This window comes from Rattus norvegicus, chromosome 1, assembly GCF_021556685.1.
Source record: "Rattus norvegicus strain SHRSP/BbbUtx chromosome 1, alternate assembly SHRSP_T2T, whole genome shotgun sequence".
In the NCBI taxonomy this organism is placed as follows: domain Eukaryota; kingdom Metazoa; phylum Chordata; class Mammalia; order Rodentia; family Muridae; genus Rattus; species Rattus norvegicus.
In genome coordinates, this window is record NC_141534.1 from 98,254,065 (window position 1) to 98,326,153 (window position 72,089).

The window sequence follows — 72,089 nt, forward strand, 5'->3', positions numbered from 1 at the left end:
CCAGAGAGTAGCTGGCAGCAGCGTGGGATGGAGATTGGCAGCTTGGCTAGTTGGGTTCAGACGCTTTTTGATGACGATGAAAGTATCCCGCAGATGCCATGTGGCCCGCGGGTGCCGGCCACAGGGTGGGATGGTGGATTTTTTTAAATATTTACGGCTACAATGTTCTCTCTGGATTCGTGGGCACTTGTATACACGAGTGTGCACACACATAAAGAAATAATAAAATAAATCTTTTATAAAGGAAACAAGAATGAATAGAAATTAAAAAAAAGTCGAATCTACAGTGGCAGGACTGTCTGGGAAGAGCGGTGGCCCCTGGATAGGTAGGTGTGGATGAGGCAAACGATGGGGCAGGGTGTAGGGATTTGAACTCAGGGACTTTGGGCTATGTGTGAGACATTACGAACACTGCTGGAAGTCTTGTGTTGTCTTCCTCTATTCAGAGCAGGGGAAATATCACTCTACTTAAAAAAAAAAGTGTTTTCTCATTTTCTTTCTTTCTTGAGTCCACCCCAGTCTTCCTCCTCTCTTTGGGGATTTCTTCTGTACCATTAACCCCTCGTGTCTGCAATCTTTGTTTCTCTCCCTACTAACCTCTGACATAAAGTATTAATTTTTGGGATTTTTTCCCCCTTCCTTTGAAGTGCTCCTTCTGGCTACAAAAACTTCCAATTAAGTTTTTTAAATAAAAGATAGAAGTTAAAAGCAACTGCTGCCTCGGGTTAGAGGGATGAAAACTTGTAGTCGCTTGGAGCTGTACTTCAAAAAGAGAAAACTCAATTTTAAATGTGTGGAGGTTTAGTTGAGAAATACATTGTGTTTCAGAAAATGAATCTGTGGATACTGCTGGCCAAGGAAGACTAAAACTGTGAGCCATTTGTGCTGCTGTATTTACCTATAGCAAAGCCTTTCCCATCTACTTTCCTTTAAAGGTGGTTTTTTTCTTTATTACATTATGTGAATGATGTTTTGCCTGCTTGTATGACCGTGTACCACATGACTGCAGTGGCCCCCCTGGGACAGGTGTTACAGACAGGTACTGGGAATTGAACCTGGGTCCTCTGGAATAGCCAAGTTATCTCTCTAATCTGTCTCGTGTATTTTTTAAAGTATTTATTATTTATGTGTGTGTGAGAGGCTGTATGGGTTTATGTGGTCCATAAATGTATAGGTCCTCTTGGGGGCAAGAGGACACTGGCTTCCCTAGGAGTGGAAGTTACAGCTACGTGGGAACCATCTGCTGTGAGTGCCAGGAGCCAAACCCAGTTCCTCGGCAAGAGCAGTGAATGCTCTTAACTGCCGACCCGTCTTCTCTCCAGCATCAAGAGTCTCCTATTTTTTGAGGGGTATTGGAGATCAAACTAGGGTCTTGTATATCCTGGGAAATGGCTCTACTCTTGAGCTGTATCCCCACCTCTGCGCCTATCATCTTCGCTGTGTCAGGAATGGTGCTGACAGGCCGGTGAGACGGGCCCTGAGTGGATTCGCCGAAGATGGAAGCCAGAAGCGGAGTTGATTAGACACACTGCAATATGTAGTGGGCAAATGGTGGTGAGAAAACTTGCTCTAGTATAATTTTAAATTACATTTCTTTGTGTGCACGTGCGCACACTCGCGCGCACATACACACACACACACACACACACGCACGCACACGTGTCAAGACACCTGTGTAGAGGTCAAAGGACAGTTTCTGGGAGTTCATTCTCTCTCAACATATAGATTTTGGGGGATTAAACTCAGGGCACCAAGTTTTTCAGCAAACACCTAAACACCTATACACCCACTGAGCTACCTTGCTGGCCCTAAGGGCTGCCTTTTTTTGTTTGTTTCTACTAGCAAAGTCAGGCACTGTTTCAATGTCATAGTGTCCTTGAATGGCTGCAGTTGGGGCTTATCGTGCCTAACAACAGCCTACCCTTGTGGCAGTGACGGTCTTGACTTGAGTCAGACCTGGCTCAGCAGGACCACCTGTCCTAAACAGGTGTTTGCATTTTGGGGCTGTTACATTCAACTCTTCCTGAGGAGATAAGGGCCCCACTTGGAGACAGCAGAGGCTTTCACTTGGAGACAGCAGAGGCTTTGCTCTGAGCTCAGCCTGCTGTGAAGCAAAAGCCACCTTGTCCTGAGGCGCGGACAGCTGGCACAGCCCTCCCAGCACCCCACAATCTCTTTTCACTAAAGCCCTTCCATGAAGCTATTATTTATATTCCTCTGATGTACTATTTCATACATGCAAAAGAATGTATAAGTGCATGTCAAATACCTTTTATTTTTTCAAATTTACTTCTTCCCGAACCCCGCTTACAATAGATGCTCTAGACAGAGAGCATATATTCTCTTAAAAAAGATTTTATAATATAATAAGGTATAGTGTAATAAAAATTCATGTACAGTGTGTATACATGTGCACATTTGTGAGATGCTCATAGTCCAGAAGAGGTTGGCTTTGAACTCATGCAGCTGAGAATGACCCTGAACTCCAGTTCACTTGCTGGGATTCTAGGCATGAACCACTATGCATGGTTTATGGGATGCTGGGGATCAAACCCAGGGTTTTCAACATGCTAGATGTTGGGGTTTGAATGTGGGGGTTTGACTCACAGTGAGTGGCACTTCTGGAGGTGTGGCCTTGTTGGTGTGGGTGTGGCCTTGTTGGAGGAAGTGTGTCACAGGGGGGTGGGCTTTGAGGTTTCAGAAGCTCAAGCCAGGCCTAGTATCACTCTCCCTTTCTGCATGTAGCTATCCTGATGTTGAACTCTCAGCTACCTCTCCAGTTCTATGTCTGCCTTCATGCCGCCATGCTTCCCGCCATGATGACAATGGAGTAAACCTTTGACTTGTAAGCCAGTCTCAATTAAATGTGTTCCTGTATAACAGTCGCCATGGTCATGGTGTCTGTTCACAGCATTAGAGACCCTAACTAAGACATAATAAGGCAAGCACTGTACCAACTTGAGCTATGTCCTTCCCTACCTATTTCTTACATTTTCTTTGTTCTTATATTTTCTAAACTTTTTTAGGAAGATGGATTTGTTTTTTGTAGTGACGTTTTTGAGAAATCTTGGTTTCTTAAAAAAAAAAAAAACAAACAAACCCAGAAATATTAAAAGAATAAGTTTTTGTTTTAATCCCAAGTGTGGAGAGATGGGGACCTTGACCCTGATTTACCTCGTGCTCTAGCAGAGGCATGGTTTTGTCAGCTGCAGATAGTTTTTGTGATTGTGTGATGTTTGGAGTTCCAGGAACTTTTAGGAGGGTATTTAAGTGAGAGAGCCCAGAGAGGTGTGGGTGGTTGTTGGTCATTTAGGGAGATTGGTTGCAGTTTGCTGGTAGCTATGGTTAAAGAAACAAAAGGAAGGAAATTAGATTCAGATTTCGCTCCCTCCTCCTCCCCTTCCCCCCTCTCTCCCTCTCCTTACCTCTATCCTTCTGTCTCTCCTATCTAGTTTTAGGGGTGAAGGGGGATGGCCAAGAGTGGGAAAAAGAAGAACCCAAAGACCAGCAAAGACCAGCTACATTTTTTGGTTAGCTAATTAAGTAATTAGAAATGTTAACATTTGTACGCGTTTGTGTAGATGTGCACTTGCCATTGGACTTGTGTGGCGGTCAAAGGACAATTTTCAGGCACTGGTTCTCGACTTCCACCCTGTTGTTTTCTACCTCTGAATCTTCCAGGTTCTGGCCCCAGGAGCTTCTGGTAAGTCTCCTGCCTGTGCTGCTCTCTCTCTGCAAGGAATGCTGGGGTTACAGATAGGAGGTAGTGTATGGCTTTTTATTTGCATTCTGGGGATTGAATTCAGGTAACTAGGCTTGAGCCACCACAAGTGCTTTTATCCAGTGAGCCATTTCCTAGATCTAAAACAGTTGGTTGGTTTTTTTGTTTGTTTTGTTTCAGTTTTTTTTTTTTACATAATTAGTTTTGTGTTTAAGCTTTTTGAAAAGCATGATTAAGATACAGTTTCTGGGGCTGAAAAGTTAGTTGGCTCAATGGTTAAGTGTACTGGCTGCTCTTCAGAGGACCTAGGTTCGGCTCCCAGCACCCATGTACTGACTCACAGCCATCCATAACTCTAGTTTCAGGGAATCTGATGGTTCCTGATCTCCATGAATACCAGGCATGCCTACGGAGAACAGAAACACATGTAGGCAAAACACTCACATGCATGTAATATATAAATAAGTAAACCTTTAAGAAAGATCATTGTTTTCTTATTTAACCTATTGCGTTGTTAACATACATGGGTGTTTTGCCTGCATGCATGCTTGTATGCCACATGCATGTCTGGTGACCTCAGAAGTCAGAAGAGGGTGTCCTATTTCTTGGAACTGTAGCTCAACATGGTAGTTAACCATCATGTGGGGGCTGGGAATGAAATCTAGGTCCTTTGGAAGAGCAGCCTGTGCTCTTAACTGGTGAGCCATCTCTTCAGCCCCTTATTTAAACGTTTAGTATTATTTCCTTTATTCTTTGGAAATGGGTCTCATGTGGCTCTAGCTGGCCTTGAGTTTATGTGGCTAAAGACGATTTAGGACTTTTGATCCTCTTGACTTCCCTGACCAGCACTTGGGATACAGAGGCAGGAGCTTGGAAAGTTCCAGGTCAACTTGGGCTACAAAACAAGACTCTGTCTTAAAAGAGAAAAAAAAGTTTTATTGAGATGTAGTTCATATAACTTAGGATCTGGCCACTTAGCGTGTAGCATTCAGTGACTTTTTTAGTGTGTTTATGAATGTGTGCAGCCACGACGATAGACAATTGAGGAACATTTTTATCGCCTCAGAATGAAACCGTTTGCCCTTTGGCTATCACTATCTACTTTATGACTCTGTGGATTTCCTGCTCCGAGAGTTTTATATGAACGGAACCACAGAATGTGACTCATTGTGACCGACATTTTTTGTTTAGCTTGCAGCTTTTAAGGTTCATCTGCGCTGCGGTTTGTATGCATACCACTTTCATTTTGCGTCCAAATGATATACCCATGTACAGATTTTACCTAGCGGCCATGTTTGCTTTTCTGCTGCTCTGACAAATAACCACAGTGGAGGAAAGCAACTTGGGGAGGAAACGGTTTATTTGGTTCACGCTCCATCACAGACCATCTTTGAGGAAACTCAGGCAGGAATGCAAGGCAGGCACCTGAAGGTAGAACCATGAAGAAATGATGCTCACTGGCTTGCTTTCTCCTTAGCTCATGCTCAGCTACCATTCTCAGAAAACCCAGGCGCACCCGCCCAAGGCTGGCACGGCCCACAGTGGGCTGCAGAGTCCCACATCATTCAACAATCAAGACAGTTCCCCACAGATCTGGTCACAGGCCAGTCTGATCTGGGTGATACCCTAATTGAGGTTCCCTCAGATGACTCTGGCTGTGCCTTGTTGACCCCTGACACTAAACTAGTGCATTTAGTTTATCCTGTGGTCCTGTTGGTGGGCGGTCCTGTTGGTGGGCGGTCCTGTCGGTGGGCGGTCCTGTCGGTGGGCGGTCCTGTCGGTGGGCGGTCCTGTCGGTGGGCGGTCCTGTCGGTGGGCGGTCCTGTCGGTGGGCGGTCCTGTCGGTGGGCGGTCCTGTCGGTGGGCGGTCCTGTTGGTGGGTATTTAGTTTGTTTTCAATCCTTTGGCTCCATATTAGTCACTTGTCTATTCCGATGATAAAACATTGAGACCAAGGCAACACATAGAAGGAAGAGTTTATTTGGGAAAACATAACATCAAGCAGACACGATTGGTTAAGAGAGAAAAACTATTAAAAGAGAAGGACAATAGAAACTTTGGAGTTGAAAACGACATCGATGAATTTCAGCCCAGCATCTCTGTGGTAGCACTGAGCTGGAGAAGGGAGGATCAGCCAACTCGAAGGTATATTGAGGAAGAAGGTGTCACACGAACAACAGGGAGGAAAAGAGGGAGAAAATGAATAGGGCCTCCCGGAAGTGTGGTACATCCTCAAAGGCACCCAATGGGCAAACCAGAGACTAGAGAGCAGATTCTTTCCCTTGCTATTTTGCTTGGAGACAGTATCTCATGTAGCCCAGGCTGGTCCAAAATGAATTACATAGTTAAGGCTGGCCTTGAACTCCTGACTCCATGGCAAGTACTGGTGTTACAAATCTATGCCACAAGGATCTATCTGTGTTGGCAGCCCTGACAGTTTCCACTAATAGAGGAGATTGCTCTGTTGTTTGTGATAGTCCCGGGGATATAAATTGCTACACGTTCTGTTCTAATTAAAATCAATAGTCTTTAAAGAGTAGTCTCAGAGGCCAGTCTTGGAGGTTTGGTCAGGCCTCGGTAGGATTCTCAGCTGCCTTTCCCCTGGTTCTTCTCTTTACTAAAATTCTACTGGTTTATAATTTGTCTGCTGTACTCATGGCTGTCAGCCCCCTCCTGATTGTGTAACATCAAAACGTCCATTGCTTCAACAACACACTTGGGTTTGAACAGCCCTACGTGCTTATTTCAGTTTGGATGTGGTTACTTCGGTTTGAATTGAGCAGTTCTCGGGGAGAAGATTGAAGGCCTCTGTTTCTGCCCTGCTCTCTGCAAGGCATAATCTCTTATTGTTCTGAGGTGGATTTTGAGATGGGGGTCTTGCTGTGTAGACCAGGCTAATGACAAATTCACTTGGTAGACCTGACTGGCCTCAAAGTCATCTTCCTACCTATGTTTCCCAAGTGCTGGGATTACAGGCAGGTGCACAGCACTGGTGACCCACTACCTATCAGTAACATCACTGTTCTTGGAGCAGGGCACTGATAGCTTACCTCACCTCTTCTGTCACGGAGTTCCCTGTGAGCACACTGGGTCCAGGGGTTTTGTGCTTAATATTCTCATTCATATTCATATATTCTCTCTCTCTCTCTCCCCCTTTCTCCCCCTCCCTCCCTCCCTCCCTCCCTCCCTCCCTCCCCCCTCCCTCCCTCCCTCCCTCCCTCCCTTTCTTGCCCCTCTCTTTCTCTCTGTCTGTTGTGTATATACGTGTGTGTGCATGTGTGTGTGTGTGTTTGAACCTAAAGCTCATAGATTCAGCTGAGCTAAATGGTCAATGAGATTTAGGGATGTGCCCATCTCTGCTTAGTAGTGCTGGAATTCCAGGCAGTATATATGCCTCCATTCTAGGCTTTCCTCCTATGCTCTGGGGATCCCAACTCAGGTTTTCATGACACTGTCTAGATGAACCTAGAGAGGTATGTGAAGGCTGTGTGGGAGGGAAGCTTGGTATGCCAAGATGGTGGCAGGGGCATATAGGTCTGGCCTTGCCACTGGTGCATAGAAGGCCACCCACTGTATTTCACTAATTGGTTACCCCTTAGAGAAGTTCCTTTGTTTCTTTTTTTAAAAATTTAAAACTTTAAATTTATTTCCATCATTGTGGTGGTTTGAATAAAAGTGGCCTCCATAGGCCCATAGGGAGTGACACTATGAGGAGGTGTGGCCTTGGAGTAGGTGTGGCCTGGTCAGAGTAGGTGTGGCCTGGTTGGACTAGGTGTGGCCTGGTGAGAGTAGGTGTGGCCTGGTGAGAGTAGGTGTGGCCTTGTTGGAGGAAGTGTGTCACTGAGGGTGGGCTTTGAGATCTCAGATGCTCAAGCTAGGCCTACTGTCTTCCTCTCTGCCTGCTGATCCAGCACCATGCCTGTCTGTGTACCACCATGCTTCCCACCATGAAGACAGTGGACTAGACCTCTGTAATATAAGCCAGCCCCAATGAAATGTTTTCTTTTGTAAGAGTTGCTGTGGTCGTGGAGTGTCCTCACAGCACTAGAAATCATAACTAAGATACGTTCTGTGTGCCTGACCTCACCACCCCACCACATACACACACATGAAGAAATGCACGCCACATGTGGAAGTCAGAAAACAACTTTCAGGAGTTGATTCTCTCCCTCCTATTTGGTTCCAGGGATTAAACTCAGGCTATCATGCTTACATGACAAGTGCCTTTACCTGTTTTACTGGTTGAGCCAGTACTCACTGGTGTGTGTGTGTGTGTGTGTGTGTGTGTGTGTGTGTGTGTGTCTGTCTGTCTGTCTCTCTCTCTCTCTTTCTCTCTTAGATAGTGTGATGGTTTGTGTATGCTTGGCCCAGAGAGTGGCACAATTAGAAGGTGTGTCCTTGTTGGAGTAGGTGTGTCACTGAGGGCATGGGCTTTAAGCCCCTCCTTCTAGCTGCCTGGAAGCCAGTCTTCTCCTAGCTGCCTTTGGAATAAGAGGTGGAACTCTCAGATGCTCCAGATCCACATCTGCCTGGACGCTGCCATGCTCCTGCCTCGATGATAATGGACTCAACCTCAGAATCTGTAAGCCAGCGCCAATTAGATGTTATCCTTTATAAGAGTTACCGTGGTCATGGTGTCTGTTCACAGCAGTAAAACCCTAACTAAGACAGAGAGGGTACATAGCTCAGGCTGGCCTTCCCCCGGTTTGGTGCACGCACCACTGGGTAAATCCCTCCTTTTCACTGAATTGTAACTGTGACCCTGATGCTGAGTGGAGAGGCGACGGGAGAGAAAGCAAGCCTACTGCGGACGCCTGAAGCTCACATGGTTTCAAGATGTATTCAGTTCACCGTCAGCCCTGAGAATCCATGCTCAGTCACTGTAGTTTGTGCTTCAAACTCTATCGTGTGAAGGCTGGGGAGATGGCTCCCTGGGGAAAGTGCTTGCCGTGGAGGCACAAGGACCTGAATTTGGATCCCTGCCATCTATACTGAGAGCTGAGCATCGCCACACACTTTTATAATCTCAGTGCTGGACAGGCAAAGGCTGGTGGATCCCCAGGAATCCATGGCTAACCAGCTGAGCCAAACTGGTGAGCTCCAGTTCTATGCAAGACCTTCTCCCTATATATAAAGTGGGTGGTGACTGAGGATGTCAGGCTCTGGTCTCTGTACGGAAGCTCGCACCCACCAGCATAAGCTTGCTCTGTATTTGTAAAAGACTGCTCCATTCATGTTGACTGAGACAGTGTGAAATAGCATGACTTTCTTTTTTTGGGCTTCTCAGGGAAGGAGCCCCCCCTATGCAGGCTACTAAAATCTGGTGGGGTTTTGTGCTCCTAATTTTTTTCAAGTCAGAATCAGATGTCCCTGACGGTAAGGGTTTCTGTACCACAAAAAGAGTCTCTTCTCTTTCCTTTCTGCTTTGTTAAAAGGATGGGACAACTTTAACACCAGAGGGCAGTGTTTTACAGTACGTGCCAAAATGTCCTTAGACCTTGACATCTGGTGGATTAATATGTATGTGGCTTTTGCGTGTTTGCAGTTTCCTCTTGCGCTGTTAAATAGTACACCTGACCTGGCACTTGGTGAACCTAGAATTTCATAAGTGGCAGGCAAAACAAAACCAGGCCCCACAAAACAACAACGAAACACCCGCCCCTCTCCCACGCCTCCTGGGCCAACTGTTTTATGAAGCTAAACCTCTCTGAACTAATTTTCACAGTCAGTTGAGCTGTTTGGGTGTTGGCTGGTTGTTAGTGATGGGGGGGATTTCATAACATATAATTTCCCCTAGCCCAAGGAAATCCTGTCCAGCCAGATATTTTAAAATCAAGATTTGTTTACTTATTTTTATGTGCATAAGTGTATGTCTGTGCATCTTGTGTGTGCAATGCCCATGGAGGCCAGAGGAGGGCATCAGATGCCCTGGAACTGGAGTTACAGATGGTTTATGTGTAGCCAGCCCACTTGGTTTAGCTTTAAGATTGGTCGGAAATGCTGCGTTTTGTTTCAGAAAAGTACCCTGGTCTTAAGAAGAGGATATGCTGTTGCTGCTGCTGCTGCGAGCGTGGTGGTTTGCATACTTGGCCCAGGGAGTGGCACTATTAGGAGGAGTGGCCTTGTTGGAGGAAGGCCAACACTGTGGGGGTCCCTGTGAGGGTGGCTTGGAGACACTCCTCCCAGTCAAGTGGGAATCAGTCTTCTTCTGTTTGCCTTTGGAACAAGATATAGAACTCTCAGCTCCTCCTGCACCATGCCTGCCTGGATGTTGCCATGCTCCCACCTTGCTGATAATGGACTGAACCTCTGAACCTGTAAGCCAGCCCCAAATAAATGCTGTCCTTATAAGAGTTGCCTTCATCATGGTGTCTCTTCACAGCAGTGGAAACCCTAAGACATCGAGACCTATGCTTCCTACAGCTCATTACCATTCTGTAAATGGTGGCTCCATCCTTTAAGCTGCTTGGATCAAAAATGTCAGAGCTGTTGATGACTCTTCTCTTCCCGTCACGTAAAACCAATGGCAAACTTCGATTTTTCCATCCAAATCCAGGATCTGAGCAGGTAACTCCACCTTTGTGTTTCCATCCACTGTGTAGCTATTTGCTCCACAATGGGACAGGAAGGAAGGGGAGGAAGGGGACTCATAAGACTGCAGAAATAGGGCTGGTGAGATGGCTTGGGAGTGGGGGAGAGCACCTCAAGGCTGACCTGAGTTGGATCCCAATATCATGGTGAGAATAATTTCTTTAGAATGTAAACCATATTAGATCACGTTATGCCCCTAACCTGAGTCCTGTGGGAAGCCAGCTGCCATGCTATAAAGATACTTACATAGCCAGGGGTGAGAGACGGAGCAGTCTTGGTTCATGCAGTTTGTACAGCAGCGTGTCACTGGTCCACATAGCTTGTCCAAGGTTGACTGGAAAATGTAAACTTGAGTTTGTCAGACTTCAAAGTCTAAGTTCTTGACCATTGAACCTCACTGCCTCAGAGTCAGCCCCACCATCTGTCCCGATCATCCTGAGCCCATTGAGAAGTGCGCCTGAGTCCTGGAGTTTACTTTGGTCTGTGAGAGTAGAGCTAAGAAATTACCCCACAACTTCTACACACATTTAGAGTTTTTTCTTGCATTATACCATTATACTAAAACAAGTCCAGTTTTTTAAAGTTTATTTATTTCATGTATATGAGTACACTGTAGCTGTCTTCAGACACTAGGAGAGGGCATCAGATCCCATTATAGATGGTTGTGAGCCACCATGTGGTTGCTGGGAATTGAACCCAGGACCTCTGGAAGAGCAGTCAGGGCTCTTAACCACTGAGCCGTCTCTCCAGCCCCAACAAGTCCAGTTATATCTCCCATTTGTTGTATTGATTGACTGATAAATACTTGTAAAGTTTATTTATATTTTTATTTTATTTGTGTGTTTTGCCTGCATGTATGTAAAATTTCCGTGTGTGTGTGTGTGTGTGTGTGTGTGTGTGTGTGTGTGTGTGTGTGTGTGTTTCCTGCAGAGGCCACATGAGGGCTTCACATCTCATAGAATTTAAGTTACAGATGGTTGTGAGCTGTCCAACCAGCATTTGTGAAATGCACATTTAAGAAGCTTTCAAGACTTCCTTCAAGATTTAGAGAGCTTTACTGAAAGGGCCAGGAAGGGTTTAGGCTATGTTGGTATACTTTTGTGTTTGTGTTCAGTGTGTGTGTGTGTGTGTGTGTGTGTGTGTGTGTGTGGACACACTGTGCAAGTGTGGATGTAAGTTGATGTGTGCTGTGGCATGTGTGTGGAGGTAAGATGAAAGCCTTACCTCCTTGGTCCTTATCTTCCACCTTGTTTGAGACAAAGACCCCTGCTGTACCCCACCATATACACCCGGCTCAGTGGCCGGCCAGCTCCTGAGAACCCACTTCTCTAAGCCTCCCATCTCCCTGGGAGTGCTAGATTACAGATGTGCACACCATGCAAACAGCTTTTGGATTACAGATGTACACACTACACTTTAACCCTAGCACTCTGTAAACTCCCCCTAACACTTAGTACTGTGTCTAGTTAGTAAAAAGAGACTTATTTAGCTATTAAATGCCTATGAGTGTTTTATCTGCACACCAGAAAAGGATACAGGATTCCATAGAACTACTAACCGTTACAACCAGTTGTGGATGCTGGGAATTGAACAGAGCACCTCTGGAAGAGGTGCCAATGTTGTAAATGCTGAGCCACCTCTCTAGCCTGTGTCCAGCTCTTTATGTGGGCTGTGGGGATTTGAACTCAGGCCCTTCACATGTGCATCAAATGCTATTTTACATTGAGCCATCTCCTTAGCGATTCTCCCCAACCTTGAGACAAAGTCTCACTATGTAGCCCTGGCTGTCCGGTCATTCACTATGTAGACCAGGCTAGGATTGAACTCAAAGGCTAAAACTTCCATCTGCCTTTGCCTTCTGAGTGCTGGGTTAAAGGTGTGTACCACCATGCCTGGTCCCTATTTCTTTAAAACTAGGCAGCCTAGACTGTCATCAAGAAGTTCAGGCTGGTCTTGAACTTATGATCTTCCTGCTTTATCTTTTTATTTTATTGATGGTGGGCCAACTTTGATCCCCATCCCTTTTGGAAGTGCTAGGGACTTAATAAGGGGCCTTTTATTTCCTATAAAGCTTGTTAACTTGATCTTTTAAAAATGCTGAGTGTAGGGCTGGAGAGATGGCTCAGCAGTTAAGAGCACTGACTGCTCTCCCAGAGGTCCTGAGTTCAATTCCCAGCAACCACATGGTGGCTCACAACCATCTGTAATGGGATCTGATATCCTCTGGTGTGTCTGAAGACAGCTACAGTGTACTTATAGATAGCAAATAAATAAATCTTTTAAAAAATACATTTAAAAATGCTGTGTGTAGCCAGGTATGGTGGCACCAGACTTTAATCCGAGCACTAGGGAGGGAGAGGCAGGTGGATCTCCCTGAGTTCAAGACCAACTTGGGTCTACATAGTGAATTACACAGCAGCCACAGCTATATATAGAGACGTCTTCAACAGGAAAAAAAAAAAAGCCAAGTGTGTAAGTTTCTTTCTCATTGCTATAATAAAATATCTTAACAAAGGTAATTTAAAGGAGGACGGTATAGAACACTACAACTAAACTCCTCCCCACTAGTTTCAAATCAGTGAGACCCAAGCTATATGATATTTATTAGCCTCTGTGAAATTACTGGGGGTTATCTCTAACCTAAATCTCTAACACTAGTCTGGCTACTGCCCCAACTTTGCTTCCCAAATACTTGCTGTTTGAATTTCTCTGAATTATTTCTGCTCCAGCAGTCTGGCAGCCCGGGGAGGCATTTCACTCTGGTATGGTCTGGCTGGTCCATCGAGTCTAATGGAGACTCCCTTCTCTCCACCTTCTCTCCTCCTCTGCTTTCCTTCTCCCTTGTAGCCCTACTTGCGACCCCCAGCCCGGTCGGTCTACCTAGTAACTGGCTGTCACCAGTTTGATTTAGCCAATAGTTTTAAATTGGGGATCAAGGCTTACACGTCAAAGCTTGTCTTGGAGCATCCAGATCTTGGGGTACAGCATTTGGCATTTGAGGGTAAGCAGCACCGGCCCAACCCCCTACAGGATGGAGGCAGGAACACAGCTCTGGTCAGTCACACAGCAGCAGCAGTCATGAAACAGAACAGGAAGTGGTGCCAGGCCATGACACCTTAAGGCTTGCCCTACTGACAAACTTCCTACAGCCAGTCTCCATCATGTAAAGATTTTGTAGTCTCGTGGCTAGGGCCACCAGCGTGCGTCTAATGTTCAACAGACCGTGAGACTTTAGGGGGCGTTCCCTGTTTAAACCAATACCAGGTGCCACTGGAATCACAAGTTTAAGGCTAGGCCGCATGAGAGCCTATCTCAAAAATATCTCTGTTGGAAACATAGCCTTGGTGCACACCTGCAACGTCCACTCCCAGGCAGCTGAGGCAGGAGACTGTTAGGTTCAAGGCTAGTCTGGGCTACGTCCAAGATGCCGGTTTAGAAATTAAAGTCTGTTGGCTTCCACTTTGTGTGTTTAATATACTATTTTGTTGTTGTTGTTGTTAAATAACTTTTTAATTCCAGGTATTCCCTCAAAGGACAGACATACTTCCCCACACCCCCATAATTGGCTGTCATGCCCTGTGACAGGATTGACTTTTGCATTCGTTGGTTTAGTTCAATAGCAGAATATGTTAGTTTAGTTGGGATTGTTAATTTCCCCTTGGGGAGAATCAAGTGCCCAGGGCACTGATTGAGAAATCAATAACTCCTTAGTGAGTCTGGTGAATTAACGGTCACACACACGTCAACCTTTTCTCCAAAGAGTATCGATTTTCCCCAGGACCAGTGTGTCCATTCCCGTCCATCATTTTCTTCCTCCAAATCGAAATATACTGAGATATTTAAACAAATCTCTAAGATTGCCCACTACCCTGCCCTTCCCCCTCCTTCAAAGAAAATAGCAGTAGGAATCACAGGCAAACTCTCTCGTTTGCATATTTGTATCGCAACCCCTAACCTCTCCCGAGGCCACGCGGCTGTCTGCCTGCGCAGCCACGGCCCGAGGGCCCAGTGCACGGGGCTTCGGATTAAACCCTGAATACTGACTAGTTTTTCCGAGCCTTCCCAGTGTGTGAAGACAGTGCTCATAGCTCCCAGGCAAACGGGAGCGTCCAAAGCCGCGCGAGAATTTTGAGCAGTAGCTGTCTGATGTATAAATTTATTTCGCTCTCAGTGTTTTATCCTCGCTGGCTGCATTATTGTTTATTTCGACTTTCTTTGAAAACAGCTTCGTTTTTTGTTTGATGTTCTTGCCACTGCGAGTAGAGTTTTGGTCAGCTCCTGTTGAATGAGGCAGTCGTGATTTTCTTTTCCTTCTTTCTTTGTTTTTAAATTCGTTGTTTCTTTATCATCTGTCGTGGATGAGAAAGTACACCAGACATACTTCCTCACGCGTGACGTCCACATGGATCTGTGTGGTCTTTCACTGAGCATATTATGGCTGTTAGCCCTACCAGATGAGGCCTCAGTTTCCTCCCTCGTAGGATGAGGAACAAGGCTTTGGGCTGTGGATTTCATTTTCTAACAGGTTTAAGCTATATGTCTATTTTCAGGGTAAAACAAATATATTCTCTACAATAGTTTATTCTTGTTTTATACCCCCCATATATTATAGACAGGTGTAACATGTAAACATATACTCTAGACATTTTTATTTACTTTTCTGTTTTCTTTCTTGGTTTTTTGAGACAAGGGCTTGTTCTGTAGCCCTGGTTGACCTTGAATGTATTACATAACCTGTATGGACTTGAGAGAGGGAAGGGATGGGAGAGGTCATCTAAAAATAATTTCAACTGGAAGGTTAAGAACTCTTATGTCTTTAAGAGCACATCAACTGTATTTCCCTTTCCTACACAATAAAACAAGTTGTCTTCAGAAACGATGATTGTTTTCACACTCCCACACCCACTCTATTGTCGGCTGTTTTGAGAGCTTGTCTGCGAGTTTTAGTGGAGTGCTGGAAAGTTCTTCTCGATGAAGGAGGTTGTTCTCTTTGACCCAGTACATAGCTTCCAAAGGGACACACATGAAGTGGTGAGGGAGGAAGGGGATACCTGCCCAGCCAGCCAGAACAGTCAAATCTATGCCGGTGATCAATAGGCAATAGAGAGGTAGCTCAGTTCATTCTCGTGCATGCTGTAGCTGTTTGCACCTTGAAAAGTGACCAGCACATAGTTCGTTTCATGCTGTAATCCTAAACATCCCTAAGTTATACAAGGGGATGCAGAGATGGCTCATTAGTTAACAGGCACTTGTTTCCAGAAGACCAGGGTTAGAGTCCCAGGATCCACATTGGGTGGCTAACAGCCCCCTGAGAGTTCAGCTCCCGGGAAATCCAGTGCCTCTGATTGCACAGGGCACCTGCACTCATGAGCATGAGTGTACACACACGCAATGCACATGCATCCATGCACACACTCATGACCATGTGTGCACAAGTATGCATAATTTAAAAATGTAAAATAATTATTTAATATTATTATTGTGTGTGTGATGTTCGTGCGTATGTGTGTGTGCATGTGTGTGTGTGTGTGTGCGCGCATGTGTGTGAACATGTGTGGAGGCCATTCTCTACCTTCCTCACTGAGGTAGGTTCTTGTTCCTTGAATCTAGAGTTTGCCTGGTTAGATTGTTTTGAGGGTTCCTAGTCTCTGCTTTCTTGTGCTGGAATTACTGACAGGCTGTCGTGCCTACCTGGCTGTTACATGGCTGCTTCTCACCCTCGCTGCTGCAAATGCTTTCCCTTCTGTGCCAGCTCCCAGCTCTCTGCCTTGTTTGGAGCTCACCGATTCAACTAGGCTGAGCAGCCATCAGACTCCAATGGTCCTCCTGTTCCCACCTTCCGAGGGCTGGGACTGCAGGTGCATGCTGTCGTGACTAGGTTTTTTTTATGGAGGTATGCTATGAGCTTTCTTTTTCTAACAGGTTTTAGTTATTATTATATTGTCTATGTTCAGGGCAAAACAAATATATTCTTTTATAAAAAAAAAAAACCCCAACATACCAATGATTTCAGAAAAAGAACATTGTGTGTGTGCATGTTCATGTACAAATATTCGTGACTGTGTGTGTGCACAGGTGTGCACGCGCGTGCATGTGTTCGCACACACTCAGAGAATGTAGGAGCCCTCCGAGGTCAGACGCACTGGATCTCCCCGGAGCTGAACTTACAGGCTGTCGTCAGCCTGTAAGATTTATGCATGTGTGACTAACACTTTACTATCGATCCATCTCTCAAACCCCACTTGCCTGTTCTTTTTTTTTTTTTTTTTTTTTTTTCCCGGAGCTGGGGACCGAACCCAGGGCCTTGCGCTTCCTAGGCAAGCGCTCTACCACTGAGCTAAATCCCCAACCCCCCACTTGCCTATTCTTAAAAAGTATGATTTTAAAATTTTTATTTTGATAATTACCCTCGTCCAGGTTAAATCTCTAGATTAAGCAGCGAATGGTTTTAATTACTTTGTGATATTTGGGAGGGAAGGCATCATTTACTTTCCGAAAGGGCTATTTTCATTTGTGTGCGTGTTTGCCTGCACATAGGTCTGCGCATTGCACGTGTACCTGGTGCTGTGGGCGTCAGAAGAGGGCAATCGATCCCGTGGAGCTGGTTACAGATGGTGTATGTGCACAGCCATTCTGGCCATGTCGAGTCTAAAGTGCCTGTTATCCATACAAGTAGAAAGACGTGATGCACGCTATGACAAGCCATTTTCAAAGGAGAGAGGCAGGGCTGGAGAGACACACTTACAATCCTCTCACAGAGCATGGGTGACACTGGAAGCCACAGTGATCAGGCTAGCTGGGGTGCTGCATACTTGAAACCCAGCATTTGGGAGGCAGAGACAAGAGGATCTGAGTTCCAGGCCAGCCTGGACTACATAGCAGAGCTTGTCTCAAAAAAGGAAAAAGAAGCCAGACATGGTGGCGTTACACCTTGAATTCCAGCATTGGAAGCCAGAGGCAGGCAGATCTTGTTTGAGGCCAGTCTGGCCTACAGAGGGAGTTCCAGGACAGCCAGGGTTACAGAGAGAAAGCCTATCACCAAAATGGGGAGAAGGAGGGAGAGGAAGAGGAGGAGGGAAAAAAATCAAAACCAACAAAATAAAAGAAAACAAACAAAGCATCAAAGGTCGGGAATGCTGCTCTCAGTGAATGGCTTATTCAGGATGTTCAAGGTCCCAGGTTTAATCCTCAGCATCGGGGGGTCAAAGTCACACAAGGGGCTGGGGAACTGGCTCAGTGGTTAAAGGGCTTGCTAAGCAAGTACGAGGGACCCGAGTTTGGATCCTCAGAAACCCACATAAATGGCAAGCAGTAGCGGCAGGCCACCTGTAGTTCTAGCCTCAGAAGTTGGCCACAGAGTGTCTGCCTCAATCATTATGGTATAAGAGCAATAGAGAATGATTTTGGGGATCAGCCTTAGGCCTCCACATGCATGGGCACACATGTGTAGTTTGGGCCTACCTGTGTGCCCAAATACATGCAAAATATGCACCCACATACATGCATATTACACATGAAAACATGGAGAAATCAAAGCCACGGGAGCCAGGGACATACCCATAAGGACAGACTTTTAGAGGTGGAGTCTTGGATGATCAGGAATTCAAGGTCATCCATCCTTGGCTGTGTAGAGTTCCAAGACAGACCAGGCTACCACAGACCCTGTCTCAAAACAACACCAACAATAATAACAAAACTACAGGGCTGGATAGGAGTCCTTGATATATATATTTTTTTTTTCAGAAATAAGAGATGTTTTTTCAGACTGAGCCCCAAGCTACTTCATAGTTAGAAGCAGAAGAGGATCTATGGGGGCTGCAAAGTGGAAGAAGCCAGGAAGAAAGAAAATGAAACCAGCACGAAGTGAGCAGGCAACTGTGTGAGGATCCGTGTGAGGATCTATGAGTCAGATGCTGCTGACCAACAGAGGTGAGCTCTGAGCCGGCAACTGTGTGAGGGGGTCCTGCGAGGATCCGTGAGTCAGACCCTGGAGGAGGTGAGTTCTGAGCCGTCCGAGCCCTTGATGATTTCTTACCTCAGCTCTCCGCCATGTTTTAAGCCCTCAGCACTTGCTGATATTCTTGGAGGGGGAGGGGAAGGCCAAGTTCCATCCTGCAGCCCCATTGTATTCTAAGTATTCCATTAGACCCAGAATAAAACAGATTAGAGAATTAAAAGTGCTGGAGGCCCCATGTCTGTTCGTAGGCACTTAACCCACCCCCTAGTGGCGCCCTGGTGTCAAGCAGCTGTGCGTGTTTAGAAAGAACCCATCTGAGTGCTCCAGAGGGCTTTTTGTGTCATGAGTTAGAACCGCTCGCAAGAGCTGATTGGCCCAGGTCCACAGAGAGGCTTCCGATAGGTTTTAAAGCCTTCTGTCTCATTTCCCCGTGCATTTGTTATTAGCTCAATAAATAATAAGTAGAGGAATTACCCAGCCGCTAATTTGCTTTTCTTGATCAAGTGGAATTCATGTTTTAATAAAGCGCCATTTTCGTAATATTGAACGCGAGCTGTAATACACCCGTACTTCAAACATAAAACTATTTTTTATGGTCGCCTTTCCCCCGCCCCCCCCCCCCCCATTCCCTGCATGTCTGCTCTTCAGCCGTGGCTTTGCCAGGGTGTTTGTTGAGTTTTTAACCCCTCCTCGCGTCCCATCTTGTAGACGCCTTCCAGGAAGATGTAGCTTTCTTCCCGGATTACTTCTCTTAAAAAACTAATATTTGTTTACTCTTCTCTGATCATAGGAATAATAAATGCTCCCTTTTAGAAATCTTACACTGCTTCTTTTTTTTCTTTCTCTCTCTCTCTCTCTTTCTCTCTCTCTCTCTCTCTCTCTCTGTGTGTGTGTGTGTGTGTGTGTGTGTGTGTGTGTGTTCACTATACGTATGTAGTGCCTGGAGAGGTCAAAGGGCATTCGATCCCCTGGATCCAGGGTTCTGGGTGCTGTGAGTTGCCTGTGGTAGGTGCTGAGAACTGAATTCAGGTCTCTGGTAGATTAGCAAGTTCCCCAACGGCTGAGCCATTTTCTCTATCCCAGGAGTGTGGCTGAAGCCACCAATTTTATCATGAAATGTGAGTCGAGCCACATGATAGTTAAATTCATTTTGGTTATAGAAACTACCGTCTCAAATAATTCTACCTGACCAAAAGCAACGAAGGAGAGAAAGAAGAGAAATAGTGCTACCTGCTCCTTTTGTTTGCGTCTGTAATTATTCCAGCACTTACTTACTTAGCTTTCTAATTCAATTTCAGGCTTTTAGATTTCCCGACTTGATATAACAACAATTGAATAGTTCCCTGAAATAGCATCTCTTGTTTTCTCTTTTCTCAAAGAATTGGTTTCCTATGCCTCCCTCAGTCCCTCCTCTGACTTTTCACAGCTAGAGGCCAGGTATGCTCCCACAGTTCTAAAATGGGTATAGCCCTCATAGAAACACCAACACAGTGTTGCTTTCAGAAAAGGATGCATTTGGATAGGGCTGTGGAAGGCACATTAGCTTATAAGCAGCCTTATTCGGGTTGGAGAATCTAGCTCAGTTGGGAGAGTGCTTGCCCAGCATCCAAAAGGCCCTGGGTTCAATTCCCCTAAACTACAGGAAACTTGATGTGGTGGTCCATTTCTTAATCTTGGCGTTTGGGAGTTAAGGCAAGAAGCTCAGAAGTTCAAGGGCATTCCTAGGTATACTGTGAGTTTGATGCTAATCTGAGCTCTGTAAGTCTCAAATAAACATCAACCTATGTCCCTTGCCAATAATCTGGCCCTATGGATATTAGCAAGTAGCTTAACATACTGTGAAAGCTGGTACCAGCCTCAACTTGGGTGAGTGGACTTTGCCTGCCTGATTTTCCTGCTTCTGTGTCTTCATGTCCACTCTGACCTCTGTGTTCCCCTCACTGCTCTGTCTGCTGCTCCTTATCTTCTTCCCTGGGGTTTAGTAAGAATAATGTGAAGTAGCTGACTATGTGGTGCATGCCCTGAATCCCAGCAATGGGGAGGCAGAAGATGGATCTCTGAGTTTGAGACCAATCTGGTCTATACACTGAGATCCAGGGCAGCCAGCGCTACCCAGTGAGACTCTGTCTCCAAAACAAACAAACAAACAAACAAACAAACAAACAAACGAAACAAAAGAAAACAGCTTCCATCAGTGGAAGGTTCATACTAAACAAGCATTCTATACGCACTGTCTCCTTTAGGCTCTCTGGCAATTCACTGTCTGAATCATCATCATAGCCATTGCACAGAGGGGCCAGGGCATGCTACAGACTTTAATGCATGGTCAAAAATTAAAGCAAAGACTCCCATTTAAAAATTATTGAGAATTTCAAGCCAGAGACTATGCTAGTCATTTGGTTTTCAGTGCCTGTGTGTTGTCACAGCCTGTAACCCCAGTCCTAGGGGATCTGACAGAGAGTGCCTGACAGAACATTTTAAGAAGAGGAATGATTCATTATTTGGCTCCTGGTTTCAGTTCCTGGTCTTTGGCTTTGCCACTTCAGGGCCCACAATCCTTCCTCCGATTCCTCCATGTCAGTCCCTAAGCCCCACCCACTGTTTGGGTCTCGCATCTGAGTCAGCTGCTGGGCGGAGCCTCTCAGAGGACAACTATGCTAGACCTCCTATCTGCAAGCATAACAGAGTATGGTTAACGGTGTTAGGGATTGGTGCTTGCCCATGGGACAGTCTCAAGTTGGGCTGGTTATTGGTTGGCCGTTCCCTCAGTCTCTGCTCCATCCCCAGTGCCTGCATTTCTTGTAAGCCTGTAGTAGTGGGAGCGTGGGTCAGAGACTGCTCATCTCATGGAAGACAGGAAGCAAAGCAAAGCAAAGCTGGAGAAGGGACACATCCCTAGTGACCTACATTTCCCGATGAAGCCCAAACACCTACGTTTTAGATATCTCCTAGTAAAACACTGAATTATGACTCCCTCAAAAGATTTATCCATTGATTGGGTCACAGCTAGCCACTCGGACTCAGCCACTTTTGCAAAAACCTATCAGCTAGTAACCGAGCCCCCATTATACTAGCCTGGGAAGGACGGCTGGTCTTCAAACCATAATAGGACTGTGAGAGCCCTTTCATGTGTTGGGCTGTTTGCACTTGCACCCAGCACATGTCCAAGGAGCTGTCCTGAGGGGAGAGATGCTTAAGACTAGCTGAGTGTGTATCTGCTCAGAGCTGCAGCCTCCGAGGCCGACCTGCCCTGTGGTGACTGACTGTGGTGACTGACTGATTGGCCTCTTTTTAGGTTTTGTTCGGCTCCACCTGATCAAGAACATGGTTTTTTTTTTTTTTTTTTTTTGGTTCTTTTTTTTGGAGCTGGGGACCGAACCCAGGGCCTTGCGCTTCCTAGGTAAGCGCTCTACCACTGAGCTAAATCCCCAGCCCCAAGAACATGGATTTTAAAACTGAACTCTTACTGTGGTGGTTTGAATGAAAATGGCCCCATAGGCTCACAGGGACTGGCAGTATTAGGCGGTGTGGCCTTATTGGAGGGAGCGTGTCATTGGGAGTGGGCTTTGATGTCTCAGAAGCTCTAGCCAGGCCCAGTGTGTCACAGTCTCATCCTGCTGCCTGCCGATCCAGAGGTAGAACTCTCAGCGACCTCTCCTCTCCAGCACCACACCTGCCTGCACGCTGCCATGCTTCCCACCGTGAGGATAATGGACCGAACCTCTGAACCTGTAAGCCAGCTTCAGTTAAATGTTTTCCGTTATAAGAGTTGTTTTGCCTGGACTCTGACCTCGTAGGTAGCAATGAATATTCTAGTAAGATCACCAGTGGAAGGGGAAGCACTGGGTCCTGCTAAGACTGAACCCCCAGTGAACGTGATTGTTGGGGGGAGGGCGGCAATGGGGGGAGGATGGGGAGGGGAACACCCATAAAGAAGGGGAGGGGGAGGGACTAGGGGGATGTTTGCCCGGAAACCGGGAAAGGGAATAACACTCGAAATGTAAATAAGAAACACTCAAGTTAATTAAAAAAAAAAAAAAGAGTTGTTTTGGTCATGGTGTCTGTTCACAGCAATGAAACCCCAACTAAGACACTTACTATGTTGCTTTCCTGTGAAAAACTCACCTCCTCCTTCTCTTCCTCCTCCTTCCTAAAGATTTCCTTGGGCTGCATAATGGTTAAGAGAACTTGCTGTTCTTGCAGAGAACCTCATTTGCTTCTACCCATGTGTTGTCAGTTCACAACAGGCTGTAACGCCATTGCTAGGTAATCTGACACTTCTTTCTGGCCTCCCTGGACACCAGACATGCACATGGTACACATAGCTACATGCAGACAAATACCCATAATGTATGAAATTAAAAAAAAAAAACTAAGAAGGTTATTTTATTTTTAACAACATCCATGAATATATGTGCACATAACTGCCATATCCTCAGAGACCAAAAGAGGACATTGGATCCCCTGGGGTTGGAGTTACAGGTGGTTGTAAACTGCTTGATGTGGCTTCTGGGGACAGAACCCAGGGTCCTCTGCAAGAGCAGTATGTGCTCCTAAAAACTGAGCTGTTTTTTCCAGCCTCCCTAAGAAAAATTCTTCTATGCTTCCACCTTTAAACAAAGCCCAGAAAAATGTCCTCCTTGCTGTCCCCAGCTTGTCAGACATACTTGGCATCTCTGTATCTATAGTTCTGTGTCTTTTTCTGTCAGATGTTTTGGTCACAGTAAATATTCATGCTACACTGTGGACTTTCTAATTATTTTATTTCCAATTATTATCTTTTTTCTTCCTCTTCTCCTTTTCTCATCCTTCTCTTCTTCCTCCTCTTCCTCTTTCTCCTCTTCCTCTGTGTACCCCTGGGAACCTGAAGTTTACTCTGTACACCAGACTGTCCTTGAACTCAAAGATCTGCTTGCCTCTACCTCCTGAGTGCTGGGATTAGACGTGTGCACCAGCAGCACCTGGCTTTTCCTTAGTCTTTTAATTAAATACAGTTTCCTTTCCCCAGCATCCACCTATCTGCCTGCCTGGAAAATTCAAGTTTATTCTTTTTAAAAAAGGACTTATTTATTTTATGTATATGAGTACAATGTTGCTCTCTTCAGACACACTAGAAGAAGGCACCGAATCCCGTTACAGATGGTTGTGAGCCACCATGTGGTTGCTGGGAATTTAACTCAGGACCTCTGGAAGAGCAGCCAGTGCGCTTAACCACTGAGCCATCTCTCCAGCTCATATCCATTCTTGAATGTGCAGTGTACTATTTCTTCCTGTCTGAAGCAACTTTCAACCAACCACCCGTGCAGATCTGGCTCCTTTCTCCTCTGTGAATGAGTCTCCAGAGCTGTTGATTTAGGTGGTTGTCATGTGGTGGTCACACCACTCACCTGAACTCTACACAGGCAGGAGCAGCGTGCCTTATTGGCTGTTTCCCCTGTGCTTACTCGAGAGGTCTGGCTGGGAATATGGGTTATATCAGTGCTGGTCATGTTGACTTAAATTCTTCGGGCCCAGCCTTCAGGGTGTGGTGGGAGTTGGAGGCATTGACCACCCGGTTGAGAAGATGAGGTTGGCCCTTGTCTATTGCTGCGAAAAGATACCATGACTGTGGTGAGTCATATGAAAAAGAAAAAAAAAAAAAAGAAAGCATTTAATTAAAGCTTGCTTACAGTTTCAGAGGTTTAGTACATTGTCGTCATGGCTGGGAAGCATGGCGGCATGCAGGCAGACACGGTGCTGGAGATGCTGCGAGTTCTGAATCCAGATTGGCAAACAGCAGGAAAAGAGAGTGACCCTGGTCTGGCTTGGCCTTTGAAACCTCAAAACCCACTCCCAGTGGCACACTTCCTCCCACAAGGTCACACCCACTCCAGTGAAGCCACACCCACTCCAAGAAGCCACACCCACTCCAAGAGGCCACACTTCCTAATACTTAAGTAGTGCTACTCCCTGATGACTGAGCATTTAAGTTTATGTGCCTATAGAGGCCATTCTTATTCAAACCATCACAGAGGGATACCCAAACAAGGTCCCTATTTGTGCCTAGGCCTTTTGCTTCTCTGAGAATATGGTGCGTGAGCCTGGGGGTTGGTACCCGAGATGGCCCCTTGGAAAGACTGTTAGAAATCCCTGTTCCTTGAAGTCCTAGTGGGCAAGAGAATACTGTAGCTGCTCCAGTATGGAAGGAAATAACTTTTCTTCCTATTTGTAAACAAATAGTGCTTCCGAGACAGTTTCAACATCATGTCATGGTTTGTGTTAAATTCTAAATAGAAATTGCAAGCACAACAGATTCACTAAATAAACCCAAGTAAAGAGAAAGAAGTCTAATGGTGTTCTAAAGATGGTGGTGATAATGGTGGTGGTGGTGGTGGTGGTGGTGATGGTGGTGGTGATGGTGGTGGTGATGGTGGTGGTGATGGTGGTAATGATTGTCATGATGTTGTTGGTGGCGATAATGGTGGGTGGTGGTGGCTTTCTTGTTTAGTAGGTGTTCTGGATAGTTTTTTGTCAACTTGATTCAAACTAGAGTAACCTGGGAAGAGGGAAATACAATCAGCAGTGGCCTCTAACAGATTGGCTTGTGGCTATGTCTGTGGGGGTATTTTAGTAATTACTAATCAATGCATAAGGACCCAGCAGGCTGTACTTGGTGTGCAATATCTAGGTGGGTGGATCTGGGCTGTGTAAGAAGGCTGAGCAAGCCAGAAAGGGAGTGAACCAGCAACCATCATTTCTTTGTGGTCTCTGCTTCAGTCCCTGCTTCCAGGTTCCTGAATAAACTCTTTCCTTCCCCAAGTCGGTTTCGGTCAGTGTTTTATCACAGTGACACAGAGCACACTAGGACAGTAGGTGTACAAATTCTATCTTCTGTACACACGAGCTTTGGTGATGCAAGTCACACAAGTGTGTGTTCTCCTGGTATAGAGAAGGAAACACCATTTCTTTTATAACTGAAAAAGGAAAGGTATTTTTAAATTAGATGTGTTTGTGACCTGGACCAGCAGGTCATTCTTGAGTGATGAAGTCCTGGTGGGGAGATGAGACCAGGGCATGAGAAAGCTGAAGATAGAAAGGGAAAACCCAGAGGCCTTACCAGAACCTAAGAAGCCCAGCACCACACACACTGTTTTCTGCAGGCTTAGATTTTACAAAACCTATTTTAAAAAAGAGTTCTTAAACACTTTAACCTCCCTTCTAGCTCACCGCCCACCCAAGGTAGTGGAAGGGAAAGGTTAATAGGGCAAAGGGAGATGAGGTCCTGTTTAGAAATAGCCCTTTGGTGCCATTCCAGTCTTTGTTGTCAGGGTATCCACAGTTCAAACGCAGCAGCAGCAGCGGTAGCTCAATCCGCACCATTCACGAATCAGCAATGGCGGATCAATCCAGAAGAAACTGCTAGGCTCTGCCGATTGGGGCTCAGTCTGCGGAAGCAGTAAGAAGCTGCCGGAATGTCACAAGAAGTTCTTTGGTGTGCCTCTCTCTACAAAGTCACAACAAATAATGATCAGAGAAGAAAGCAAGGTGAACCAGTGTCACAGTGTCACCAGCAAAGCCCAACAAAGCCCAGCAAGGAGCGGCAAGGTGAGCCGATACCACACAGCATGGCCCACTGTTTGTTGGGTTATATTTATACTCTTTCCAATTATCACGTGTCCTCTCAAGTGTCTGCTCTAGCAACATATCACAGGCCCCTTTCCAGGCACCTTCCATGTGTCTGCCTAAGCAAAGCATCCTCCAGTCTCCAGAGGAAATATCGCATGACACAACTGAGTCTCCAAAGAAACCAGAAAATTCCACTTTAATTTTCAGCGGCGAAAACAGCCAAGCTCTGCAGAGAGCTAAGTCGGACAATATTGGCAAAGAGAACCCAACATACTTCAGACTCAGCCTCCTAAGGGCTGATAACCACAGCCCAAGGGCAATAGTTGTGTCCCTAGAAACAACAACCTTGATTCTTTGAGACACTGGCTCCAGCATAAGACAGGCCTCGCCAAATCTACTCTGGACAAGGACACAGAACTAAAGTCGCTTTTGTCTTTTTCTCAGGGTCCCTATTCTGCGTCAGCCTGACTTCATATAGCCTCTCTCTCTGTCTTTGTGTGTGTGTGTGTGTGTGTGTGTGTGTGTGTGTGTGTGTGTGTGTGTATGTGTGTGTATGTGAATGAAGTGCTCAAAGGAGGCCAGAGGGAGGCAACTGATCTCTTAGAGCTGGGATTCTGGTCAGCTTTCAGTTTTCTGATATGGATACTGGGAACTGAACTTGGGTCCTCTGTAAGAACACTATGCAGTCTTAACCCTTGAGTCACCTCTCTGGCTTTCTTTAATAATAAACTCTCCATGAGTCTTTTCTTTTCTTTTTTTTTTTTTCTTTTTTTTTTTTTTTTTTTTTTTGTTTTTTTTTTTTGTTTTTTTTGTTTTTTTTTTTTTTTTTTTTTCGGAGCTGGGGACCGAACCCAGGGCCTTGCGCGTGCTAGGCAAGCGCTCTACCACTGAGCTAATTCCCCAACCCCTCCATGAGTCTTTTCTTATGCACCCTCCTTCCCCCTCCTATTTAAAAATCAAATTTCTTTGCTAGGAAGCATCCTCTTAAAACCGTGTTTATTCCCAAAATAGATCAGATCTGTGTAGAAGTGTCTCCTCTTTGTTGAGGTTTTGGTTGTCTTTAGTTCCTGCAAAGAGATGAGGACATTATTATTACTGTAGCTCTTCTCTGACTGTTGTCTGTCACTCATAGAATGAAGCTGGGTGACTTCGATGCTTTTTTGGTCCTCTCCATCAGTTCTAAACAGAACTAAGAGATTTGGTGACACAATTGTCTGGCTTAACACACGTTACAACATGGCCAGCGAAGCTTGAATCTCAGAAGCATGGAGAGATGACTCAGCCATTAAGAGCTCTTGTTGCTCTTACAGAGGACCTCAGTTCCATTCCCAGCAAGCTCTCAGGTAATCTATACCTCTGAGAAATGTGTGTCCTTGCACTCATGTGCACATTTACCTGTCTTGGTCCATTGCTATGAAGAGACACTGTGACCAAGGCAATAACTCTTTCTCCTTCTCCTTCACCTCCTCCTTCTTCTTCCTCCTCCTCCTTTCCCCCCTCCTCTTCCCTCTTCCTCCTCTTTCTCTTCTTCCTCCTCCTCTTCCTCCTCAATGTTTTTTATTTGTTTTGCTTTTTTGAGACAGATTTTCTGTGTATTCATGGCTATCCTGGAACTCACTCTGTAGACCAGGCTAGCTTCAAACTTACAGCTATCCACCTGCCTCTGCCTCCCAAGTGCTGGGATTAAAGGTTTGCACCACCACCATCTGCCTGGCTAAACATTTTCTTTCATAAGATTTTATAAGATTAAAGGCGGTGGTGGCACACACCTTCAATCCCAGCACTTCAGAAGCAGATCTCTGTGAGTTTGAGGCTAGCCTGGTCTACAGAGCTAGTTCCAGTATAGCAAAAGTAACACAGAAAGACTGTCTTGCAAAAGAAAGACACAAAGAAAGAAGAAAGAAAATATTTAATTGGAGCTTGCTTATAGTTTCAGAGGTCCGTTATCATTAAGGTATGGATCATGGCAGCACACAGGCCTACATGCTGCTGGAGTTTTAAATCTGGATCCACAGGGTCCACAGACAGCAAGAAGAGCAAGCAACACTGGCCTGGCTTGGGCTTTGCAAACACTTCCTCCAACAAGGCCATACGCTTAATTCTTCTCAAATAGTGCCACTCCCTGATGTATATGAGTCTATGGAAGCCATTCTTATTCAGACAACCACACCCCTTCTAGAGACACCTATACACAAATAATTAAAGATAATAAAAAATAGGGGCTAGAGAGATGTTTCAGCCATTTGGAGTACTTATTGTTCTGACTCCATTTGTAGCTGCGGTGGTTTGAATAGGCCTGCCACTCTCCTCCCTAAATCACGAGTTCGAATGCTTGGCCCATATGGCACTATTAGGAAGTGTGGGCTTTTAAAAGTAGATATGGCCTTGATTGAAGAAGTGTGTCACTGTGAGGGTGGGCCTTGAGATCTCCTATGCCTAAGCTCCACCCAGTGTGGAATCAGAGCCTTCTCCTCCTCCTGTCTGCCTGTGGAATGCAGTCACACAGCCTCCCTCTGCTGCCTTCAGATCAAGATGTAGAGCTCTCAGCATCTCCAGCACCATGTCTGATTTTGAGGTTTCAAAAGCCCATGCTAGGCCCAGCGCGTGCCCCTCTCTCTCTCTCTCTCTCTCTCTCTCTCTCTCTCTCTCTCTCTCTCCCTGTCTCTCTCTCTCCCTCCCTCCCTCCCTCCCTCTCTCTCCCTCTGCCTGCCACATTCCCTGACATGATGATAATGGGCTAAACCTCTGAAGCTATAAGCCAGCCTCACTCAGATGCTTTCTCTTGTAAGAGTTGCCCTGGTCAGTAGAACAGCGACTAAGACAACTACTCTTTTCCTTCCTTCTCTTTTTTTTTTTTTATTTTTTTTCTTCCTTCTCTTTTTGAGGTAGTTGTGATTCTCCTGCTTGTTTATTTATGTGTGTGCTATGTGTAGGCCTTGATACACACATGGAGGTCAGAACATCTTGCAGGAGTTGATCCTCTCTCTATCACAGAACCCAGGGACTGGACTCAGGTTGTAAGGCTTCCATAGCAAGTACCTCTCTCTACCTGCTGAGCCATCTCTCCAGCCCCCAAATGCTGGGATTGTACGAGGGCGCTGCCACATTCAGTTTCCTTTTATAATTTTTATGCTTTAAAATCTTTTTTTTTTTGCTAAAGTATATAGTAATTCTTATATATCAGTATTTACTATTTCCCCCCAATCCTACTATTAATAAATTTGATATTCATTCAGGGTAATTTGCTTAAGCTTATGGTAAATGCTGATGGTCTTTTTAAAAATAAATTTGATTTATTTAAATATATGTTCATTTTGTGTGTGTGCGTGTGCACGTGTGCATGTGTATGCGTGTGTGTGTGTGTGTGTGTGTGTGTGTGTGTGTATATGTGTGTGTGTGTATGTGTAGGCCGGAAGACAACTTATTACAGAACTCAGTTCTCCCCTTCCACAGTGTAGGCTGCAAGGACTGAGCTCAGGCAGACCGGCATGGTGGAAAGCGCTTTTGACTGTGTGTCAATAGTTTATTCATTGCGATGATAAAATACAGTGATCACAGCGACCTGAGGAGCTTATGGCTTAGGGGTTCAGAGGGAGCATCTGTGACAGCAGGGGAGATCACACCCCAGCTGCATATAGGAAGCAGAGTACAAGAACAACCAATGGGTGGGGTAGAAACCCTCAAAGCCTACCCCAATGATGGACTTTGTCCAGTAAGACTGCACCTTCTAAGGGTTCCATAACCTCCTCAAAGCACCAACCAGGGCCCAAGCGCGCAAACACACGAGTCTCTGGGGGATTTCTTACTCAACCACTGTGCGGTTAAACCATTCCACCGGCCCTAGATCGTAGCTTTTCCCTTGCATGTCTGCTTACTTTTCTGACTTATAGCTTAGCCTACTCAGAAAACAATCCAGGCCCAATAAGCTATGAGCTGAGAACTCTTCCTGAGTAGACTTTAGACATGATGTTTGCAATTACCGGGCACGGTTATACACACCTGTAGTCCTAGCACAGTAGAAACTGAGACAGGAGGATTGAGTTCCAAGCCAACCTGGGCTACCTAGTTCAAGGCTAGCTTGGACTACCGTGAGAAAGCCTGTCTTAAAGAGCCAATACTAGTAATAATGTTCAGACTTACTCCAGTGAGTCTGAATATTACAGGATTGTAATGCTCAGAAGGATTACAGAAAGATTTGGCGTTCACGGTTCAAGCATGAGGCCACGTATAATTCCAAAATGCCAAACCTCAGAAATCCTCCAGCGGGCAGTACCACTGAGGCCCACGTGGCAACGTGCTTTTGGTTATGCGGGGATGGATTTGTCTGAGGTGATGCTTTCTCTGCCTCCCCTACCCTCTCTGCAACCTTCTGAAATGAGCGTTTCAGTCTCCAGTGAGGCCTACAGAAAGGCCTTGGTGCAGTGCCCCCTGCTGGTGAGTGGCAGTTGAACATTAGCATCATGTCAGAGATGGGCACAATGAGTTCCCTTGCCGACACTGGAGCCCTGGGTAAGGCTGAGCATGCCAGGTCGTTTTAGATCCCGTCCTTAAAGTAACAGAGTCGGATCTAGAGGATCCGTTTTGTTTCTTCTACATTTTCTTTTCTGGACACAGGATGATTCCCTGCTGTTCAGCTTGGCTGATAAAATAGGAACACTTTACAGAAACACTGGTGTTTCGGCCTTTGCCTTGGTTTAGTAAACAAGTCATTTTGCTCCAATTCTCAAGAGCTACAGCTTCCTATCACCGGGAAACCTGACTTGAGCCTCCCTAGGGAAGATTTAAGCATGAAATACTTTAGGAGTGTTAATTTTGTTAAGCAGTTAAGAAGAACACTTAAAAAAAGTTTTTATTGAATATTTTATGTATTTATATTTCAAATGTTACCGCCAGTTTCCCCTCCACAACCCCCTTATCCCATCCCCCAAGAGAGCACTTTCAGGAGGAGCCCTTTCCTCTTTTACTTCAGTGGGATGAGTTAGCGTTCACTTACGCAGGTTTTGTAGCGGTCATGTTAAAGAAACATCATTAAACCTAAGGGTAGGTGAGTGTGTTAAATTCTTATTTTACTCTGCCATCTCCTGAACACAATCACTTGAGAACACAGTTATCTATTTCCTTTTGCTCTTGCAGTAGGTATGGCTAAGCCTGCCCATCTATATCAGTTTTCTGTTCACTTGGTTTTTTGGTTTGTATTTGTTTTTGTCTTTTTTCTTTCCTGTAACCAAAATAGCACAGAGAACAACTCAAAGGAGGAGAGATGTACTTTAGCTCACGGTTTTCAGAGGCCTTTGTCCATGATGGCTGGGCTCCATTCGCTCAGGCAGAAGAACATTGTGGCTGGCAGTCTTTACCTCATGGTAGACAGGAAGTAGACCATGAGAGATAGGAAGTGGTGAGGGACAAGATATCTACCCCAAAGGATCCATATCCAGCAGTATACTTCCTCTAGCTATGTCCCACTTTCTAAAGTTTCCAGAACTTCCTAAAATAGTTTCACCAACTTGGGATGAAAAAGTTAACAGATGTTACCTGGTGTGGTCCTAGAGCAGTAGCTAAGAGCTGTATCCCAGTCCACGGGCTGGGCCTGGTGTGGGCTTTTAAAGCCTCAAGGCCCACCCCCTGTGACACATATCCTCCAGTAAGACCACACCTCTTAATCCTTTCCAAACAGTTCCAGTAACTGGGGACCAAACATTCAAACCTATGAGCTTGTGGGGACCATTCTCAGTCAAACCACCACAGGATCTCTGGAAAAGCAATATGTACTCTTAACCACTGAACCATCCATTCAGCCCAAGATACTGTCTTGAAAAGCAAATAAGCCCCATTGCCCCCCCCAAGTCCCCCAAATGGGGGTGGGGAGGGACAAAAAAATGAAGAAAAAAAGATGGCACTCCCTTGGAGGACAGATTGGTTGGGTTGTGGAAACAGACTTCTGCTTAGTACATGTTGGATAGTGAATGAAGACAGGCTGGGGAGTGAATGAATGGATTTCTAATTCAATGGCAATCTATGGAACAGCTGAGCCAAGGAGTTGGGCCTTGTTAGAGCAAGGGGGCCACGGCTGTGCTCGAAGGGTTTGTCTCATTTCTGGTCCTCTATTGTGGTGAGAGCTGAGCAGCTTCTGTTTCTGTCTCACGATTCTTATTGCCTCAAGCCCAATAGGGCCAGCCAGCCAATGGTTGGAGTCTCTAAAGCTATAAGCCCAAATAAGTCTTTCCTCCCCTGCTCTTTTCTGAGGGGAGGTAGAGAGGGTGGATATGGAGGAGTGGAGTAGTGACTGGGGGAGGGGAGGACGGGGAAATTGCATTCAGGATGTAATATATAACAGGAGTATAAAACTCTGCGAACTCTGACACAAAAGGAGCTTATTTACCTTGCTGTGGGTCCGCGTTCCGCTTTCTCCCTTGGGTTATCCAGGCGCTGCTGTACACCAGGCGGGGGAGGATGGAGCAGAGCTGGGTTCCCTGGTCCACTTCTTCTCTTGGAGTGTTCAGGCACTGCTGCCCACCTGGCAGGGAAGGATGAAGCGAACGATTGAATGGGTGGGTCCGCAGAATGGGGGTGGGACTTCTCCGAGGATTTTAACATTACAGCTCTATTAGACCATGTTCAATGAAATGGCTTGTGAGCATACACTTTATTGGGGGCAGGGGGGATTTGGAGAGTGGGAAGGGTTTCTTCTTAGGGTGAAGTTTCATTGAATGAGGCTTGGGTTCTGGGAATACCTCATTTGCACGGGGAGGCATTCCAGAAATCCCAGGGGCTTGCTAAGCATATTCTTACCAGAGAAAGGAAGTTGAACCTACCAGAGACTGTGTGACATTCCCCCTGCTCCCCAGATCAGACGGAGAAGAGGAAGCCCCGCTAAGAACAGGGAGTCCTCCATTTGCGCTGAGCTCAGGAAAAGCTGTCTGGACATGTCTAGGCTACAAACTTATTAGCAAGGTACAATACCTTAAACACTGGGAAGTTGAGGTCCAAGTGGCATAACTCAGGCTCTCTAAGAGGATCGCTGGGCTGTATCACCTCACAGTAAATAGTGGTCATGGGCGTGGGCAGCAGGCTGCCTCTGGAGCCAGGAAGTGGAAGAGAAGGTCGGGTTAAGAATAGGCTCATTCCAATGTATGTAGTTTCTTGTGTATACGTGTGTAGGTACACATGGTACATGAGTGGAGGTCAAAGGAAAACTTTCGGGAGTTGGTTCTCTCTTTCTGACATGTGGGTTCTAGGGATTGAAGTCAGATCTTCAGTCTTGGGGGCCAGCACCTTTAACCACGGAGCCATTTGCTTGTTTCAGTCTCGTTCCTCATATAACACCCCCTTTGGAAAACCCTACCAATGGGCCCCACTCTAACAGATTCTACCATTCTCCTAATGGTGTCACCGTAGGGACCAAGGCCCCCAGTTTATCCATCTCTGTGGGAAGAGACAGGCCATATGATAGGATTCTAATGTCAGTGAGCTTTCCTATGATTAAAACCATAGAGCCATCCATGGTCATGAACTTGTGGGAGCAGCTTCATCAGAAGCATTGCAGACAAACGATGTATAAGGATAGTGTGTTTCGCTTATTTTCTTATTATTTTTGTTTACATATATGAAGTTGTGAGCTGGCGTGAGTCCTTTGAGAGTTATTCGGAGTTTCTCCCAGAGGACTACAGATACCTGTACATCCTTGATGGAGGACCAGTCTTCCTTTATCAAGGAAGGCTGTCCTCTAAGCACACAGCTTAGGGAGGGGGCAAATATGCCTTTCCCCGCTTGCCTAGCTTCTGCTGCCTGGTTTTTCTCCTCTATCCTCATCCATCCCTTCCCTACCCTCATCAGCTCACCAGCCCGAGTCTCTGGGATGAGAACACCCCTCTGATGCGCCCACAGCAATTACAGTGAGTGCCCGTCTGGACCTTACTTCCTGCCCCTCAGTGTGCATTTTCCTCCTTTCTCATCACAGGTGTGATTCCAGAAACAGAGTCCCACATAGGAAGAGCGAGCAGAAAGGAGCCTATGCCCTCGAGTCCCTGTGTCCCATAGTTGCTTAGTCGTGTGACCTCAAGAGCATAACATCTCTGTGGTTTCTTTTTCATCTCTAAAAGGCGGATATCAAGTGCTTTAACCTCTTAACACTGTTTAAGGATTTAACAACAAGGACCCAGTGACCCCAGAGTCTAGGCATGGCCTCAACAAGACCATTCCTGGAAAAGCCCCAGTCCTGAAAGCCAGCTCCGATTAGGACAGCTGGCAGTGAACGCTCCCTGTAGTTTAGAAGCCCCGATATCTTAGCTACTTGTTGAGGCCTGCTCCCCTAGCATAGCTGCAGCCATTTTGTTCCATGCCTGCCAGCTATTTCATATCACTGCTGTAACATGCCTGCCTGTCATTGACACAGGAAAAATAACTCAATTCAGAGCAGGGTCATGCTGACCACATACCCTGTTACGTTCTGTATGGTGTTTGTTAATCTAAGAAATTCCACAACTATAGGCTTCGTGTAGGACCCATCAAATTAAAGGTCAATAGAAACTGTTATGTCTAAAATGGCTTCAGTCAGGCCTGACCACTGGGCCTAGCACCTGTGTACAAGCACAGCTTTGAGCTGTTGTTCTGACAGATCCATCTTGGGGGTATGCATTCAATAAACCATCCCTGTTTAACTGAGCTCGATGTTCATGTGGTTTGGGGAACGATTCCTGAACCCCAATGTTACCATCTACTATATGTATGCTTTCTGCCCAGGATTGCTCAATCTTCCTTTTTCTCCCTTCAACCAACGCTTTAGAGAGGACTAACTGGATGGTGCTGTACTCAATCATGGAGGAATTACCTTCTATTATGGAGCCATTTCCTTAAATCATTTCTTTTGGTTTCCATATGCACACACCACAATGAAGGGATGTTTTTACAGCCTGTGATTTAAAAAGAGGATTCTATTCTGCTTCCGGTGGAACGCTCACAGAGTAGTCTGTGGTTTTATTCGTGATAGGTAATTTCATAGAGACCCAGTCCATCCCTGGGGATATGGCCTGGAGGATGTGGTTGGCTCACAGAAAATGGTTGACATAGCAACAGGACAAGCTGCGTCAACTCTCTCCCAGGTAGGTACCTTGTACACACACCACGGACAGCACATACCTTTGATGCTGAAGTGAATACAGCATTGTTTTTCATTTGCGATTATAAAAGTAAGATCCTGTCTCAAAAAACCCGTTTGACAGCTGTGCTCTTCCCATAATTCTATTGAAACAAGAAGCAAAAAAAAAAAAAATACAAAAACAAAAAGCCCAAACCAATTGAAAACCAAACCAAACCAAGAACCGACCAACCAAAGAAGACCTCACTGGACTGGAGAGACAGCTCCGTGGTCAAGTGTACTTGTTGCTCTTGGAAGGGACCTGAGTTAGCTCAGGCTCCTGCATGCCTGAGGTGCACATAGACTCATGCAGGTGCACATGTGTGCACATACACACACACACACACACACACCACAACACAATAAGTAAATAGGTAAATCATCTTAAAGCCTTTAAAAGAAGATATCACAAGGACAAAGAGAACGTGAAAGAAACAGAGCAACGTTTTAGAAGTTAGGAAGCATGAGACGGGGACATGGGATGTGGGTTAGATGATCCAGCTGCCAGGACAGAACTGTTCTAAGCTGGTGGGTGGGGAAATGGAAAAACATGCTGGTTTATGTCAAACCCTCCTCCCAAGGCTTAGGAATAGGCAGCCTGACGTTGCAAATGGGTCTAAAAACGAAACTCTATGGAAAGTTGTATAAAGTCTAGTTAGCCTGCTCAGAGCCTCCCCTGGCAGTGCTCCTGGTCCTGCCCACAGACTGGAGCAATTCTGTCATCCTGGGAGATGGAGAATCCAGAGAGTTGGCTGCAAGGTCTGTGAGCATCTGCACCATCTCCTCCCTTACACCAGCAGTCTGACAGCTGAGGAGCTGAAGCCCTCACTGTGGAGTTACCCACTCAGCATCCTGATAGCCTCTATCCTTACCTCAGCCTTGGCACGCTGCTTTGTCATCCCAGAGACCCCATCCCCAGTGCACAGAGGTTGGGAATTCCTCTTCTCTCTCTCTCTCTCTCTCTCTCTCTCTCTCTCTCTCTCTCTCTTTTGGTTCTTTTTTTCGGAGCTGGGGACTGAACCCAGGGCCTTGCGCTTCCTAGGCAAGCGCTCTACCACTGAGCTAAATCCCCAACCCCCTCTTCTCTCTCTCTTTGACTTATCATGTTATTTTTCTGTGTGTCTGAATGTGGTGCTCGTGAGTGTGCACATGAATGTCTAGTGAATGAGTGTAGACACCTGCAGAGGCTGGATGAGGTCACAGGATCACTGGAGCTGGAGTCACAGGCAGTCGCTGAATCACGCGGTGTGAGTGTTGGGAGTCGGACTCAGGTTCTCCACAGGAACACTGTGTTGGTCATTCTTGGTGTCACCTTAACTACATCTGGAATTAAGTAAAACCTAAGTAGCTGGGTACACCCGTGAGGGATTGTCTTAATTAAATCATTTGAAATGGAAAGCCCCACCTTTGATCGGGATCTGACAATGTCAGAAGATCCACCTTTAATCCTGATGTTTTGGGGTGGGAAGATCCACTTTAATCTGGGCTGTACCTGCTGGCAGCATATATACAGGATGTGGAAGAAGGAAGACGACCCTGCCTGCTCACCCTCACTCTTGCTGACAGGTCCATCTCCTCACTTCTCCAGGATTCTAGCATATACTGAAGACCAGCTGAGACATCTAGCCTCACGGACTGAACAACTTTCTGTTGGTCTATTGGTAGACAACATCGTTGGACTAGCTGGACCTCAGCCTGTAAGCCACTCTAATAAGTCCCCTCTCTCTGGCTCATATATACACATATGTCATTCTACCATCCAATACCATTCATTTTATCAGTTCCGGTCCCCCAGAGAGCCCTGACTAATACAAGCAGGACGTGCTCTTAACCACTGAACCTTCTCTCTAGTCTTTTTTTCTTTTCCTTCCTTTCTTTTTTCTTCTTCTTTTTTTTAGTCCTGGGTATGAACTCAGGGACTTTTGCATGCCAGGTAAGTGACCTACCCCTCACCCCAGCCCCGACCCCTCACTGGGAGATTCTGTATTATTGCTTTGCCGTTGAGCTACACTCCCAGATCTTCATGTTATACAATTACAAAAATCTTGTATGTTCCCCAGGCTGGTTTTGAACTCACTTTGTAGCCCAGGCTGTCTTTGAACTCACTCTGTAGTCTAGGCTGGCTTGAGGTTTCATATTTTCCTGCCTCAGCCTCCTGGAGTAGCTGGGAGCAGCTTTGCCAACAGAACTGGCTTCCTCCCTGGTTGTGACCTTCACTTCTGTGACCTCCTACTCACTCCTAAGTCCATAGCTGGCTAACTAACATTACTGACTCCCCCATCACTCTGACAATCCTTACATCTGTGAATATCCCAGGTTTGTGGCCACTTACATTCTCCAGGACCCGTTACCTCCCTCCCATAGCCCTGGTTCCGTCTCTGCCATGGCCTTTTGCAGCTGAGCACTGGAGAGGTCACGGTCCCCTCCCTCCTTTCCCCCTCCCCCTTCCCGTGCTGTTAGGAGCCCCTCCCCCTCCTCATTATAGCTGCTTCTTTGGTAACATCAAGCTTTTCTCTAACGGGTTTTCTATTCTTTTAGCTTCGTGCAGTTCCCAGACTCTCATTCTTATTCCCCACCCCACCCCACCCCCCACCGCCCGGAGGGCCGCCTCCATTACAGCTGCGGCTGAGTGCAGTGCAGGCGGCTTGGGAGGTTTCTCCCTCCTCCGCCATAGTCTTCAAGTGAGCTTGTGTGAGTGGGTGATCGCACAGCTGCTGAAGGCCACAGGCTGTTTCCAACCTCGCTCTTCTTCTCGGGGGACTTCTGTGTTTATTCCTCCCTCTTCCAGGTTTCTTTCTGGTTAGAGAGGATTTAGCGCACAAGGGTCTTGCAAATCTAGATTATCCAAGGTCTCCCATAAAATCATTTTATTAGTCTAGGTAGAACCAATTCAAATGCTACAAATGGAAACATCAGAAGGCAACAAAGGGAAGGCACAAGTTTGTGTTTATGGATCCATCTTCCTCCAGCTTCTAAAACAGATCCCAGTGTTTGGATCATTTTCATGACTCTCAAAATGGAAAAGCCCTTTTGGGTAGCAATTCCACCATCAGATGAACCGAGTCCCAGGGAGGCCAATGCCTTGAGCTCCTACATCAGACTGGGAGCATCCTGAGTAGACCTGTGTCTGCCCGTGATGTGGAGCTTTTCATCCATCTCTGTCTTCCTGTACCCAAGTGTGCAGAGACCCCCATATTCTTACTTGATTATCATTTTGTATTTTTGGAAAGATATTCTTGGCCTTAATGTAGGTTTTTTTTTGTTTTTTTGTTTTTTGAGACGAGTTCTTATTAGATAGCTCAGGCTGGCCTTGAACTTGATGTCCTCCTGCCTTGGCCTCCTTACTGCTCCACCATGTAGTTTGTAAACCTATTTAAAAGGTTTAAAAAGGGGCTGGGGATTTAGCTCAGTGGTAGAGCGCTTACCTAGGAAGCGCAAGGCCCTGGGTTCGGTCCCCAGCTCCGAAAAAAAGAACCAAAAAAATAAAATAAAATAAAAGGTTTAAAAAGTCTTTATTTTATTATAATTGTGTGTTCGGTGGGAAGTGTGTGCCTGCCACAGTGTGTGCGTGAAGGTCAAGGGCCACTTTGTAAAGCCTGTTCTCTCCTTTTACTTGTATATGGCTTAAACTCAGAGGGTTAGACATTGGCCCTTGAAACCCTTTTTTTCTTTAAAAAAAAACTACATTAAAACATTGTGTGTGTGTGTGTGTGTGTGTGTGTGTGTGTGTGTGTGTGTGTGTGTGACATATGCCATGAGCACCACATTACTGCAGGTTCCCTGGAAGCCAGAAGAGGGCATCAGATCCTTTGGACCTGGAGTTATAGATGGCTATGAGCTGTCCAGTGCCAGTGCTGGGAACTGAACTTGGGTCTTCTGCAAGAGCAGCAAGTGCTCTTGATGGCTGGACCATCTCTACAGCCCTGGAAGTTCTTTTTGAGCTAGTCTCACGGTGTACTCAGACTGCCATTGAGTTCATGATTCACTTGCAGTAGACTCCTAACTCTAGAGTTAGAGGTGGGTGCTGTCACACTGTACTTTTCTGTAGAGGGTTTGATGATAGATAGTTTTGACTTTGTAGACGATGGGTTCTTTCTCTCAGTTCTGCCATTTTAATGGTAAGGACAGTGATGAAATTTTTCATCAAATTGACGTAAGTAAGTGATGTCTTAGGGTTCTATTGCTATAAAGAGACATCACAACCAAGGTATCTCTGCAAAGGAAAACATTTAAATGGGACTTGCCTATAGTTTCAGAGGGTTAGTTCATTATTATCATGGTGGGAAGTTTGAAGGCATTCAGGCAGACCTGGTGTATTCTGAGCATGTGTGACCTCAAAGCCCCACCTCCACAGTGACACACTTCCTCTAACAAGGCCACACCTCCTCTGATAAGACCACATCTCCTAATTAATAGTGCCACTTCCCGTGCACCAAGCATTCAAACCATTACAAGTGCATTAGCTTTTATTAGCAATTAAGGGGCCAGAAAGCATCCCATCCACAGACAAAGGTGTAAGTATAGTTGTGCATAACCATAGTCCCAGCAGTTGAGAGGCTGAGGCAGGAGGATTGCTTTGGGTTTGAGGACAGCCTGGACTTCATAGACTCTTTCTCAATAAGGCACAGTAAGACAAAACAACACCCCCACACCCCCCAAAACAACAAGAACAACAACCAACAAAACCATTAGTAAGTATTCTCTTTGGCCTTTTAGGAATAGTTAGGTTTCATAAGATAATGAAGAAAGGCAGCATAATATTAAAATGTAAATGTTGGAATGTGCCTCAGTGGTAGAGCCCCTGCCTAAGAATCCCCCAGTGAGGGCTTAGGGGCATGGCTCAGTGGTAGGGCCCCTGCCTAGAATCCCCCAGTGAGGGCCTGGGGGCGTGGCTCAATGGTAGAGCCCCTGCCTGGAATCCCCCAATGAGGGGCTGGGGGCGTGGCTCAGTGGTGGAGCCCCTGTCTAGAATCCCCTCATAGAGAACTAGGGATATGGGTCAGAAGTCGAAACATTTGATTATATATACAAGGTCTTGGGTTCCATCCTCAGTGCCTAAACAAAACAATCCACCAAATAATTGTTTAATATCCGACTCTTCAAGTTGTCTGGACTAAAGGCAAAGCATGTGACCCCTAGGCTGCCTCAGCTTTACTGGATTTTTTTTCCTTTTTCTTTTTTTATTTTTCAACTGGTCACACCACCAGCTGGAGGAATGGTTTCAAAACATAAGTCTGTGGGAAGCATTTCAGATTCACACTGCTACCGTGGTTCAGTCTTCAGAGGACACCCAATAAAAGCTCAGCTCTCATTATCTGGGAGGAGCCTTCCATTGTAGACGACAGTGGGACAGACACTCAACTGAGTTAGCAGGACCCAGGGCTCTTTATGCCTCAGAGTTCTTGGAATGGAGCTTGGATCTGGTATGGAAGTTGGAGAGAGAAACCATGGGGAATTTAGGGAGGGAGGAAGAAAGTGTCTGAGACAACACAGAGGGCAGGGTGTGGTGGCACACGCCTTTAGTCCCAGCACACAGAAGCAGGAAGATCTCTTGAGTCTGAGGCCAGCCTCATCTACATAGGGAGTTCTTGGCCAGTTAGGACTAATGTCAAATCTTTGTCTTAAAACAGACAGACAGATAGACAGACAGACAGACAAAACAGACAAGCAGACAAGAGCCGTTTGATCCAGAGAGAAGGGTAGCTGAAAAACACTTGTGTACACATGTGCATATGCATGTGTGTGTTTCTGGAAATGGAACATATCATTCACTCCTTATACATATTAATGTTCTACCACTGAGCTACATCTTCTGTTCAAGTTATTTGTAGTGGGTGGCTGAGGGAGAGCTTTGCCATGTGGCCCAGGATAGTTTGGAACTTACTATATAGCGCAGGCTGACTTCAAATTCACAATCATTCTTGAGTGCTAAGCATTTGCCGTTGTGACTGGCGCTAAAAGTGGTGGCTTTATTCTCAACATTCAAAATGTTTTTCAGAGGCAGACATGATGGCACATGACCAAAAGGCAGAGCCAGGAGGATTACTCAGACTCAAGTCCAGCCTGGTCCATATAGGAGATCCAGATCAGCCAGAACTAAACAGTGATACCCTGTCTCAAATACTACTACTACTACTACTACTACTACTACTACTACTACTACTACCACCACCACCACCAATGACGATGACGATGATGACAACAACAATAATAAAGTTTGTAAAACATTTTTTAGGAAACAGGCATAATGGGACATACTTGTATGCCACCAAATTCATAATGGTGCGGTCTTGGCATTTCAAGAAGTCAGAGGATTATCTCCCTCACAGGCCTCTACACCTGAGTACCATCGTGGGGAACGAGGCTTCACTGTGGAGAGCTGCAATAACATTCGCCACCACAAGATGGCGCTGGCTTCCACTGTGCCCCACGTGGAAAGCCGGGATAGCTTTTGCCATTACAAGATGGTGCTGGCCTCTGCCGTGCCAGCAGACTTCCTTTCAGGAAGTTAACTGTGTGCGCATGTGCAAGAGTGCCTTCATGCCAGGTCTTTGCCCACTCCGGGGCGTGCCTCATGAGATCATGGGTAAGCGACCAATCAGGTGTGGATGCGCTGCACTAGGGTGTATATAAGCCGCGCCATGCTGGCGCCCCGGGCCCTCTCTTTAAGATACAATAAACGTTTTAGCTGCAGAAGGATTCGTGTGTCCCCGCGTGTTCTTGCTGGCGAGACAATAGCGCGGGGCATCTGGTGCTGAAACCCGGGATAGAAACGCCACACCATCACCAGGCGCCGAGAGAGGGGTCCTCCGTCCGCGGAGGGAATCCAGAACTGCAGTGTTTTAAGGTAAGCTCTGAAAGATATGTTTGGTCTTGATCTGTTCCACTTCTCTCCCCCGTTAGAAGATACGGCGGTAGTTTTTGTTATCGTTTTAGCAGCCTTCATGCTTTCTCTTTTGGTTTTTGATTTTGTGGCTGCCACTAGACACCATCAGAGGTTGTGCCTAGAAGATGGGAAATGCCGCCCAACTGTAATAGCAGGACAGAGAGTGCTAGGGAAGTTACAAGGCAGCATGTCAGAAACAGAGCGGGATAAAAAATAAAAGAGCTCAAAGAGAAAAGATAAATATACGCAAAAAGACCCTTCCAAAGACTTCAGATCTGAGGGAGCGAGAGGTTGGGGAAAGAACGCCCTGGGAGAGAAACAGAGAAAGGAGAAGAAAGTTTTGAAAAGGAGAAGCCTTTATCCGGTAAAGGAGTTAGAGGCTTTAGAGCTTGATAGCTCAGAAACAGACGAGCTTGGCTCCTCTGAGGAAGAGGATTTAGAAGATGAGGCAGCTCGCTATGAAGAAGAAAGATATGGGCCTAGGTGGAGAGCCACTGTGAAGAAACCGAAAGTTATGGATCCTTTGTGGACAAGGCTGGTAATTTTGTTTAAACTTCACAGAGTCATACTGATCAGATTTGATAGAGGTAGACCGCCTGAAAAATTTACTCAGGAGAATCAAACAAAAGGACATCTCAACGCCCATGCACAGCTTGATGGGGTTAATGTAATTGGGTTGTGAGTGGAAATATTCAGGACTGTGTTTCACTTCCATACCATTTGTGAATGTCAGTCGTGCTGCTCAGATATCCCGTAATATATCTCAGTATCTTACAGGAATTTGGTTTCAACACGTTGATGGACTAGTCCAGGAATTGAGACAATCCATCGTCCATATCAACTCCACTCGAGCGGATGGTCACCGTGGAAGTGGTGGGAAAGGGGAAATCCTACCTCTCTTCTGACTCCTATTGGAATCTGGGTTCCTTTTCTGGGACACCATCTAGTGTTTCCCCTTTGTCTATTGTCTGTCCTTGGTGCACCAAGCTGTCTGTGTATGTCAGTTTATGTCTGTGGTTTTTGTTTCTTGTTGCTTAAATGTTTTATGTTTCATGTTCAAAAGGGAAACTGGTAAAAACTTTATCTGCTGGTCGTTCACACCTTGATTTGGTTTTAACTCATTTCAAAAAAGGAACAAATGAATAAAAAACAGTTTCAATCAGCCCTTGGAGCCCTGTACCTGCAGCCAGGAGTCTAGGTCAGCTGGAGAAGCTGCCCGGGGGGGCTGAGCGTCTACACGAGCTGATCTTAAAAGCACCAACAGCTCCTCAGCTTCTATGGTAATAAAACTGATGGCTGTTTCCCTTAGAAAATCCCTGACTTATTATTTGACTCAACAGGTGACAAGGTGCTTCTCTTAAAATCATAGCTAAAAAGGTAAAAATGGTGCTTGGTCTAAATATTAAAGACATGTGTAGCCACTTCAATTTTGTTTCTCATTGGTTCTAAATGTATAAATATGCTCTACATGCCTTGGTCATGGATTATTGGCTTTATTAGATATGGTTAAAAAGGTATAACATTGGTAACAGAAAGTTGACATAATCCTGGTAATTTGGATAAAGTCATTCTAGACAACATGTGACATGGGCCAACCTAGGGAAACAGGTCTAAATTGAGAAAATATTTTTATGGAATTCTTACTCTAGAAAACAGGCTTCTAAAAGAATTTAGGACAATGTCTCTTTGTTGAGGTATTGGATACCGCACCATGGTGCGTTGATATGTAGGAATTGACAGTCAAACTTTGTAACATGAAGGATAGACTCGGTGTCTTGGAGACTGGATTTTAGAGACTAGATTGTTGGAGGTTGAGTTTTGCTTTCCAGAGTTGTGGTTTGCCCTGAAGCTATCTATATTTTGATGCTAATTCCACTGCCCCAAGAACAGCTGCCTAGTCACTACTCAGAACTCAGGTGACTTCCCAAAGTTGTGGTTGTGCTCTGGTGTTACAAGGAGAACTTAAGGATTGTGATTAAAGATTGCCAGTGTTACATTGACTAACTCAAACTTATTTATAATTGAGAAAAAAATCAAACAGGTAGAGATTGTTACAGGATTTATAAAAGATTGATGAGGTTTTGGAACTTGTGAGAGCATTACAGCTTGTTTGCTTACTCCAACTGCCATTTCAAGATAGATTTAGAGGATTGATTGTGAGTTTTCATTTCGTGAGCTTGCTTATAATTTTAGAGAGCCCATAAAGTGATATCATTAGGAATGGCTAATAGCCTTATATTATGTAATTTTGTTGCTTCTTCAATGTAAGAAGTTAGAACTTTGAATCTTTCAGTGTATATGGAAATTTTTACTACAAATCTTTGCTCTCAAAATGAGCTTTAATATTTGGGGAGTAGCTGTTACACTACTCCAGACAAGAATATTTGAAACTAATTTTAAGCTCCTAAGGATATGTTAATTGGCTAAGTACCTCACCTTGCCAGAGGACTTAGGTCTTTGTTATCCACATTGGAGATAAAGCTTCAGTTGTGTTAATACAAAATTGTAGGCTAGAGTCATGGAAGTATTTTAAAAAGAAACCTGGTGAAACATACCTTATTCCAAACAACAGTTAATTGGTTATTACAAAATACTGATATTTGGCCTATTACATATACAATTTTTTCAGGCAAAATTGATAATTTTACTCCTTACATGCTTTTGTATTTACTGTAAATTTGTGCATACAACCCATAGGAAATGCACTTACTGTATTTATAGGTGGTTCATCTAATGAAAAGGCTACATGTATGATTGGATCATTTGTTTATTCTCTTGAGTTTCCCCTGCTTCTACACAGACTATTAAATTATGTGCTGTAGCCACTGTTTTTAAAATGTTAAAAAATCAAGCTTTCAATTCATATACTGATAGCCAATGTGTGGCTTGTGGTTTCACAATTGATTAAAAAGTTTTCCTTTTTTTTTTTAGATACTACTAACCCTTAAAATTTACAACTAGTTAATGCCTTATTGGAGACAAGTTTTCTACATGAAATCAGTGAGTGATGATTTCAGTGTAAATTGTCTGACAACTCACTGTCCTTTCAGTGCTCTGGCTCAGACAACTAAACAAAACCATAGACCCAGCTCTTTAAAAATGGTAATGGAGTTGATATGAAAAGAGGAAGACTCCATTTGCTTACTTTCAATTCCCAGCCTCACCCTGCCAGCTCAGAGATTTCTAGTAAGACTGAAATTGGACAATATTTACAGGTTCTGACATTTCTAATTAATGCTTATGTTTAGATAAATAAAGTTTGTGAGGTGCTAAAGAGATGGCTTAGTGGTTAAGAACACTAAGTACTGTTCCTTTATAGGACATTAAGAACTCAAACTGGATTGCCTAGACTCCTTAACAAGGGAGGACAATGATACCAGAAAGATTATAGGCCTTACATAAGAACAATTAGTCAAAAAATCTCATTCTTTATATATCCAAAACAATAATGCTGGAGACAATAATTTGGTATACAAGTCAATTTATAAATACAAGTGCTCAGTGTCCTCAATTTAATCCTCGAGGACTTACCTTAATAAATAATATCTTTACTATATCTTAATAATTAAAAGGGGGAGTTATCCCTGTATGCTAAATAATGCTCCTTTTGTTTCAGTTTTAAAATTTGGGTGCCAAGGAACACTCTGAGTGTTTATGACACTCTACAACAAGGCATACTTCTGACTAGGTGAAATAGAAAGATCCATGTATTGACATGATCCTGTTCAGATATTTTTTATGGGGAAGAGGGAATGTTTGTGTTTTTTCTACAGGATGCTACAAGAGTATGCCAGCTGCCAGAAGTGGTTGGTGAGACTTGCTGATCCTGGTTGCATGAAGATTCAGCTCTCCTGGTTCGGGTCCCTGGAGTCATTCCTCTGCCCTGAGAGGAAGATGGAAGATTCCCCCTCATCTTTTGTCATCACAGAGATTTTGGCGTTGCTGTAGTCAGTGTTACTGCTGCGTGTGTCCCGTCCCACTGTGGCCTGCTCTCTGACCCTCTGTGCACTGCTGCTTGCTGGAGAAGACTGGACTCCAGCCGTTGCTGCCCCCCTCATTCCCCTGGTGACTCTTGCTGCCTTAACTGGTGTTGTCATTTTGCAGTCTGTAGCTTCACAGGAATGCCACCTGCGTGAAGCTGCTGTGGACTGGGGAACTCTGCCCTGGCTATGCAGATCTCAGACATGGTTCCATTGCTTGCTGGTTGTTCCAGAAAAGAATGGCTGATCCTGAACTGTCCTGGGAAAGACCTTGTTATTTTCGCTGCTATTGTAGCAACCATTTACTGCTGCAGCCATTGTGTCTGCAGTGTCTGGAGTTACCCTCCCCACAATCTATTGTTAGGCAAGCACAGTGGGTGAACTTTCTGGAGTAGTTGCTAACAATTGGGAATTCTAAATTTTATTATAGGAGCGGCTTGACTACGGCCCTTGGTGGTAACAGCTGAGGAGAACCAGATGAGGTGCCCACTACTTATCGGGAGTGGCTCTGTTTGGTGCAGCCCTATGCTGTGGATTAGTGTTCATGCTATGGTTGGTTTGCAAACTCAGATCTCAACAGAAACGTGACAAGGTCGTTGTCACTCAAGCACTTGTGGCCATTGAACAAGGGGCCTCCCCTAGAATTTGGTTATCTATGCTCAAGAATTAGTCGATATCTGAGTTCTCTGCTCTTACACTGGGATGAGAGAGACTCAATGATTCTTTGATCAGCCCTTCTACATAGCTGAGGTTTCCTCATTGCATGCGATAGGGTGATCATGATTTCCCCACTAACTCATTTTCTGGCTGGCCTCTTTTATAGAGTTCGCCCTAGGTCGTTTAATAGTTACTGTCACACAGCACTGCGGTATCCAGAGACGGGCAACTTTCCTCATGCACAGACCAATCTAAGACACAGGGCCCGGTGGCGATAGGGTTACCCTTTGACGGATAAGGCTGTGACATAGAGGAACGACCTAAGACAGGAGCCACAGCAGATGGACGTAACTACAGGGACCTAGACCAGCCTCATATTAGTAAAACAATAAGGGGGAGATATGGAGAGCCGTAATAACATTCGCCATCACAAGATGGCGCTGGCTTCCACTGCGCCCCCACATGGAAAGCCGGGATAGCTTTTGCCATTACAAGATGGCGCTGGCCTCTGCCGTGCCAGCCGACTTCCTTTCAGGAAGTTAACTGTGTGTGCATGTGCAAGAGTGCCTTCGTGCCAGGTCTTTGCCCACTCCGGGGTGTGCCTCATGAGATCATGGGTAAGCGACCAATCAGGTGTGGATGCGCCGCGCTAGGGTGTATATAAGCCATGCCATGCTGGCGCCCCGGGCCCTCTCTTTAAGATACAATAAACGTTTTAGCTGCAGAAGGATTCGTGTGACCCCGCGTGTTCTTGCTGGCGAGACAATAGCGCGGGGCACTTCACCATGTAAGGTGGTACTGGCGTACCCTGTTCAAACCACAGCAGCCCTGACTCATTGTTTAGCATCTCCCTGGCGTCTCCCTGATCCCTGAACTCTCAGACACAGCACATAGACTCAACTAAGACAAAGTTAACCTGAAACTTAGTTCAGAAACGTCTCAGGGACTGATGAGATGGCTCAGTGGGTAAAGTACTTGCTGTCCAAATGTGAGGGCCTGCATTTGGATCTCCAGTGTCTATGTAAAGAATGAAAGGCTGGGGAGATGGCTCAGCAGTTTAGAGCACTGACTGCTCTTCCAGAGGTCCTGAGTTCAACTACATGGTGGCTCACAAGCACCTGTCAATGGGCATCTGATGCCCTCTTCTGGTGTGTCTGAAGACAGGGACAGAATAGTCACATACATAAAAATAAATGTTTAAAAAGAGTCAAAGGTGACCGTACATGTTACCCAGGGTTGGCCAGTGGAGACAAATGGATCCCAAGGGTTTCTGGCTAGCTGCTGGCCTAACCAAAATGGCAAGTTCCTGGGCCGCTGAGGAACTAAGTCTCAAAAAATAAGGGTGTCGCCACTTCCCCAAGGCTCAAGGACCATTGAGGGGGTGGAAAGATTGTAGGCACCAGAGGTGAACTTCTAACAAAAGTACCAAAGCAAACCACCTTAGTTTGGGTTTATTGCTATGAAGAGACACCATGACCAAGGTAACTCTTAGAAAGGCAAGCATTCGATTGGGGCTGGCTTACAGTTTCAGAGGTTCAGTCCATTGTCATAGCAGGAGGCATGGCAGCATCCAGGCAGACATGGTGCTGGAGGAGCTGGGAGTTCTACATCTTGACCCAAAAGCAGTCAGAAGGAGCAGGCATCCAAGATAAGGGTCTGGATCACGCTGGCCAGAGTTGAGCATATATATGAGACATCGATGCTCTGCCTCCACTGTGACACATTTCCTCTACAAGGCCTCACCTCCTCCAATAAGGCCATGCCTCCTAATAGTGCCACTTCCTATGGGCCGAGCATATTCAAACCAACACACAAACCCAGCAAACAAAATATGGTGGCCTAGATAAAAATGGCCTCATAAGAAGGCAGGAAGTGGCACTATTAAGAGGTGTGGCCCTGTTGGAGTAGGTGTGACTTTGTTGGAGGAAGTCCGATATTGGACTTTATTGGAGTGTGTCACTAAGGGGTAGACTTGAGGTCTTAGAAGCTCAAGCTAGGCCTAGTGTGTTTCAATGTCTTCCTGCTGCCTGCCCATCCAGGTGTAGAATTCTCAGCTCTTTCTGCAGTACCATATTGACCTGCATGCTGTCATGTTTCCCACCAGGATAATGGACTAAACCTCCGAAGCCAACCCTAACTAAATGTTTTCCTTTATAAGAGTTGTCCTGGTCATGGTGTCTTTTCACAGCAGTAGAAACTCTAACTAAAAAACAAAGCAAAAACAACACAACTATATCACCTTGGGTGTTTGGTGATATTAGCAGGATAGTTCCGGGTTACTCAGTGTAGGTGAATTTTAGGTTCATTCTAACTTCTTGTGCTAATACCATACCTGATATATTTATTGGGCAGACTTATTCTGCTCTTTGGTATTCCTATTGGCTGCTGCAATGATTATAATGAATGAAAAATGAAGGATTGGAAAGATGGCTCTCAGGTAAAGGGCATGTACTGTTCTTGAAGAGGACCCGAGTTCGATTCCAAGCACCTACACCACACAGTTCCCAGGTGCCAGCAACTCACAGTCACTAGCTGAGGGATTTCCAGGCCAGGTTGGACTATCAAGGAGCCCCGTCTCAGAAGAAAACCAAAATAAATAAATATAAAAGAATGATCATTTAAAGCAGAATACTGGAGGGCAAAACACACGTGTGTGGAAGACATTTGCAGCCAAGCTCGTGACAAGCTCCCCGCTAATGTGCACAGAGAGACAAGCCAATCAGAAAACATTTTGGGGTATACTGTGTGAGGAATGCAGAACTAGGGAACACTGGCTAGCTTAAGACAGGAGTGTCCAGGACAGTGGACATGTTATCTGGAAGAGGCAATGGGCAAGGTAGGGAAGGGAGCTGGAGTCTGAGGGTGTGAGCATTGATTGCCAGCCATAAGGCCCAGAGGGCCTGGAGGAGACTTGTAAGTGGTCCTTTAAATCGTCTCTTCTGGGGGAGGGCCCACACCAAGAAGCAGCTTTTGGGGATGGAAATTAAACTGAGCAGAGTGGAGACAATGGCCAGTCATCTAGGTGACCATGCTGAAGGGACAGAGCCAGGAAATCCCAAAAAGCAAACTGCCGTGTTCCTGAATGCTGCAGAACCCAGTGAGTCGGGAGAGCTGTGAAATGAGAAAAGGCACCTCGAGGCCCTCTTTCTTTTAATTTTTTAGGAAAATTCATTTTATACAAAAATGAGCAAGCAATTGAGGTCAACCCTCATACCTAGTTATTATTTGTAAGAAGAGATTAAAGAGTGGAATTACATCCTTTTATACAATGAAAACACACACAGCACATGACCACAGAACTAATCAAAACGGCGAGCTCCTTCTTCAATATAAGATAAAAGACGCTCGGAAACATAACCGAGCTGTGAAAGAATGAGAGTCTGGAATTAGAAAGGCCGGCGGAACTGAGGAACCGCTAACAAGAAAGTTTAGAAATGAAAGCTGAAACTCGGAGGCAAAGTCAAGCAAGAAGGTTGAGGATGGTGATACTCAGGTAGAAAAGAATGCTGAAGAAAATATCGAGAAAAGAGACGGGCGACACTCCACAGCCGAGTGGGAAGTATTGAACACAGGCGAAGGAGATCCAACGTAGACCAAATAAGAGTTGGGCTAACAAGACAGCTGAGTGGCTAAAGGTGCTTTTGGTCAAGCCTGAAACCTAAGTTCAAATCCCAGAACCAACAGGAAATGACAGGAGGGACGTGACTGCTGGGAATTGTCCTCTGAGGGCCATGTGCACACTGAGGCATAGGCCTGTGTACTTGCATGCATGCATGCATGATTAGATACACAGGAAACCAATCAATCAATCAACAATCAATGTAATGGAAAAAAGAGAAGAGTCTCTTCAAATTAAAAATTGAGACAAGGATAGAAGATAAATTCTAAAAGTTAATGTTTTTTAAGAAAATACTCCTGAAGTTAAAAGATACTTGAAATTGCATGTCGAAAGGGAATACCAGTCTAGTACACATAGCTCCATATACAGATGCATTCCAGTTAAATAACAGGAGTTGAAAAGTATATATTCCTTTGGATATTCAACAAGACCCAGTGGCTTCCATGAGGAAGTTAAATCATTGTGTTTACAGCACTACTTTATGCCAGAGGAAAGCCAAATAACCTGACTGAAATATTCAGATAGGTGCGTGAGAGATGGGTCATCAGTTAAGAGCACTGGCTGCTCTTGCAGGGGACCCAAGTTCAGTTCCCAGCCCCCACATGGCAGCTCACAACCACCTGAAACTCCAGTTCCAAAATAATCTGATGCCGGCTTCTGGCCTCCTCAGGCCCCAGGCATGCAAACACGGCCTGCAGGCAGACATTCATGCACTCCAAATAAAGTCGACAAGATCTCTTTTTACAAAAAAGATAGTCTATTAAAAAAATAAGCCAAAGATTTTTTTTAATTCAGGAAAATAGACTTTCAGGTATAAAAACTATTGTCAATTCCAATAATTCAGGAGACCGTGCTTCTGCGGACCGTTCCTGGGGAATCTGTTAGAAAAGGATTTTCTCCCCTTTTAACATATGCCCAGGGAATAAACTCAGGTCCCCAGGCTTGACGCCAGTGTTCCCAGTCACTTCTGCAGCCCATAGATTTATCTCTCAACCTTGGTAACAGATGCGAGGTTCTGTCGTTTTGCTTCTAAATAATAATATTTATTTTATAAAAGAGTTTAAAAGGATAGGAAATGGAGAAGATAAAGTGACTTAAAAACGTGTATATGGGCTTCACTCCGCGTGGCGGATTTGTTGTTAGACTCTGCCTTGGAGGTCTGAGGTCCCACAGCCTTGGCTACACTGTTCCCAATGCCATGTCCCCCTGCAGTGCGCTGTCCTTTTTGCCTCCTGAGTTAGTCAGCTTCTTGGTACTGTGACAAAATGCTTGAGATAAATGACTTAAGGATGGAAAGGTTTATTTTGGTTCACAGTGTCAATCTGTGGTTGGTTAGTGGATCGGCTTCTGGGCCAAAGACGAGGCTGAATACGATAGCGGAAAGTGTGTAGTAGCGTGAAGCCATTCACCTGACAGTGGCTAGGAAGGTCAGGGAGAAGAGGAAAAGGGGAGAGGGAGGGAGGGAAGGAGGGAGGGAGGGAGAGGGTGGAAGATAAAGTGGGAGGGAGATAGGTGGGGAGGGAAAGGGGAGGGGAAGGGGGAAGGGGGAGGGGAAGGGGAGAGAGAGAGAGAGAGAGAGAGAGAGAGAGAGAGAGAGAGAGAGAGAGAGAGAGAGAGAGAGAGAGACACTTTGGATAAGATATACCTTTCAAAGGCCTGTTTCCAGTGATCTTCAGCCAGGCCCCGCCTCCTAATATTCCATTCAGCTCTGAATTCTGAATTCACCAATGGGTGGATTACTCATGGAGCCAGAGCTCTTATGAGCCAATCATCTGTGAGCATTGCTGCATTGCACACAGCCTTTGGGAACGCTGGATTTAAACAATGACCCCCATTTCTTTCTACGCCATTGGCCTGCATTTCACCTGCATCAGGTTTCCCGGGGGTCAGGTGGGGGTGGTGATGGTGTCCAAAGAAGGTGCGAGAATGGTTTTATTTTGACGTTTTCTTTCCTCTCTGTTAATATGGTAAAACACTCTGACCAAAAGCACCTTTGGTGTGTTGTGGGGAGGAATTTGTCTTACCCTTCGAGGTCACGCTCCATCTTCGAAGCAGGAATCTGAAGCAGAAACTGTGGGGGATGTTGTTTTCTGGCCGGCTCTCAGCCTCATGCCCAGCTAGCTTTCTTACATAGCTCAGTACCACCTGCCTAGGGATGGTGGCGCCCACAGTGGGCTGGGCCCTCCCGCAGCCATCCATAATCAAGACAATGCTCTACAGACAAGCTCTCAGGCCAGTCTGACCGAAATAGTTCCCGATTCGAGGATTCTCTCCTACATGACTTTAGGCTGTTTCAAGTCAACAATTAAAGCTAACTAGGACACCTAAGCCTTGTGAGGAAACAGGAAGCTGTTATTTGCATTTATTTTTAACGATATACCTTTGGGTAGAGCACTTCTGAGCATGTGCAAGGCAAGTGTGTTTAATCCCCAGCACTCCAGAACCCAACCCAACCCAACCTCATGTACAGCAGAAGGCAGGTCAGAACCAGTGAGCATAAAGGCTTCTTTCGATCCTCATAGTTGGTATTGAGGTAGAAGTATATTAACTTATTTTTGCCCTATGGATATAAGATAGAGGTTTAGCGGAATTCTGTAGATCACCTAGGGAATCTAATTCCCTGAAACTGGAGTTACAGGTGGTCGTGAACCACTTGATGTGGGTTCTGGGAACTGAACTCTGGCTCTGGCAGGCTGTTCGATGAAATTTTTGGCCATGTTAAGTCCCCTGTTTGTTTTTGCTAAAAAATATTTATTTTATTATTTGTGCCCACGGAGGACAGAAGAGCGTCTCAGAGCCCCTGCAGCTGGAGTTACAGGTGGTATCTATCGAGCTGCCTGGCCTAGACGTTCATCTTAACTGCTGAGCCATCTCTCCACCCCTATTTTTATTTTATTCATTTATCATTTGTTTATTTGTTTGTTTGTTTGTTTGTTTGTTTTGGTTCTTTTTTTCGGAGCTGGGGACCGAACCCAAGGCCTTGCGCTTCCTAGGTAAGCACTCTACCACTGAGCTAAATCCCCAGCCCCCTGTTTGTTTGTTTTTAGAGACAGGGTTTTCCTAGGTAGTTCTGGCTGTTCTGGAACTTGTTCTGTAGACCAACCAGGTTGGTGTCCAACTCAGAAATCGCCTGATTCTGCTTCCCAAGTTGCCGCGATTAAAGGTGTAAGCCGCTACAGCCCAGCTTTATTTTATTTTATTTTTTAAAATACTATCTTAAGAAATGGGTTTCAGGGCCTGTAGCGATGCCTCAGTGGTTAAGAGGGATTGCTGCTCCTCCGGAGGTCCTGAGTTCAGTTCCCAGCACCCACATCAAGTGGTTCACGACCACCTGTAACTCCAGTTTCAGGGAATTAGACACTGTCTTCTTGTTTAGCTGTCACCACACACACAAGGCGCCCATACATACAGGCAGGCAAAACCCCGATGCACATAAAAACAAAACAAACAAAAACCACCACCAAAAAACACCCAACTTTTAAAAAAAATGGGTTTTATGTTAAATTTTTTAAATTCCAGAGATTCCCTTGCCCCTTTGCCTCTTTTGGCAAAAGTCTTTGAAAGGAGGTATATTGCTTCTGAATTATAGCAATTAAAGATATACCCGGAATGGTTGGTTCTCCCACGCAAATCCCTTACAAACAAACAAAAAAAAGTAAGAGATTTTGACAGAACTGGGACACGGCAAGCAAGCAAGTCAATTAAGGCTTTTTTTTTTTTTCCTTCCAAGAGCCACATAAACGTTGTAAAAGCGACACATATTTGAGCCGTTTTAGCAGTTTTCCATCTGTTTTTGTTGAGTCAAGAAAGAAAGACAGTTTCTGGGGCAGGACTGGGAGTTGTGGGTGACTGTCAGGTCATCACGGGGCTTGGGACCATACTGCTTTGGTTCTGGAGTTTGGGTCAGGACTCGCCCTTTCTCTGGGTTCCTTTTATCTCCTTTTGGTTGGAGGACCGAAGCCCAGTGCATGCTGGGTGGGCAGAACAGCATTGTGGGCCGCCCTTCAGATACATTTTCCACAGCCACCCATGTCTTCTTGGGCATAAACAGGCTGTCGCTGAACGCACAGCCAGCCAGGAGATTCCATCTTCTGCTAATATGGCTTTTGGCGATAAAGCCATTATCGCAAAGTGCCGTAAAAGGCATCTTGGTTCCCACCCCCCACTCCCTTTTTTTTTTTTTTTTCTTTTTTCTTTTTCATCTGTTGCCGGCTCAGCAGGGAGTTTATTGCTATTTGGAACTCTGACTGCTACATGCTAAACGAGGCAGGTCACCCTGCAGTAAGTGGATAGATAGGCCTCCGTGTGCCACTTGCTGCCAGTCAGCGTGACTGGAGGATGTTTTAGAGGTAGGCCTAAGACAGAAAGAGAGAGAGAGAGAGAGAGAGAGAGAGAGAGAGAGAGAGAGAGAGAGAGAGAGAGAGAGAGAGAGAGAGAGAGAGGCAGGGGTGAGAGAGGTGTCATGGTGTCTATGTCACTTTGGTGAAGATCTGTTCGCAGTCCTGCATTATAAACAGAGCTTAGAAGGGAGTAAAACAGAAGTCAGGAACACAACGTCCAGTTAGAAATGACTTGAGTCAGTGACAGCAGCTTCAGGTCTCTAATTCCAGTACTCAGGAGCCTGAGACAGGAAGAGCCCGAGCTCAAGATAAGTCTGGGCTACAGGATGAGACCCTGTACCCACATGGGCCCCTAATACATACAGAGTTAAAAATGAAAATAACGTTCTAAAAATATATATTTTTAGTCAGCGTGTGGGTGAGTTGATTTGGCCACAGTGTGACTACCTGAGAGGGGTATTTCGGCTCGTGGTTTCAGTCCACTGCGGTGGGAAAGAGGGCAGAATTCACAGGTGGGAGTCTGGGAGAGTGGCTCTTACCTCGCAGTAGATTACGAAGCAGATGACAAGGCAGGACAAACTCAGGTCTAGTCTTCAAAGGCCGACCCCCGAATCAGTCACCTACCCCGTCAGCCGGCCCCACAGCTTCCACCACACAAACGCCATGACCTGGGAATCAAGGGCTCAAGGTCTGTTGGGATGGTTCATTTCCCAGCCACCGCAACGCAATTATTGTTCTGAAACTTTATTTTGAGTTTTTGGGTTTTTTTTTTTTAATATATTTGGAATTTTGAAAAATCACAGTATCTTCTTTTAATTAAATATTATATTGCTAAGTATATGCACATGAACATATTTTGTGGGGTATGTGTGGGGTAGACTGTAGGAGAGATAGATCTGAAACTCACTAGACAGCCCAATCCATCCTCGAATTCACACAAGCTCTCCTGTGTCAGCCTCCCATGCTCTGGGATAGCAGGTGTGTTTCCACCACGTCTGGCTTTAGAATATCTACTAAAGCCGGGCGGTGGCCGACACCTTTCATCCCAGCACTCGGGAGGCAGAGGCAGGAAGATCTTTGTGAGCCGATGGTCAGTCTGCCTACAGAATGAGTTCCAGGACGACCAGGGCTACATAGAGAGACCCTGCCTAAAACAAACAAACAAAAAAACCAAGGTATTTTCCTTTCTCCTTTTGTGATTTCAAAATTGTCATGTGTGGAGATTTTTAGCTTCATGCCCCTCGAGAGAAAAAGAAGATGGGCTTTGGGGCTTGATATTACCCACAGATACACCTTCCCATTTTTCTTTTTTTTTAGATGTTTAAATTTTATTTTGTGTATTGAGTGTTTTGCCTACGTGTATGCAGCACACCATGGACGTGCAGTTCCCGAAGAGGCCAGAAGAGGGCGTCATATCTCGAAACTAGAGTTACAGCCGGTTGTGAGCCGCTCCGTGGGCGCTGGGAAACGAACCTGGATCCTCTGCCAGAGAGAGCAACAAGTGCTCTTAACAGCTGAGCCATCTCCCCAGAGCAGCCACACCACTTTTCACCCCCGCCTCCTTCCTCCCCCCACTTTTTATGAACAAAACTAATGTGAAAGTAAAGCGTTGCCTGTTGCCAATTTAACATCTTTAATTAAAACAGAAAGTTACCAGGCAACAGTGCCATGGGTGAAGTTCTGAAACCGTCAGAATGGGGAAAATAGGTTGAAAATTAAACCGTTGGTGTGCTGGTGACTCCGCAGTCCGGCGTCAGGAATGTGGACACTTTAGTTAATGGAAAACGGAGACAACCGCCTTAAACTCTTCTAGTATTACCTTTTAAAAATATTATGAAACCATAAGAGGCGTGACCGGAGAGAAGCCTTGATGAAAGCCGAGCTGCCTTGGGAAGCCCGGAGTTTGGAAGATTAAAGCGTGAAACTCGGAGGAATGTGGGTACCGCCTCTTAAATGAGGTCAGGCAAGGAGTCCTGCTTCCCTTCCACAAGCTCCCTAAGTTGGAGAGTGTTTGAAACAAACAATTCATTCTGGAATGTGCTGAACCCTGTAATAATAGTAATAAAAAAAAATCCCGAAGAACCCCTGGTCTGTGGTCTTGAGCCAGTAGGGTGGCTTTACGTTTTTATTACCTGGTCCCCCCCCCCCCCGTCCCCCCTTCCTTCCTTTCTCTTTCCTTCCCTCCTTTCTTCCTAACTTTCTCTTTTTCTTCTTTTCCCTCTCCCTTCCTTCTCTCCTCCCCTCTCCTTTCCCTCCTCTTTTTCCCTTCTCTCTCTTCCCCTCCCTTTCTCTGTCTCCCTCATTTCCTCTCCCTCCTATTTTTTTCTTTTGGTTATCTTAACACCCACCTCCATTTTCAATTCCTTCAAATCTGTTCTTTTTGCAAATTTTGCTGCCCTTTCCTGGTGAGCAGTGTCTACACTGACTGGCTTTAATGTGTGTCTTGCTATTCGGTCCATCCAACCAAATCCTAGCACTTTGTAGACTGATTACTCACGCCCCCCCCATCCCCCACCCGAGGAAAACCCAGATCTATCATTTTACAAGCAATTTCCCCAGTATCAGCATTAGACACAGAGGTGTTTCAGGCACACGGCTAAAACGACTATCTAAAAGTGTCCTGGGCTCCTGGACTCACAGGAGAAGTGTAATCTCAAACTCAACTCCTTTAGTGGTAGTTTATTATCCTCACACTTTACTTACATGAATGTTCTATCTGCTTGTATAAGAGAAGAGGGCATCGGATCTCATTACAGATGGCTGAGAGCCACCATGTGGGTGCTGGGGTTTGAACTCAGGACCTCTGGAAGAGCAGCCAGTGCTCTTAACCACTGAGCCATCTCCCCAGCCCATCATCCTCACATTTAAAGTGGGAGGAGGCCGAGGATCTTCGCCCCCTCCCTTTCCTGAGTCCTCATGAGAACTGAGATTCACTGAAGCATGGTGTGTCAGTGCGGGAATCAGGCATTCCCGCTCCGCCCAAGGCTCCCCATTTCCGACATACTTGCCCAGACCCACTGACAGTGAGTCTCAAGACTGACACTCTATATGATTTGTTTTCAGAAGAAACAAGAGTTAATGACCGAGGGGCTTTTGCAAAGCATCAGCCACCAGCTGGAGTGGCTGCCCAGGGCAAACAGAACCCTCTTCTCTTACTGGCCTTAGGGCGTCCCTCCCCAAGTCAGAGCCATGTGACAGGGCAGGGGGTTCAGGACCCAAATGTCCTGGCCATCAAGGCTGGGGAGGGCTGCAGACAAACAGGAGGCAGGCTGCAAGGCTGGGTTTCTTAGCCAGTGTCTGTCTCAGTCTTTGAAAGGCAGCGGGTACGGTATCCCACAGGAGGTGCTAATGGTAACTCTTTCCCCTCTGCACCACCTCCCAGGGACCCCTGTGTCTTAGCTAGGGTTTCCATTGCTGTGAAGAGACACCATGACCATGGCAGCTCTTATAAAGACAAACGTTTAATTGGGACTGGCCTGTAGATAACAGAATCCATTGTGATGGCAGAGGTAACATGGTGGCATGCAAGCGGGCATGGGAGAAGGAACTGAGAGCTCTACATCCATCCGGATGGGCAGGCAGCAGGAAGAGAATGCCGCCCTAGGCCTGGCTTGAGCACCTGGGACCTCAAAGCCCACCCCCAATGACACACCTCCTCCCACAAGGCCACACCCCCTAATATGCTACTCACTGTGGGCCTATGGCGGCCATTTTCATTCAATCCACCACACCTTGGAAAGTCGTCTCCAACACTTCACCTGGAAGTTTTGGTTTTGGAGATAGTCTTGCTAGGTAGCTCATGCCAACTTGAATTTGGAATCCTCCTGCCTCAGCATCCTGAGCACTGTGATCATAGGTACATACCGCCACCCCCACTCAGACCCACGACTATACCAATTACAGTCAGGTCTGTATACATCTATAGTACACGCCTATAATCTCAGCGCTCAGGAGGCTGAGGCAAGAGGATCACTGCCACTGTAAGGTCAACAAGAGCTGTATAGTAAGACCCTGCCTCAAAACCAATAACTACAAACAAACAAATAGCTCACGGATAGTGATGATCCCCAAGTTTAGAGAACTTTACCAGCATGACTTTTGATGGACAGGTCCTGACTGTATGCATTTACGGTTATGATATGGTGTTTTTGGTGTATCTGCACAAACCCGGAATGATCAAATCTAGCTCGTTAACACTGGCATCGCATTGCACAGCGTTCCTTCTCTGAGCGTGCGGTAAGGAATTCGGGGGAGATGCTCTTGGTCGTTTTGGAATACGGCATTCATCATTGGTGATGATAGTCGCCCCCACCCCCCGCAGTAGATTGCAGTGGTTATTCTGGTCTGCCTGAAATTTGTGTTTTATTGGGTTACGATTCACATGACATAAACTTGTCTGTCAGTCATCTTAAGATGCACAGTTCAGTGCCGTTTAGCGTTTTTACGATGCTGTCTCGCCACTACATCTAGCCGTTTCGGAGATGTGTTTATTACTTCCTGCAAAGAGAAACTTCATGCTCACTGTCAGTCTCTCCCCAGCCCCACCCTCTCCTCCCCAAGGCCCCGCCCCCCCACTAGTCCACTCTCTTTCCCTGGGGATTCATCTTTTCCTGGTAACATCACATATAAAGATTTCCAGTTATACCATCCATTGTCTACACCACTCAATTTCTCTCCCTCTCCTCCCACTTCTTTTTTTTTTTTTCTTCTTTTTTTCGGAGCTGGGGACGGAACCCAGGGCCTTGTGCTTGCTAGGCAAGGGCTCTACCACTGAGCTAAATCCCCAACCCACTCCTCCCACTTCTTATTTACTTAATTCACTGTTTTAAAATGTAACACCCTGTGGTGGTTTGAATATGCTTGGCCCATGGGCAGTGCTACTATTAGGAGGTGTGGCCTTGTTGGAGGAAGTGTGTCACTGGGCCAGTGGGCGTTGAGGGCTCCTGGTGCTCAAGCTCCAGAAGAGTCAGTCCCGTTCCTGTTTGCCTTTGGATCAAGTTGTAGAACTCTTGGCTCCTCCAGCAGCACCATGCCTGCCTGAACGCTGCCATGCTTCCTTCTGTGATGATAATGGACTGAACCTCCGAAACTGTAAGCCAGCCCCACTTAAATGCTGTTGCTTCTAAGAGTTGTCTTGGTCATGGTGTCTCTTCACAGCAATGGAAACCCTAAGACACACTTTCTTCTGGATATTTTCATTGACAGATATCATGTACTGTGATCTCTTGTCTCTACCGCATTGTTCTCTCTTGTCTTCCTGCCAGGGACAGTCACTGCAGTCACTGCATCCAGGGGTGGTCACTGCAGTCACTGCATCCAGGGGTGGTCACTGCAGTCACTGCAGCCAGGAGTGGTCGCTGCAGTCACTGCAGCCAGGGGCAGTCACTGCAGTCACTGCAGCCAGGAGTGGTCACTGCAGTCACTGCAGCCAGGAGTGGTTGCTGCAGTCACTGCAGCCAGGGGCAGTCACTGCAGCCAGGGGCGGTCACTGCAGCCAGGGGTGGTCACTGCAGCCAGGGGCAGTCCACTGCAGCCAGGGGAAGTCACTGCAGCCAGCAGCAGTCACTGCAGTCACTGCATCCAGGGGTGGTCACTGCAGTCACTGCATCCAGGGGTGGTCACTGCAGTCACTGCAGCCAGGAACAGTCACTGCAGCCAGGGGCGGTCACTGCAGTCACTGTGGACAGGCCTGGCTGTTGGTTATTTGGATCCTTGTCTCCACCCCAGGCCAGCAAAAGGCAGTTCTCTCTTCTATAAAGGTGAAGCAGCCTCCTCTCCAGTCTGCCTTACTTGACCAAAAAGCAATGTAGGAAAGGGGCTTATTTCAGCTCACAGCTTTATGGTTCACAGTGAAGGAACATCAGGACAAGAACTCAAGGCAGGAACCGATGCAGAGACCATGGAGGAAGACTGCTTACTGTCTTGCTCCTCATGGCTTCCTGCACTGACCTCAGTGTGCTGGGACCTCCCACTTCAGTCATCCACCAAGAAGGCCAATGTCCCACAGGCCAGTCTGACGGAGGCAATGTCTCAACTGATGCTCCCTCCTCCCAGAAGCCCCTCAGCTTGTTTCAAATGGACAAAAACTGACCAATGATCTCTCATCACAACTCTTTAAGTTGGTGTCAGTGCCCACAAACTGCCCCTCCAACGGTGGTCTCCATCACTGTTCTCAGAGTGGGCGTAAGTGGGGTTAGTGTAGTTGTTCTTCATTCTGTCTGTTTAAAACATATTGCCAGTAGGGGCACTGGCTGCTCTTGGGGAGGACCTGAGTCTGTTTCCAAGCACCGCATGGTGCCTCACACCTGTCTGTAACTCCAGTCCCAGGCCATTTGATTCCCTGTTCTAGCTCCACGGTGCCAGGCATGCGTGTGGCACACTCAGAATCATGCAGGTAAAACACCCACATACGTGAGAAATAATTAAATAGATAATAAATAAAAAAAATCTTTTTTTAAAAAAGACGGACACAGCTTCGTCTTTGGAAATTTGAAGTTGAAAACGTGTCTCCCCACACACCCCGTGCTTCTTCTCTTCTGTTGTAGCCCAGGCTAGCCTTGAATTTGTATAGCTCTACCTCGGCCTCTCCAGCACAGGGATTACAGGTGTAACCCACACCTAGCTCGAATTTCCTGAGAGTGATTGTTATGACTTTTAATTACCTGTGTATGCATTTGTATGTGCACAGAGCTTCAGGCGTCTGTGGCGCGCAGGGCCTTCAGATCCCTCTGAGCCGGAGTCATGGGTAATGATGAACTGCCTGATGTCGGTTCCGGGAATCGAACCTGGGTCTTCAGCAAGGACAGTGCACACTCATAATCACCGAGTCATCTCTCCAAGCCCCAGCATTTATTTTTCATCCGTGTTTTCTTTTTCTTATGATTCTTCAGATTCGTGGTGTGTCAGCACACACAGAGCAGTGGGGTCTGAGGTTGTTCTGACTCCCAGAGCTGCTACCTTTCAGGGGTTCACTTGCAAGACAGTTAGTGATTAAGGACTGACCTCACTGCCCACAGGTTTGGGCACTGGACGTTTGGCACTGTGAGACTGTTTCAGAATCATGGAGTGCCAATACACGCCGCGCTTTTCTTGTTGTGCATCATCGTGACTCTTGCTTTATCAGACCCACTGAGCTTCCTGGAAAGGGGGCAGGGCATGCTGGCACGCACCTGCAGGCCGGGGACTTGGGAAGATGAAACAGGAAGATTGTGAGCCCGAGTCCAGCCTGGCTTGCATAGGGAGTTCCAGACCACAATGGATTTCTTTTAACATTTGTGTGTGTGTGTGTGTGTGTGTGTGTGTGTGTGTGTGTGTGTGTGTCTGTCTGTCTGTCTGTCTCTGTCTGTCTGTCTGTCTGTCTCTGTCTCTCTATTGTTTTAAAACCTAAATCCTAAACGTGTGATTGTTACCAATGATGGCTCAGGAGCGAGATGCTGGGGTGAAAGCCTGCTAGCTCAAAGAGGCAGAGAAAGCACCCAGCTGACCGTCTACTCCACGGACATCCTAGAAGGAAAAAGCCCTTTCTCTTTCTCCACGCTGTCTTAAATAGCCTTTAGCTCAAAGTCCCTCCTTTCGCTTTACTTACGTTCACTCCATCGTGAGCTGGTTGCTTGCTCTGCTTCTAGTCCCAGGATTGGCTTTATTTGGCTCTTGGATTAAAGGGGTGCGCTAGGGCTGAGCCACATCCCAACAAGCTTTTTCCAGTTCATAATCTTAGGGCTCATAATGTGATCAAATATCCTACAGCATGTGTGTGGCCGTATACGTGTCTGAGCATGCACCTGTGTGTGTATGAGTGTGTCTGTATGTCTATGTCTCTGTGTGTGTATGAGTGTGTCTGTATGTCTCTTTATTGCATCTCTGTGTGTCTGTATGTGTCTGTCTGTGTGTGTGTCTTTAGTGCCTCTCTCTCTCTCTCTGTGTGTTTATTGCCTCTCTGTGTGTGTGTGTGTTTATTGACTCCGTGTGTGTGTCTGTATGTGTATGTGTGTGTGTCTTTATTGCCTCTGTGTGTCTGTCTGTGTCTGTCTGTGTGTGTGTCTTTATTGCCTCTCTCTCTCTCTCTCTCTCTCTCTCTCTCTCTCTCTCTCTCTCTCTGTTTATTGACTCCGTGCGTATGTCTGTATGTGTCTGTCTGTGTGTGTCTTTATTGCCTCTGTGTGTCTTTATCATTTCTCTGTGTGTGTCTATCTTGACTGTGTGTGTCTGGATGAGGGAGTGCCCTGTGTGAGAATCCAGAAGAGGGAGTCAGATCTCCTGGAGCTGGATCTCATGTGGTTGTGAGCTGCCTGGCATCGATACTGGGAACTGAACTCTAGTCTTCCTTCCGGAAAAGCAGCAAGTGCTTTTAGCTCCTGAGCCCTCTCCAGTCCTGTTTGAGACAAACTCTTAGTATAGAACCTTTGCTAGCCTGGAACTCTCTATATTGGACTAGTCCTGAACTCACAGAGACCTGCATGTCTGTACCTCCCCCGAGTGGCTGGGATTAACACCCTCTCTAACACTTCTTTTCAAAACGAAAAGTTAGTAATATCGTAAGTCGATGGAGTTGATTCGTTTTTAACTTACAGTAGGGTTTTTTTTAATTTAAAACTGAATATTTAACAGTTTATTGGGTGAGCCTAAAGGCTTGAAATTACACGTCTATGAGTTTGGGCCTTGCGTTTTTGACACCTTGGGTTCTATTCTTTGCTATTTTTTTTTTTTTTTTGACTTACTGCAGCAGATCAGGGGGCTCTAAAACCATCTGTTAACCTTTCTTTCTCCTTTAAAAAAAATCACGTTGAGTAGCTCAAGGCGAGAAGACCCAGAGCCAGCGTGACTGGAGCAAAGCTGGGGAGACGCGCAGGCACAGATCGCTGGCTCTGACATTTCAAGACTTGGGCCTATTAATTTTTTATGTTGTGCTACTTGTATATCGTTAATAAAAATCTGACGAAAAACTTTTTAGGATGTATTTGTTGCTGCGGCTTTGATCTTAATGTCTGCAAACTAATACATTAATACATGGGGAGCCTTAAGGATGCCTTCTAAGAGAATATTTCCATACATTATGTTTGCATTTCCATTTTAGGTAGCTGAGCCTCTGTGGGGCTGTCGATGGCGGCAGCGTTAGATCTGGGTGGGAAATGTGTCCTTTTTTGAGAGAAACAGCAGCTAACAGGAAACAAAGGTAATGCCATTTGGTTGAACTAATTAGTTAAGTAATCCAGATAATTTTTTGGTGGTTTTTGTTTTGTTTTAGAGACAGTCTCATAAGGTAGCCCTGGCTGGCCCTGAACTCACCAAGTGCTAGAATCACAGATGTGCCCTCTCCCCAAATGTTACTTTCCAGGGCTAGGCAACTTCTGTTTGATAAATATTATTCCGGGGGTTTTTAACCCTACTTAGACCATACGGTTCTCAAATCAAAACTACAGAAAGCCTTCATATTTATAATAAGCCTTAAAGCACTAGATCTGGGCAGATAGGAACTCTGCTGTTTTGTCCACTCCCTGTCAATAACCCCGAGATGTCACTTGCCATGGTCCTCCTGAGATGCAGGCCCTCCTGGCCATGTGCTTACCACCCACCCACTCCTGAGGGCTTCTTCCCTCCCTCGATCCTCTCATGGTCCCTGCCGGAGACCCTGAGCCCAGGAACCTCTGCTCTGCTCTCTCTCTTCTGCCCAGCCCAGGTGGTAGGCACCTTTATTAATCAGTCAGGGATAGCTTGGGGGCAAGGTTTATACAACAAAAACTGGTATATATATAAGGATCTGCTCGTCTGGGAGCAACCAGATTTTGGGGTACAGAATTTAGCATTGAATACAAGCAGCATCAGGCCAACCCTCAAACTTCTCCATCAGAATTTTTATCTAAGTTCACTTCTGTAAGAGCTCTCATTGCTAACATGAGTTTTCAATTCCCAAGGCCTTCATTTTTTAAAAGGGGTGGGTATTCGTATCCACTGCTATCTGTGATAGGAAAGCAACACCCCCCCCCAAAAAAAAACGAGGTTTGGTGTACACTTATCAAAATGTTACTTGGGAGACAGGCCCACACATGCTGTTTTAGCTTTCAGGGGGAAGAGGCAGTTGGAGGCTAGCCTGGGCTACATCAGGAGATCCTGCCTTATGAGGGGGAGAAGCCACTTGTGTTAGCCTACAGAGATGAACTCAGTTCGTCTTTGAACGGCACATCTTTGATCCCCGTTAACTGCCCATTCCCTTGCTGTGGCATCTGTGACTGAGCCGTGAGAAACTCCCATGTCAGACCAGTGACTGCGTGTCACTCTGTTACTTATATATTATATATGTGCCCTCAAACGCAGATTGCTGTTGGGGCAAGATAAAGTAAGACTTCTAAACAGCGTGTGCGATTCGAGGGTCTGAGGAATAATTTGGCGATATTTGAAGATCTGCTTCACAAAAGTAGAAATGCGAGTGGGATGATGACTTATTAAAAATGATCACTAACCCAATTCCGAGGACTTTGGAGTGCCGCGTGGGCAAGCCAGCTATTGCCAGGGCGCTTTCATTTGTGTGTGACTCAAAAGCCACCGTGAAATGCTTTGAATATTTATGATTTCGATCGAGGATCAGACTACCTCCAATAATCTTCAGGTTCTTTTTTTTTTTTTTTTTTTTTTTTTTTTTTTACCCTGGTTGTAAAGTGTTTGAAATGTCTATCATTCTCTGATGTATGAGTGGTTAATTATTCCGGGTGAATGTGAAGTACCCCTTTCTTTGAAGGAAAGGGTGTGGGAAATCCTACTTACACAGAAGTAAAATTAATTCTCTGTAGTGACCGTGGGGTTGGGGATTATTTTGGGGGCAATTTCTTTAACTATTTCAAAATGGATGGCGTCATCTTAAGTCTGGTTATTTTTTTAGATCCACTAGAGGGAGTCGTGTGGTACAGATGTGGATTGTTCTTTAATAAGAGAGATGTGTTTATCATTGAGTTAGGAAACGCATTCGGAGCAATGGTCTTGTCCAAATTCAACCACTGCGATGCGGGAGCCTAGCCCTTTACCCACCGAGGCTGCCCGGATAGAGGGAAGAGCTTTTTACACCCCCGAGTTTGCCCAACTTCTTTCTCTCCTTCTGTCTTTCTTAATTTTCTAATTCTGCCTACCATCCGGAGGCAATTTTGATACGCAAATAAGCCTTAGCATTCAGAAACGGAACCTTTTGAGAGTCTGATTTAGGTTTTTCTCCTCTTCTCCCATCCCAACCCCCTCTTATTTTCTTCCTTTAAAAGGATTCTCTGTTTGGCGCAGTAGCCCTGTGAACCGAAGTAGAGCGACAGAACTCTGCTTCTCTCTCCCAGAGACTCCAGCCCTGGGACCTCCCGCTGGTCTCCTTGTTAAGGCCCTCTGGGCTCTCCTGGAGAAGGGTTGATGCCTCGCACTACAAGAATAGTACAAAGCTGCAAATTGAAACCTGTTTAATTTTCCAAAGCTTAAAGATTTTAAAGTAATTTAGACAAGTGTTTAATTTAAAAAAAAAAAACCGCTGAAAGCTTACAGCGAAGAAGCAAGACAACTAGCTTCGCGGCATTCCTTGGAGCTGTCGCTTTGCAAAATGAAATCCCAATTGAGGTAAAATTTACATCCAGTGAAATATACAGACTTTAAATCTCCAGACCGATTGATTTGGTGACGCTGTGTGGATGAACCACCACCACCCTATTGGAGTACAGGTGGTTTCTGCCTCTCCAGAAAAGTCCTTCTTGCCCCTTCCTGTCATTTGACAGAAAAGCAAACTGATTCACCATGGTGGCGGTTTATTTTATTCTCACAGACTTAATTCGCTTTATTTTTCTTGTATAAAGTCACTGTGTGGTGGCCACAGCCAGAGCCTGGGTCCTGTGAACAGAGACTCTGGTGTGGGTTTTCACAAGATAGTCAGTAGACTCCTGATAAGGATACTTGGTGAATATGGACTCTCTCCAGACGTGTGTGTGTGTGTGTGTGTGTGTGTGTGTGTGTGTGTGTGGTGGGTGGAATGCTAAATAGCTTTAGGTCTTGGGGATGGCATCAAAGATGGCCTTGGCAACATTGCCTCTCGGGGAGATGGTGGAGCCTCTGGCTGATGGCTGTGTAGCAGTCACTGATACCAGCCATTATATCGGCTTCTTTGGCACAGGAGCAGAGACAATGCCAGTGCCTCTGGGCAGGGATGAGACGCCCCAGAGCAGAGCCACAGAGGCTTGTCACCTGTGTCCAACAGTGTGAGGCTTGCCAAGCTTCCTTCTCCAGAAGCTGCACAGAGATAATGGAAAGTTTTGCCAAGATGATGGCCCCTTGGATAGCAGCGGCCACCTCCTTGGAGCACTTAACGTCAAGACTATGGTGGCCGTTGTTGTCCCTAATAGTGATGAAGCCTTGAACCTGGTCTGCTGGCCAGCCAGAGTCTGCTATTGCACCGACATCTTTAGAGCCTCATCCTTTAGGGATATGCCCAGGGAAGAGTGGGCAGGAGACAGGTGGATCTCCTCCAGGGACTTGATCTTCATGTCCTTGTCCAAGTGGTCCAGCTTGGTGATGAGGATCCACTCCTTATCTTCAGCTTTTCTTCCCTGAGCCCCAAGGCCTCAGCTTGGAGCCACAAACCACTGCCTAATCATTTGAATCCTTCTTGGAAGCTGCCACTTCCTCCTGAGCCCCGTGTGGGGGTCCTCTGGGCCCTCCTACTACACCACCATTTGGTGTTTAACAGAGGGCATGGTGATGGTTTAAATGAGCTCTGATCAGAGTGACTGCTCTCTCTCTCTCTCTCTCTCTCTCTCTCTCTCTCTCTCTCTCTTTCTCTCTCTCTCTCTCTCTCTCTCTCTCTCTCTTTCTCTCTCTTCTCTCTCTCTCTCTCTCTCTCTCTCTCTCTCTCTCTCTCTCTCTCTCTCTCTCTCTCTCTCTCTGTGTAGCCTATATTGTCTTGACCTCAAACTCCCTCTGGTCAAGCCGAAAGATGTTTCCCCCATGACTATTCCAAAATAGATGAGACACTTCAGTCAAATGTGGCCGCACTTCAGATCCACTAACGGGAGCCATGAAATACAATTGGTTAGTGTGCCGTGGGGTAAGGACCCACCACTGTCCCTTTACATCAGACATCACTTGTTGAAGTCACTGTTCTTCCTGATGGGTTATTGCTGAATTCAGTTCTCTGTGAATGTAAGTAAGGTCATATTTATAGACTTAGCTCTCTCCCACACACCTAACTTTCTATCCAATGCCTGGACCACACTATCTTGATAATAAGAGTTTTGTAATTACTTTTGAAACCAGAATATTAAAACTCTTCAGTTTGTCCTCTAAAAAACCCGAAGTTTAAAAAAAAGTTAAATTATGTGTATGTGTATGTGTATTTGTATGCAATATGTTCAGGTGCCCACACAGGCCAGAAGAGGGCATCAGATCCCCTGGAGCTGAAGCCTCCCAGAGTGGGGTCTGGGAACTGAGCGCCAGTCCTCTTTAAGAGTAGCCCTCACTTTCAACCACTCAGCTGTTTTGCTAGCCTCCCTCAGTTTGCTCCAAATGTTACAGATTATTTTAGCAATTCTGGGTCCTTTACATTTGTATATGAATTTTACGTCAGCTTTTCTGTTTCTGAAAAAGAAGTCATAAGGGGCTTTAATAATGCCCACATTGGGGGTTGGGGATTTAGCTCAGTGGTAGAGCGCTTGCCAAGCAAGCGCAAGGCCCTGGGTTCGGTCCCCAGCTCTGAAAAAAAGAAAAGAAAAAAAATAATGCCCACATTGGGTCTTTTATCTAGTCACAATAAACAGTCTATAATTAAAATATTCAGACCTATGTAATAACTTTAAAAAACTTAATTCTGGATGGGCAGTAGTGGCACACATCTTTGATCCTGGCGCTTAGGAGGCAGAGGCAGGTGGATCTCTGTGAGTTTGAGGCCAGCGTGGTCTACATGGGGAAATCCCAGGACATCCAGTGCTACTCTACTCAGAGAAACCTTGTCTTAAAAAAATTATTATTCTGTATTTTATGTGTACAGCCTGAACCTAACTCTTGGATTTTCTCTCTGGACTACACTGTTCTGTTTGTAGCCATGTGAATAGTGAATTTCATAACAGCAGCATACATGATTCAATTTTCATGTGGTATAGATAGGTCTTCGAACATCCCAGCTCTCCCAAACTGATACCACGGTGCTCTTATTTCATTACTTTAGTTCTGTCAGTCTTGAGGCATCCTTAGACCAGGAATGCCAAAATGGCTCCATTTGATGTGGAAGCTCTGAATACATATGCTTGCCATCCTGGGTTGAGAGTCATTAGGCTTGCCCTGCTAAGATTCCATTACTAAGACCTGTGATCGATTAGTAATGTCTGCCTTGGCAGATATGGGCTGTACTAAATGAAGGAGTTTCTTGACAGCTGTGGTCTCAGGAACAAAACTTAGGTTCTACCCTTAGGTTAGATGGCTGTTGGGATGTCATTGGTCAGGTGACCAAGGGGCTCCAGAGCTGTGAGAGACTTCTCTGGAATGTAAATGGAACAGTGTAAGTCTGATACTAGAGGGAACTTATCAGGTGGCCAGTTGCTTCTGTCCCAGCTGGTTTGAGCATCTCATGCTCTGGGGTGCATGGTGTCATCCAGATGAAGATACCTGGCTGGTTTCTGAGTATGAAATGCAACTCAAAGGCAAAAACCTTCTTTCAATGGCTGCACAGAAATCCTAGGCTTTAAATCCCTAGATAGACCCAGAACTTTCCAGGCCAAGCTAAAGACCAAACAAGGCAGTCTTTCTTTAATCAGGTTTCAAAATAAAGGGGCACAGATTTAACCGGCATAGTCTTGGAAGAAGAGGCCTGGGTGTGTAGAAGTGTGTTTCTGGAAAATATCAAAGAAACCGTAAGTGGTTGGGCTTCCTGCCCCTGGATATTGCCTCATAGCTGGGGTCTCAAGGCTCCTAGGAACCAGAGACTTTAAGGATTCTGTGATGGGTGGTAAATGTATCCAGGTCTCTGTTGAGGTCCTCAGCTCTCTGCTTGTTGTGTTAGAATGGCGGCTCATCCAGACAGATCAGACCAGGCCAGTACAGATCCTTGGGAGAGGTTTATTGTGGGGGAAAGGAAAAGGGTAATGAAGAAGAAGGAAAGAGAGGAAGGTCAGAGTGCTCTGTCTTTTATTTGGACTGTGACGTAACCGCATGGGTAGTGAGCTCAGGTAAAGGTGGGCAGGTGGACCAGGTAGACACTGGGAATGTATGGCAGTTGTCACGGCAACAGAGGCACGGGTCCTTGGTTGCCAGGGACCGTCATCATCATCGCTGGATTTGGAGGTGACCTGCGACCTTAAAGCCGGTTCCTGATGCCAACACTGCTTATGGGTTTTAAATGCTTTAGGATTTGTTCCACTTGCTGCTGTTTCTCTTGCATCTGTTCTTGGGTCACTGTCAACTTTTCCAGGTGGCAGCACCCTTTCCCACGTACTGGGGGGGGCATTTCTAGCTTTATCTGACAGAGATGGGGGAAAGACCCTCCCCCTCCCCCCATTCTGCTTGGTCACACCTCGATTGACATCCTTCAGCTTTGGGAGTCTCCCTGCAGGCTCTTTCTTGCCTGCAGTTCCACGGGCGGACTCTGCCATCTCAACACTGGCTTTTCCACCCAACGAAGACCCAAATCTCTTTCATTTCTTTCCACTGTATTGGTAGTTTTCAGAATATAAGTATTGCACCTTCCCCACCTCCTCTTTGGTTCAGTCTTATTATACCTAAGTATTCTTTCCTTTTAATTTCCTGTTGTAAATGAAACTACTTTGTCTTTTTAGAAAGCATTTATTTTTATGTGTACAAGTGCCTGCAGGTATGTATGCATGTACGTCATGTAAGAACAATACCCACAGAGGCCAGAAGAGGGTGTCAGATTCCCTGGAAGTGAAGTCAGAGGCTTGTGTGTTGGGTGGGGATCAAGCCCAGGTTCTTTGCAAGATCAGCCAGTGTTCTTAACCCTGAGCCTTCTCTCTGGCCCTTGATACTGCTTTCAAAAACAGTCACCTCAAAATATTCATCATCAGAGTGTAGAAATACAATTGATTTGGTTAATATTCTATGCTGATACCTTGCAAAATATTCATTACCAGAGTATAGATGTACAACTGATTTTGTTAATATCTTGCTACCTTGCATCACCAGAGCCTGCCTCGTTGGCTTCTGGTTCATCTACGCCTACACGTAACTGGGCATGAGTATGATTAAAGTCATTCACATGATGAAAAGAGACAAGCACCTTAGAAACGAGGTCACCTAATTTAATCTGTCAATCAGGATAGAGACACACCCAAACCACACCCCTTTAGCAACCCTTCTTCTCCAGAACCCATGAAAGGAAGCTCCAGGCAAAAAGGGCCATTGGCTGTTTTCATTCAAGTGGCCACTGTCAGCTTTGACAGTATGTCTAACCTGTTCTATCGCTTTGCTTCAATAAAGTTCACTCCCTTCTTTGCAACCTGTGGGGTATTTCTTTCTCGAGTTAGAAGCCAAGAGCCTAAGAACCTGGCCCAGCTTTTCCGCCCGTCTTTGCGTTTCAGCTGTTTACCGTCCTTCCTTGAGCCGACCCACTCCTGTCCATCCCTTTCAGCTAAACTCCCGTGGATCCCTGTGACCTACCAGTGACCCTCTCCATTCTCTTCTGAGTGTGGGATTGGGTCTTTTCTACTTTGTTTTCATTTTCCCAGGGTCTGAGGAGGTAAAGGGCGTGCGCATGCGCGTGTGCGTGCTCGAGCATCTGCATTTATATATTCATTCTGTCAGTTCTGTTCCTGTAGGGATCCCTGACTATTTGGGCTTGCTCTGACCATTAGGAAGCTCTGCTCTGATTTCCCAGTACCTGTTGCTAACACAGGACTTTATTGAGTGGGAGCGTTTACCCTAAGCTGCTGTAACCAGTAGATGACATTTTCCAGACCTATCCCTGAATGTTTATGTCCATACAGCTTTAAAAAACTGCACCTGTGGGGGCTGGAGAGATGGCTCAACAGTTAAGAGCACTGGCTGCTCTTCTAGAGGTCCTGAGTTCAATTCCCAGCAACCACAAGGTGGCTCACAACCATCGGTAATGGGATCGGATGCCCTCTTCTGGTGTGTCAGCAACAGTGTAACAGTGTACTCACATACATAAATAAATCTTTCAAATAAAAAAAAAATCTGGGTTGGGGATTTAGCTCAGTGGTAGAGTGCTTGCCTAGCAAGCAGAAGGCGAAGGCCCTGGGTTCGGTCCCCAGCTCCAAAAAAAAAAAAAAAAAAAAAAAAAAAAGAAAGAAAAAGAAAAAAGAAAAAAAATTCTGCACTTGCTTCTGGGTGCGGGTGACTCCTTCTGACCACTGGCCGAGCAGTAAGGGTCTCAGCTGAGCGGGTCAAAGCTTCACCGTTGGTTAATCTTCGAGCTACAGGATTTCAAGTTTGCAAGCACAAGTGTCTCTTCCGCTAGACTGATGTCCCTGTGGGCAGGGTCTGTGTTGCCAGCAGATAGTCCAGAGGCTGCCCGAAGCAAGGCTGAAAAGATTATTTGTGTAATGGTGGAAACCGTCTTCAGACAGCTATAAAACCGCAGCCCCCCAATTGAACATCTTCTCTTCCACTCCCTCTGTCCA